Here is a 71,790-nt window from a genome sequence, read left to right on the forward strand (position 1 = left end):
AAACTTGGGACATGTAGGCATAGTAGTAGAGACTTGCAGGAGGGGAGGAGTCAAACACATCTCATTCTTATTTTGGTAGGACAATAAGCAGGATTTCAATTCTTCTAACCTGGCTGTAATTAGTTGTTGCTCAGTAGTAGACAGATTTTTGTAAGCAACCAGGAGGTCACCCTCCAAGTCAGGCTGGCCCACAGGGTTCTCACCCAGGAGGCGAGGAGACTCAACAGGTTCCGTCCAATTAATTAGGTCATTTGGCAAAGCCTTGTTTGATGGGATGCTATTTCCTTTGGTAGCAACAGCAACAGCAGGCTTAGAGGTGCTTTTGATGGTAGTTTCCTTTTGCCCAAACCGAGTGGCTGTGGACACTGATGGAAAAAGTGGAGCAACTGAGATGTTCTGGAAGACTCTTACAGGGAAAACACCATTGGAACAAAGGGAAGATTTCCTAATTAGAAGAAGCTGTGGAATTTTTGTGCTGCTGAAAGTTAGCAGGACCTTTAATGCCTGGTTGGTATTGTTCAACAGCTCTACTGATTCCAGATCAACCTACTTGATTGCTAAAAGTGACTTAAGATGCCTTGACACCAGAAATTTGGAGTTCCAAGATGGGGTCTGGCCCCTGAGGCTGCAAATTGTTAGGCATATTTTGCGTGGCTGTAGTATCAAGTGCCACGCAGAATCTAGCCTTGGATTGAAGGCGGAGCAGGCAGCAGTTTTCGGGGGAAAGTGGGGCTGGAGGGAGGACGCCAGCACACTGGATCTCTCCCCATTTGCATTTATCCCTTGGTTCTTGTGCAGGAAAGTTAGATGGTCCAACTTGGTATGCAGAGAGGCTAAATTGTTCCACAAAAGCTCCAAAGTTCTTGCTACAAGGGGGCAAAAGTCAGCTAACAAGCAATTAGGGTCTTTTGTATTGTCAGTCACTCCAGAATTAATCTCGGGAAGGCTTGTAAAACATACCTTGTCCTTGGGTTGATCGACGCTATTACCATTATTAAATGGACTGTTGGAGCTGACAGCCTTTTCTGTTGGTGACGGCAGTTCATTAAGGTCATCATTATAAACATTAACATTGTCAATATCAGCCAAGACCTCAAAACGGTTGCGATTTGGAACATGGGTGGAATAAAAGTCTCCAATTTTTAATTGCTTGGGAAGTGGGAGTGAATCATCAGTATCCCTTGGGTGTTTGGAGACCCCCATGGTAACTAGGCGTCTTTCTATGTCTTTCTGCCAAGTTCCTTGGTCCTGGGTATAGCCTCAACGGCAGCACTGCACACAAAAATGTGGAGACGAAAAAGGCAGCTCTAAATCTCTCCCACGTTTAAAAGACTTCAAATTCACTGTAAGCCTAAATGCCCTCAAAACAAGGTTGGGGAATTAGTTAGATGGGCACCTGGCTCACTAGGAATCTTTTACCAATGTATACAAGAATACACGTCCAGAAAAGTGATGCTTAAATAATGGAACTCTAATTTAGTAAAACCAATTACAATTTATTAAGAAAAATATAGTCTTCCATACAAGATAACAACACATACAATCATACACACACACAGTCCTAAGAAATATAGATAGATGGATAGGGAAACATATAAGGGTAGACACACAGGGTAATATTTACCATCGTAGTCTTTGAGGAAGGCTCCAATGGCGACATAAGAGGACAGGGGAAATGGACCCAAAACTGTGGCCAGAATTGGGGATGGATCTAGACAGCGGAACTGGGATACTGTTAGATGCACACCTGTGGGTAGCTAGTCCACAGGTTATAAGGACTCTCTTGAGCCCTCAGGGGATGGGAGGTATCAGGGAGGAGAAAGGGGAGGCTCTGTGATGACCATGAAGGCTGGACATTAGCAGAGCCAATGGCGAGTCCCTTGGTGACACCTAATTGGGTGTTTGCTTTTGACCAATGAACTTCGCCTTAGTCCTGTGAACCTGGAAATTTCCAGGTTGCAACATGGCCTGAGGCGGCTCCAAGGTGTTAGACTAGGGTAAGAATGGGAATGGCTGGATACTTAAGATTACATGGGATTATCTGGGAAGGTGACAATAGGGAATCAAATATTGACCTAGGTATCCCCGGTGTAGACAAAAGACTTGGCTGTGACAGGAGATGTACTTCCTCTTATCCCATCATCTTCTGGGCAGGAACCATTGTCTAGGGTCTCGCCAGACAATCAGGAATAACAGTTGAGCTGTTAATCCATTCATGGGGCAGATGGGTTGCTTGCGGGCCAAGGGTGACACAGGGTGTGTATGTGAGCTTTCCACTATGAAGGAATGAAGTCCAGCCTGGCAGGAAGATGACTATGAGTGGTGTTAGCGATACACAGTGGATTCCATGTTCAGCGCTTCATCACCGGTCGCCTGGATAGCTCCTTGGCGGCGCAGCTTCTTCCGTTCCATGGCGGACCCACGCAGTGACGGGAAACGTCTGTGCGCGTTAGCAAGCACTCTGTACCGATTCAGAATGCCTGCAACCTTGGGGCTGTTTGTACACATAAGTCCCTTTAGGTTCCTGGATGGCTTTGCCCACACTCTCTGGTCAGACGTGTGCGAGCTCACTTCTCCAGGTGCCCTGGCAACCATACTGGTGACTATGATGTTCGGGGAAAAGGGGGCTTTTCCTCACATCACTGTTATTAAAAGGGGAGCTTGGAGGGCAGCTGAGAGGGAATAATAATAATAAGTTCCTAAGTAAACAAAGCTCCCACTTAATAGCCTTCCAGAGTCAAAGACGATAAAGACGCCAACCAATTATCCAATTAAGCAAGGGAGGTTTGCATTCCTCTAAAACTCTGCTTCCATTTGAGAAAGTTAAGATGAGAAAGGTAAAATCCTCAGAGTTAAAAAATAAAGTTAAAAGTGGCTTGTCATAGACTTATCGTTGCAGAGCCGTAGAGCCGCACGTCTGCCTCCCACGCTTCGGCAGCCGGAAGTCCACATCAGATCGAAATCTCAAATCTACATGAGCAGAGTGCTAAAGAGAACCCGGTGATGTCTGTGGAATTGAAATGGGAGAGCGACTCGTTGGGAAACGAACAAAAGAAAATTAAAATGGAATCCTATGGCGTAGTTAAAAAAGAAGACTGGAAATGGAGATTGACTGAAGTTATGTCGAGAGGAACAGCTGTGGAATTTTTCCCACTTTCTTCGAGAGGGATGACTACATTAAGAAGTAAGAAGGTGCATTTTAACCAGAAAATCATGATGCGGAAATCTTTTAGAAAGAAGAACTTCCTGAACTAGATCTCTCTCTGTGGCTAGTTGGATATGGACTTTGCAAGAAAATCTGATATGTGATATTAGAAGGTTAAGTGAGATTTTTCTTACTTTTTTTGGGCTATAATAAGTTGTCTTGTCTAGAATAATATGGACATAAAAGCTAAAGGACTAAAAAGTTTTTGAAAAGAATTTTATGTAAAAGTAGTTAACTTAGATAAACTTTTAAGAAGGCAGACAGCATAATTATTTGGTAAATTGGTAAACTTGTCTTTAACAGATAATGACATTAGCTTTTTATGTTTGCTATCGATATGGGTAATCCTACAAGTTAGTCTATAATTGTTAAGAAGGTAGACATCATAACTATTTTGTAAATTAGTAGATCTCCTTCTAATATATTTATTTGAAGAAATTGTCTATAATAAGATAGATAAATTATTGTGTTCTATTTTTAGTCTGTTAAGGATAAAGATCAGTCTCAGACTGTATTAAAGAAAGAGAAGGTGCATTTTAATTATAAATCAGGAGACAGATTTCTTTTTAGCAAGAAGGACCTCTTGAAATGTCTCTATCTTTGTGGGTAGTTGGGTATGGAACTCGCAATAAGAACAGGTATGTGACTTTTATTTATGGGTTATATTGTTTTTTCTAGACCAATAGGGATATAACAGTTGGATTAATTGTTAAAAAGGCAGACAGCACAGTTATTTTGTAATCTGGCAGATTTGCTTTTAATACGCCTCCATGGAGAAACTGTTTATATTGAGATAGACATTATACTATGTTGTATTTTTTTAGCTTCTGAAGGATAAAGATATGAATTTTATGTGTTTATGTTGAGGATATTGTTAAACTAACAAACTAGTCTGTGTTTTCAACATGGTTAAGCTAAATCAGCTAGTTCCTTGTTGAGATTGCTCTGACTTTTTTATACTTATTTGTGTTGAAGAAGAGTCATTTAGACTTGTATTGCAAGTAATAGCTCAGTAAAATGTTTTATAATGAAAGATAGAGATGGTAAAATATATGAACTCTATACTTGCAGGTAGAACGAATTGGGTATTTTATTTGGAGGTAGAATTATAACTGATATATTTGTACTTTTTTCTTTTTCTGCTTTTCCCATCCTGTATATGCCCTTCCCCCCTTTTATGTATCTATGCTTATGCTTCTTCTTTTTGTAGTTAAAATCAATAAAAATTATAATATTCAAAAGGATGAGGTACCAGTCACAAGCACTCTATGGGTACAATCTGCAGCCAGTTACATATCCATCTAACAGTAACAGGATCCAACCATATTTTACCAACTTGTCAACAAGGATAGTATGTAGAATCTTATCAAAAGCCTTACTGAAATCAAGATAAACTACGTCTGCAGCATTCCCCTGATCCAACAAGGTATTAACTTTCTCAAAAAAGGAGATAAAAGCTGGCTACAGACGGGCAGCAGGTGAGTGCCCCTCAAAAGTGTGTCTACATGTACACATCTGTCTGCCATCCCTGACTCACCAGGAGCCACTTCTTTAAAAAGCTTTAAAAACATGTTTGTGTTTTAAATAAAAACAGAATAGCTTTAATTGTGTTTTTCTCTGTTTTTTTATAAAGTTTATCTTCTCTCTCTAGTATCTCACATTACATTTTATGACACACATGGCCTGGCCCCACAAAATCCCTTTGTGTCAGCTCTGGCCCTCCTAACAAATGAGTTTGACACCCAAGAGCTAAGAGTTTTGTTCCTGTTTGGTCCTTGCGTCTTCATTATGCTGCATGCTAATCTGCTGCCCACCCCTGACCTATATGTATGGACTGGTAACTTCCATTTCATTGCAGAGGAGAGCAAAAAGGGTGCAAGCAGAGCGAGGAGGATGATCAGGGGCCCTTTGAGGAAAGGCTGAGGGCCTTGAGAATGTTCAATCTGGAGAAGAAGAGGTTGAGGAGGAACATGATTCTTGTCTTGAAGTAGTTGAAGGGCTGTCACAGAGGCGGTAATAATGGGTGGAAAGCTACTGGCTGGATATTAGGAAAAACTTTGTTACAGTAAAAGTTGTTCCACAGTGAAATCAGCTACCTCAGGAGGTGGTGAGCTCCCCATCACTGGCAGTCTTTAAGCAGCAGCTGGACAAACACTTGTCAGGGATGCTCTAAGTTGATCCTGTACTGAGCAAGGGTTTGGACTTAATAGCCCCTAAAACACAGAGGGGGGGAAGGGGAGAGAGGGACAAAAATTGCCCCATTCTTTGGCTGGTATAGCTTCTCATCTGCAAATGACAGGCACTTTGAATAATAAGCAACTTGTGTATCATTTGGCAAATTAAACTGTGAAATCTGTGCATTGATCGGTAAGTGAAGCTTTGGGCTGAAGAAGGCACAGATTCAGAAACCAGTTCCCTTACTTTGGCTTTCAATCCACATTGTAGATATTATTTATGTCGACAGAAGAAACTGAACTCTTGTGAAATAATGTAATGATTGTTGATACTCTACATTTAGAGGACTTATGTAGTTATAGACATTAAAGAGACTGTATATCAATGTAAGATAGAAATCTTTTATTAGATATTATGTATAGTTATATTAAAAGTGTTCGGAAGATTGTACTGATATAGTAATATTAATTGGTGCCACACAGTTTACCATTGCTTATTTGTACTTTCAAACTGGGGTTCTTAATATCAAGACAATTTTTTGTAGGAAAAGCCCAGCAGGAACTCATTTGCATATTAGGCCACAGATCCTGACATCACCATAGTTTTACACAGAGCTTTTTTGTAACAAAAGCCCAGCAGGAACTCATTTGCATATTAGGCCATACCCCTGACACCAACCAGCCGGAACTGTGTTCCAGTGCGCATCTGTTAAAAAAAAAAAAAGCCCTTTTAATATCCTTTCTGTGAATTAGGCAGCTGACCTGAAGGAGGACAGGAAGGGTTGCATCAGTGCTTAGTTGTTGTGGCCCCTTCCTATGCACCCAAGGAAAAGCTGTTAAGACAGTTTGGGGTCAGTCAGAAAATTTTCTCCAGTCCAGATAGGCAAAGGGATCATGCCCATCTTCTGGGCATGGAGCAGGGGTCACTGGGGATGTATGTGTGTGGTGGTGGTGGGGAGGTATTTGTGAATTTCCTGCATTGTGCAGGGGGGTTCGACTAGATGACCCTGGAGTTCCCGTCAAAATCTATGATTCTAAGGCAGCAGAGTCACAGATGCCTTTTCCCGGTTGGAACAGAAAAACAAGGCTTTTACAGGCCCAAAGCAAAAAAGAAGAGCAGAAAGAGTCTGTTTTTCACACCAGAAAAGTCAGGGGAAAGCGCGAACGCAGTCCCCCACTACCACAAATTATGCAGTCGAGTTTCCCGCATTTGGGGAAATCGCAGGGGTCAGCACACCCGAAGTGCAATGGATGAGCCTCACCCTGGGAAAACCTCCTTCATGATCAAGGTGTCTCCCCTGCCAGGTAAGTATGCTTTCCTTCGCCCGCACACCGACAGCCAACGCCTCCCACTGCTTTACAGGGCACAGCGACCCACCGGCCGACGCTTCTTCCGCACCGGCCCTACCTCAGCTTCGCGGGACGCACAACGGCACCAAAGAGCCGGCGACCTGGGGGCGTCCCGACCCCAAGCTGGGCCACGTTCCCCGCAACCGGTCTCGATCCCCACAATGCCCTGCGGCAGCTCATCTGCATACAGCCGGAAGGCGGAGCTGCGGCTCCTCCTCCTCGCGTCTCTGCGCCGCCGCCTGGTGGGAGCCGAGCGGGAGCGGGCTGGCGAGGAGTTGCGGAAACGAAGCCCGCCTCGTTGGGCGGGGCAGCACGGTTGCCCGGGCAGCCGATAGCGGCTCTGCCGAGGAGGCCGCTGTTGCGGGGTTGAGGTTTCTTGCCTCTTCCTCCTCCGGCCCCAGCATGGGCGTGGGAGAGAGAGAGGACAGGGAGGAAGAAGGCCCGCCGGCCGGCTCTGCTTTTTGCTGCTGGCAGCCCCGCTGTATCGTTTGGGGAACCCCCTCCTCCTGCTACGCGGTGAAGTGGGCGGGGTGGCCCCTGGCTCAGAGGGGTAGAGCGGGCGAGGGAAACTGGGAGGCGCGAGCGAGTCATCGGCAGCCATCGCCGTCTGCGAGCAGCAGGGGCTAAATTCGCCGAGGCGGGCGGTGTAGGGCTCAGGTCCCCTTCCTTGGAGACGAGGTCAGGGGGAGGGGCTTCGTTTGGCCTGCGGTCTGGCTTTGTGCGCCTCATTGGACCAGGCGCTCCGGAGATAGGACAGCTGACCCAGCTGGGCGCTTTCGCGTTTACCGCTCTCGCCCAGTCCCGTTTTCCCTATAATTTCTTAGTTTAGATACAGTTGTTATATGTATGGTTTCTGCTACGCTGCAACCCGCTGTGATAAAGCCATAAAATTCTCTTACATGCTAAATGTTAGAAGTATATTGGTTAAAAGCAAAAACCAAAGTCTCTCGTTCCAATGTGAATGCGTTTTATAACTAGTCCCATGGCATTTTTGTCCCACAAGGAGGGGTTGTAGTAAAACAGATGACAGGATGGTCCATAGGATATAATGGGAGAGAAGAGTGTCCATTGACTTGCATGGGCTTCTTTGAATATACTGAAGCACAGAAACAGCTGCAACAAAAACCTGGAATGGATAATCTTCTCATTATATCTTATGCCGCATCCAGGCTCTGCTATTGTTTCCTATGGAAAATCATCTGCCAACCTCCAGGACTGGATTGACAGTGCTTTGCCAACCTCCAAGGCTGGATTGACAGAGAAAAACGTACCTTGTCAACCTCCTGGACTGGACTGACGGGGAAAGGTACTTTGCCAACCTCCAAGACTGGATTGATGGGAAAATGAACTTTGCCAACCTCCGGGACTGGATTGATAGGGGAAAATGCACTTTGCCAACCTCCGGAACTGGACTGACAGGGGAAAAGGTCCTCTGCCAACCTCCAGGACTGGATTGACAGGGGAATAGGTAGTCTGCCAACCTCCAGGACTGGATTGACAGGGGAAAAGGTACTCTGCCAGCCTCCAGGGCTGGATTGACAGGGAAAACAGCACCTTGCCAACCTCCAGGATTGGATTGACAGGGGAAAAGGTACTCTGCCAGCCTCCAGGACTGGATTGACAGGAAAAGGTACCTAGCCAACCTCCAGGACGGGATTGACAGGCGAAAAGGTCTTCTGTCAGCCTCCAGGGCTGGATTGACAGGGAAAACAGCACCTTGCCAACCTCCAGGATTGGATTGACAGGGGAAAAGGTACTCTGCCAGCCTCCAGGACTAGATTGACAGGAAAAGGTACATAGCCAACCTCCAGGACGGGATTGACAGGCGAAAAGGTCTTCTGTCAGCCTCCAGGACTGGATTGACAGGGGAAAAGGTACTCTGCCAGCCTCCAGGGCTGGATTGACGGGGGAAAAGGTACTCTGCCAGCCTCCAGGGCTGGATTGACAGGGGAAAAGGTACTCTGCCAACCTCCAGGACTGGATTGACAGGGGAATAGGTAGTCTGCCAACCTCCAGGACTGGATTGACAGGGGAAAAGGTACTCTGCCAGCCTCCAGGGCTGGATTGACAGGGAAAACAGCACCTTGCCAACCTCCAGGATTGGATTGACAGGCAAAAAGGCCCTCTGCCAGCCTCCAGGGCTGGATTGACGAGGAAAAGGTACTCTGCCAGCCTCCAGGACTGGATTGACAGGAAAAGGTACCTAGCCAACCTCCAGGACGGGATTGACAGGCGAAAAGGTCTTCTGTCAGCCTCCAGGACTGGATTGACAGGGAAAAAGGTACTCTGCGAGCCTCCAGGGCTGGATTGACAGGGGGAAAGGTACTCTGCCAGCCTCCAGAGCTGGATGGACAGGGGAAAAGGTACTCTGCCAACCTGCAGGACTAGATTGACAGGGGAAAAGGTACTCTGCCAGCCTCCAGAGCTGGATTGACAGGGGGAAAGGTACTCTGCCAACCTGCAGGACTAGATTGACAGGGGAAAAGGTACTCTGCCAGCCTCCAGAGCTGGATGGACAGGGGAAAAGATACTCTGCCAACCTGCAGGACTGGATTGACAGGCGAAAAGGTATTCTGCCAGCCTCCAGGGCTGGATTGACAGGGGAATAGGTACTCTGCCAACCTGCAGGAATGGATTCAGAGCCGAAAAGGTATTCTGCCAGCCTCCAGGGCTGGATTGACAGGGGAAAAGATACTCTTCCAGCCTCCAGGGCTGGATTGACAGGGGAATAGGTACTCTGCCAACCTGCAGGAATGGATTCGGAGCCGAAAAGGTATTCTGCCAGCCTCCAGGGCTGGATTGACAGGGGAAAAGATACTCTTCCAGCCTCCAGGGCTGGATTGACAGAGGAAAATGTACTTTGCCAACCTACGGGACTGGATTGACAGGGGAAAAGATCGTCTGCCAGCCTCCAGGACTGGATTGACAGGGGAAAATGCACTTTCCCAACCTCCAGGCCTGGATTGATGGGGAAAGGGTACTCTGCGAACTTCCAGGGCTGGATCGACAGGGGAAAAGGTAATCTGCCATCCTCCAGGAATGAATTGACAGGGGAAAAGGTAGACTGCCAGCCTCCAGGCCTGGATTGACGGGAGAAGGTACTCTGCCAAACTGCAGGAATGGATTGACAGGAGAAAAGGTACTCTGCCAGCCTTCAGGACTGGATTGGCAGGGGAAAAGGTACTCTGCCAACCTCCAGGACTGGATTGACAGGCGAAAAGGTACTCTGCCAACCTCCAGGACTGAATTGTCAGGGGAAAAGGTTCTCTGCCAGCCTCCAGGACTGGATTGACAGTGCAAAAAGTACTTTGCCAACCTCCAGGACTGGATTGACAGGCGAAAAGGTACTCTGCCAGTGTCCAGGAATGAATTGACAGGGGAGAAGTTTCCTTGCTAATCTCCAGGACTGAATTGACAGGGGAAAAGTTACTTTGCCAACCTCCAGGACTGGATTGACAGGGGAAAAGGTACTCTGCCAGTCTCCAGGGCTGTATTGACAGGGGATAAGGTTCCTTGCCAAGCACCAGGGGTGTATTGACAGGGGAAAAGGTACTCTGCCAACCTCCAGGACTGGATTGGCAGGGGAAATGGTAGACTGCCAGCCTCCAGAACTTGATTGACACGCAAAAATGTAATTTGGCAACTTCCAGGACTGGATTTAATGGCAAAACTGTACTTTGCCAACCTCCAGGACTGGATTGACAAGGGGGAATGTACCTTTCCAACCCCCAGGACTGGATTGACAGAGGAAAATGTAGTCTTGCCAGCCTCAAGGACTTGACTGATAGGCAGACATCTACTTTGCCAACTTTCAGGACTGGATTGACAGGCAAAAATGTAGTTTGCCAATCTCCAGGACTGGATTGGCAAGGGAAAAATGTACCTTCCCAAACTCCAGGACTGGATTGACAGGCGAAAAGGCCCTCTGCCAGCCTCCAGGACTGGATTGACAAGGGAAACGGTACCTTGCCAACCTCCAGGACTGGACTGACAGTGTAAAATGTCCTTTGCCAACCTCCAGGACTGGATTGACAGGTGAAAAGTCCCTCTGCCAACCTCCAGGACTGGATTGACAGGGGAAAAGGTAGTCTGCCAACCTCCAGGACTGGATTGACAGGGGAAAAGGTAATCTGCCATCCTCCAGGAATGAATTGACAGGGGCAAAGGTAGTCTACCAACCTCTAGGACTGGATTGATGGGAAAGGGGAGGCTGACATTCTCTAGGGCAACATTGTCAGGGGAAAGGGGATATTGACAGCCTTTAGGACTAGATTGGCGGGATAAGGGAGATTGACAGCCTCTTGCACTAGATTGTCAGGGGGAAAGGGAGACTGACAGCCTCTACGACTAGATTGATGGGGGGAAGGGGAGGTTGGCAGCCTCTAGGGCCAGGATTGACAGCCTCTAGGGCCAGATTGACAGGGGGAAAGGGAGATTGGCAGCCTCTGTCTAGGGCCAGATTGCCAGGGGAAAGAGAGACTGACAGCCTCTTGGACCAGATTTTCAAGGGAAAGGGGAGATGAACAGGCTGTAGGGCCAGATTGATGGGGAAAGGGAGATTGACAGCCTTTTGCACTTATTGACAGCCTGTAGCACTAATTATAGCATTGGAAAAAGTCCATAAAAGGCAACTAGAATGATTAAAGGTTTGGAACACTTTCTCTATGAAGAAAGGTTAAAATGCTTGGGGCTCTTTAGTTTGGAGAAACGTTGACTGCGGGGTGACATGATCGTTTACAAGATTATGCATGGGATGGAGAAAGTAGAGAAAGAAGTACTTTTCTCCCTTTCTCACAATACAAGAATTTATGGGCATTCAATGAAATTGCTGAGCAGTCGGGTTAGAACGGATAAAAGGAAGTACTTCTTCACCCAAAGGGTGATTAACATGTGGAATTCACTGCCACAGGAGATGGTGGCGGCTACAAGCATAGCCAGCTTCAAGAGGGGATTGGATAAAAATATGGAGCAGAGGTCCATCAGCGGCTATTAGCTACAGCATTTTATTGGAACTGTCTGGGGCAGTGATGCTCTGTGTTTTTAATGCTTGGGGGGTGCAAAGTGGAAGGGCTTCTAGCCCCACTTGTGGACCTCCTGATGGCATCTGGTTTTTTGACCACTGTGTGACACAGAGTGTTGGACTGGATGGGCCATTGGCCTGATCCAACATGGCTTCTCTTATGTTCTAGATTGACAGGCAAAAGAGTTTGACAGCCTCTAGGTCTAGATTGACAGTGGAAAGGGCAGATTAACAGCCTCTAGGGCCAGATTTTCAGGGGAAGGGGGAGATCAACAGCCTCCAGGGTCAGGTTGACAGGGGGAAAGGGAAATTGACAGCCTCTAGGACTAGATTGTCAGGGGGAAAGGGAGATTGACAGCCTCTAGGGCCAGATTGTCAGGGCGAAAGGGAGATTGACAGCCTTTAGCACTAGATTGTCAGGGGAAAAGGGCAGATTGACAGCCTCTAGGACTACACTGTCAGGAGAGATGTTAGATTTCCAGTTTCTGAGAGTGGATTGCCAGTGGAAAAGGGAGATTGCCTCGAGGTGATCTGGCACCCAGTACCTGGTTATCATGGAAACCAAAGTCCTTTTTGGGGAGACACCTGGATCCAGTCCTGGAGGTTGGCAGATGATTGTCCATAGGAAACAATAGCAGAGCCTGGATGGGAGCCTGGATATAATAGGAGAGATTATCCATTCCAGGTTTTTGTTGCAGCTGTTTCTGTGCTTCAGTGTATTTCAATGAAGCCCATGAAAGTCAATGGACAATCTTCTCTCCCATTATATCCTATGGACCATCCAGGCTCTGTTATTGTTTCCTATGGACCATCTTGTCATTCGTTTTAGTACATCCCCACAATGAGATACGTTCTTTTGGGCAGCACCTTTGTTTGGAAAGGTGGCTAACAAAGTTTAAAATCATTGAAGACTTTCAGATGGGCTGACTTTTATTTATGCAAAAGTACAACCACAGAAAAATAGTGTGCCCCCCCCCCCCCGCTTCAGGTAACATGGGACATACCTGTGTAGAATTTCACCAGCAGAAAGTTGTGCAGGAAAAGCCAGTTCAAGGAGCTTGCTGGAGAAAAGCAAACAAACAATAAAAACAAAAAGAATCAGGGTGCTACCATTTCCCCTGAGGCTAGATTTGGCCACTGGGTACACATCAGATTAACCTTCCCTTCCCACCCTCTGCATTGGAAGCTATGGTCTGCAGATGCCAGGGCTGTGGCTCTTCTTCCCCGTGTTTTTCTTCTCTCAGGAGCCCTTTCCAGTCCTGAAATATTTATTGGCAAAAGGGCTGCTGGTCACTCCCCTCTGCATTTCATCAGCAGCAATGCTTAACTGGAGAGCCAGTTTGGTGTAGTGGTTAAGTGTGCGGACTCTATCTGGGAAAACTGGGTTTGATTCCCCACTCCTCCACTTGCACCTGCTGGAATGGCCTTGGGTTAGCCATAGCTCTGGCAGAGGTTATGACGGACTCAGGCCCTTAGCCTGAGTAGCTGAGAAACAGGCTTGCAGCGATTGGCTGGAACGTTGCCCAAGCAATGGAAAAGTATCCTTTGGAGGTTTGCTCAGCAGAAAATCATCTCAGGATTTGTAGTCTGAGCCAGGGGGTCTTCGAGTGAAGTCTTCAGTATACCAGTCTGAAATGAAGACAGTGGGCTTAGGCCGGGCAGTTGTAAAACCAACTGGATGAGGGGCTGAGAGCGGCCAGAGTGGCGGAGCTCCTTGTGGCAGACAGAGCTGAGTGGACTCTGTCTGGAAAAGGGAGTTTTCAGACAGTTTGAAACTCTCTGAGGGAGATTTTGCCAGTGCACCAGGCAATCTCCACGTACAAACTAGATCACACAATTACATACTGAGGGGAGAGCTGGATTCTGGTGGTCAGCAGAGGTACTCAGACCAGAGGACTAGCTGTGGTGCTGAGACGCATCGGTATTGAGGGGTGCGAGTCCTGGAAGATAGCTAGTGGGAAAGGGTCTGTGAGGGAGAATACTGACACCAGTCAGGAGTTCTCTATGTGCATGTGGAAGAGTGATTGAAGTTTGTTATTTATATGATTTGGCACTGCCTAAGTTAGGGTAAAACATCTGAAGAAACAGCATTCTGAGTGCCCAGAAGGCACAGGCAGCTTGTGTGAAGTAGAGTCTAGTGGGACTCTGAAACCTGCCTGGTTTATTGTTTATTTTAAGGATCTTCTGCCAAAGTCTTGTTATGTTTTTATCTCAGCCTGAAAAAGTCTCTACTCTCTGTAATTATTTTATTCTGCCAACAAGCTGCCAACTGATTTGCCCTTTTAATATTGAACAGTTATAATCAATATTATTTCATCCCCCTCCTTGCCTTTTGTTACCTGATAAATATTTTGTGGTTGTTAACGTTAAAATTGTCTGGTGCCAATTATTACTAGTTCTGACAGGATTTCTGAGTCTGAAGGAAGGTGACTGGGGAGAAATTTAAAGTGGTCACCTCCCAAGTAAAGCCTCTGACTGGGTTCCTCACAGTTGTCCTTGAAAGGGCAGCTGCTGTGAGAGCCCTCTCAGCCCCACCCAGCTCACAGGGTGTCTGTTGTGGGGGAGGAAGATAAAGGAGATTGTGACAGCTCTGAGATTCGGAGTGGAGGCTGGGATATAAATCCAATGTCGTCATCTTGAATGACGTGGAAAGGGAGTATTGTGGTTGTTAGACAGTCCTGGGAATAACCTTCCTGAGGTGGGGAAGAAAAGTGGTAAAGATCTGCGACTGTCAGAATCTTTTAGCAACAGGATGCTGAATCCAACCCACTATGTGTGTGTGTAGAATTCTTTAAAAAATAACTAGAATTTAAGGTCAACTAAACAACAACCCCTTTTAAACGTACTCACAGCACTTCAGATGTTGCATCCAAAATGGAAAGAACTTGAACAATATGGACTCATGTGGCAACGAAGTGCCTTACAGCCTCGATGCACTAACTGTTCCAAAGGCAATGCCAATGAAAGAGGCACCTGATACTGGAGAACTGTGGCATGTAAAGTTCTGTGTCTCCAGAAGAAATGGACCAGGCATTTGGGTCTGCCAGGGAAGTTCCCTGGAGGTTTGTCCCAGAGGAGAAATACAGAGAGTCTCATTCCTTGCTTGGCCCAAGAAGTCTGTCAGAGATCTCTGTGTCTGTTGTTGGGAGACACAGCCATCCAGCTTCATAGGACGAGTCTCGCACTCTTCAAAAAAGTAATCTTCTCTGGAAGGTTGTTCAAAGCCTCAGTTTAGGGCATGTAATTGAGAGAAAAGGCAAGTGACTTGGGGACTGTCATCAGGCAGCCCTCGCTCTCCATTCCGGCTGGCGGCTTGGAAGCCACTCAACCCCCTTATTGCACCACCTCCCAGACCGGTTCCTCTTAAACCAAGAGGTAAATCCAGGGGTGGCCAAACTTGCTTTACTAAGAGCCACACAGAATAAATGGCAGATGTTTGAGAGCCTCAAGACATGAACCTGATGTTTGAGAGCCTCAAGACATGAACCTGATGTTTGAGAGCCACAAGGATTACAAGATAATGCATGGGATGGAGAAAGTAGAGAAAGAAGTACTTTTCTCCCTTTCTCACAATACAAGCACTCGTGGGCATTCAATGAAATTGCTGAGCAGACAGGTTAAAACGGATAAAAGGAAGTACTTCTTCACCCAAAGGGTGATTAACATGTGGAATTCACTGCCACAGGAGGTGGTGGCGGCCACAAGTATAGCCACCTTCAAGAAGGGTTTAGATAAAAATATGGAGCACAGGTCCATCAGTGGCTATTAGCCACAGTGTATGTGTGTATATAAAATTTTTTGCCACTGTGTGACACAGAGTGTTGGACTTGATGGGCCGTTGGCCTGATCCAACATGGCTTCTCTTATGTTCTTAAGGAAGGAAAACAGATGGGGAGAGAGAGGTTGAAAGAAAGCAACTTTAAATGCATTCTTCAAGGCTCCTGCTGCCTTGGCTTGGGGAAGTGATTTATAGAGATAAATGCCTTCTTCTGGCCAGTTGATGGGGCGGGGGAGTCACACAATCTGTGTAGAACAAAATAGGAGTCAATATCACCTTTAAGACCAACTTAGTTTTCTTCAGAACGTAAGCTTCTGAATAAGCACACTTCATCAGACGAGGAATCCAGCACAGTGAGTGACAAGAGCCACTTGTGATCATTTCTGGGTTAAACCCTGTCCCTCCCCCTCCCATGCTGTTAATCACCCCCCTCCCAGAAAATTATCCTGGCTACTGCGACTGTCAGGGAGACTTGACAGCTCCTTAACACAGAAACACAAAGATGTGACTTTTACCCGAGATGGAAGCTATTCAAATCGGCCAGTTCGAACGGGAAATGACAAAGCAACTGGCTTGAAAGCAAAGTAGAAGACAAGGAAAAAAGAACAGAACGAATGAATTCTGTTTTTCGCACCAGAAAAGTCAGGGGAAAGCGCGCACGCAGTCCCCCACTACCACAAATTATGCAGTCGAGTTTCCCGCATTTGGGGAAATCGCAGGGGTCAGCACACCCGGAGTGCAATGGATGAGCCTCACCCTGGGAAAACCTCCTTCGTGATCAAGGTGTCTCCCCTGCCAGGTAAGTATGCTTTCCTCAACCCGCGCCCCGACAGCCCCCGCCTCCCACTGCTATGCAAGGCACAGCGACCCACCGGCCGACGCTTCCTCCGCGCCCGCCGCGCCTCAGCTTCGCGGGACGCACAACAGCACCAAAGAGCCGGCGACCTGGGGCGATGCGAGCCCCTAAATCTCGGACGCTGGCGGTGCGCCCCCGCTCCCCCACAATGCCTTGCCGTAGCTGATCTGCATAGAACCGGCCCGTCTGGCTCCGCCTCCTCCCTCTAGGTTGGCGCGGGCGGGGCGCTGGGGATTTCTCTCTGGCCTCCAAGTGGAGCTGCAGAGAGCAGGGTCGCGAGGGTATAGGAGTCCTAGGCTGCGACAGTGGTTACATTTACGACTGTCGAGTTTTTCGTTTTCAGCCTAGGCAAGCTGACAGTACTGTAAACGTTTGTTTGTAGTATAGACAATTAACCCGTAGCGATTATCTTAATCTACATTTGTATTAATTTTTTAAAAAAGTTTAGTTGCACGTTTGTATTCACTAAACATAAAATAATTTCCTAACATGCTTGTGGAATACGTTTTTGTGTTGCTTGTTTTAGGGACTGATTGTTTCTTTGCTGCAGCTACTGGCATAATATGTTGGAGAGATACAAATAAGAAAACAGCTAGAGGACATTTTGCCAGGACATGCTAAAGCTAGGAACAACACCTGCCCATAGACTATACACGCCTGCCAATAGAGAAAGCACACCTTCCGCTAGGGGATAATGGAGACCACACTTGCCCATAGGGAATAATGCAGACCACACTTGCCCTTAGAAAATATGGGAAATCAGGCTTCTCCTAAGGACACCGCTTGCTCATAGACTACACACCCTTGCCAATAGAGAAAGCAAACCTGCCCATAGGGAATAATGGAGACCACGCTTGCCCATAGGGAACAAGGGAAATTAGGTTTGTCGAAAGGACAGTGCTTGCTCATAGACTACACCCACCTGTTGTGTGCATTCAAATATTTCTTTAATATTGTGAACCCTTTTGATTATGCTGAAACTCTTTTGAGCACTACAGTAGCTATTAGACAAATGTATGAATGATTTTATTGTTATTATTGTAAGATCTGAAGTTTATTGTACTGTAACTGAAAACTTAGAAATAAAAAGTTCATCAGTGGTAGCATGCCATGAGGGGAAAAGCTGCACAGGCTAATGGTAGTCAGCGAGGCAGGTTTCACCCTGATGTGTCACAAAAAAGGATGGTTATAACTGTTGCTTTTGAGAAATGTGATGAATATGTGTATGTTCATCTGACAAGTGTTAAAAAAAGGAGGCAGCACTGAAAAAAGCTAGAGAAAAATCTCAAGCCATTGATCAAAGAAGAACTGACTTGATTCAAATGTGTTTACCCAGTGAACTTGGGGGGGGGGGGGGATGGTAAGAAGCAGGGCCTTTTTTCTGTAAAAAGAGGTGCTGGATCTCTCAAGAGGGAAATGAAGGAGAAACACATGGGTGCCCCCATGAACTTTTAAACATTTGTTAAGATATAATTTTGTTTCCACAGAGGTTCCGGTACTCCATTCCACCACATTCCCCCAGAAAAGAAAGCCCTGGTAACTACTTTTTCAAATGGAACTGATGCAGATTGTCTCTGATCTGCATTCATGTCACTGTGTGTGACATATTAATAAAAGGCGGAACTTCCCATTAGATAAACAGCTTGGAAATGCTGTGAGATCGTGAGGAACTAAACATGCGTTACTGTTTCAGCTATTGCAGCTCCATGAGAAAAAAAATGCTGTCTGTTGAACCTCTCACAGCCAGGTAGCTGTTAAGGGCTTCTGAAACCTGAGAAGCATTATGTGGCTGTGTGTGTCAGTGTCTTTTCAGCATTGGCTCCCAAACTAGCAAACTTCCTTCTCAGGGAAATTTTCTTGAGCCCTTCCACGATGGCCTTGAGATGGTAAATAAAAACAAAAAAGTTGCCATCTCAAGGCCATCATGGAAGGGCTCAAGAAAACTTCCCTAAGAAGATTGATTTGTGATTTTGGGTAAGGGTGGGATCAAGACATGCTATGTCAACTTTAAGACACCTGTTAGCATTATCCCGCCCCCCCTGTAATTGAGTAATTATTTTTAGTTAGAGGACATAATTGGAGACTGTGTTGGAACTAGAGCTGTCAAGTCTGTGTTGTAAAATACCTGGAGACTTTGAGGGTGGATCTTGGAGAGGGCACGATTTGGGGAGGAGAGGGGCCCCACCCTTCAAAGCAGCCATTTTCTCCAGGGGAGCTGATCTCTGCCGGCTGGAGATCAGTTGTAAAAGCAAGAAATTTCCAGGCCCCACCTGGAGGCTCACAACCATAGTTGGGACTGACCTCCTCTGACCTACAGGCCTTGTTCCACCCTGCCCTCCAACAGGTGGAGAGGCTTTTCTCTCTTTCCACCACCTGACCTTTGTATGGAATTGCCTGCCGGGAGGGTCAGGACTCCCAGCTTCCCATCCAAGTTCTGAGGCCTTGCCTCTGTGTCTCCCACTGCCAATGGCTGGTCACCACGGCGACAGTTTACTGCCTTGTGCTCCTGTGGAGGAATATCCACTTGTCAACTGCCTGCCTTCTCTCGGCTCTCCTTTTAAAATAGCGTGTCCAACACAGTGGAGATCTACATGGTACAGAGAACCACTATCAGCTTTTAAAGTTATAAAGTATTTATTAAAAAGAAAATGTTCACAAGCATACTTTTAGCACAGCACCAGACTGTGCAAGAGATACAAAAGAAATGGGTAAAATCCAATCCCTCTGTCCCTCTCTCTATGCATGTCCTATTATATGTCAAAATATAGGACAGACACTTTCGTTTAAGAAGTCACAGATCTCTACAGAGCAACCTTGAAGCTCCCTTTAGCTGTCCAGGCCAACCACATGGTTAATGGCTGCCTCAGTTGCAGGGAGTTTTTATCATCTTCTTTCTTTCCCCCTCCCACTGACCTAGTCAGACCTGGTCAAGGATGCTTTTCCCGATGTCTCTAGAAATTTCCTTCCTGGAGATTATTCCTAGAGCCTTTCTAGTCTGAAGTCCTCCAAACCTCTGTTCCCTGCTTTGAGAAAGGGGAGAGTGTGATCCAGCCATTATCTTTCCTGCTAGATCTATTAGCATTTGTATGAAGGTTGGCTGAGGTATGTCTGAAAAGCAATTGAACTGACTTTGCCCCTTTTTATCTATTCTCTGCCGGGGGGGGGGGGACTTTTAAAACTCAGAGTGAAGGTTTTGCTGATTTCAGACCTAAGGAAAAATGTGTTTCTTCACAGAGGCCCTAAACTTTGTTTGGGCATAAATCCATCTTTGTCTCAGCTGCATTTGCCACTAGGTTTTTATTATCCTTGGGCATCAATTTTAGAACATGCAAAAGGAATCACCCCAAGGGTGACTGCCTGTGAAATTTTCTGATCAATGTGGTGATAGCCAGAAGTTTAACTGATTTCAAAAATGGATTAGGCAACTTGATGGAGGAGAGGTCTATCAATGGTTACTTAGCCATATGACTCAATGGAACCTCTGTGTTCAGAATAGCTTCTGAATACCACTACTAGAGGCCACCGAAGGATGAGGTCTCCATCTATGCCTGTTTCACATCTTTTGGTTGCAATCTGGTAATTGTGTGAAACAGAATGCTGGATTATATAGTTCACTGGTCTGAACCAGCACCGCAGCCCCCATGTTTGGTTTTCTTTTTAATATGTGAAGCATGTGTACTACTCCCATTCTGCAGCCACTCCATTGGCTTCTGATTAGTCACTGAGTTCAATTCAAGGTACTGACCATCACATATGAAACCATTCACTGCCTTGGGCCATCCTACCTGCTGGACCCCCTCTTCTTCTATGCCACAGCCATCACAACAGCTTTGCTCATCTGAATAGGGCCTTCTACTGAGGTGCCACCCTGAAAATGGGCAAGATCAGGGGTGGCCAAACTTGCTTAACTTAAGAGCTGTATAATATAAATGTCGGTGTTTGAGAGTTGCAACACATCAGGGGGTGAACGGCAGATGTTTGAGAGCTGCAAGGAAGGCAGGAAAGAAAGGAAGGAAGCAAAATAGGGGAGGGAGGGAGAGATGGGAAAAAAGCAACTTTAAATGCTTTCTCCATGCTGGCTGATGGGGCAGTGGGAGCTTTGAGAGCCACACAATATGTGTGAAAGAGCCACATGTGGCTCCAGAGCCAGTTTGACCACCCCTGGGCAAAATCAACACCTTTATGGCAGCCCAAACCTTATGGAATGGCATGCCCGAGGAAGTTAGGAAGGCTCCCACGCTTCTGTCATTTCACAAACTATGTGCAACCATGGGTGTGTTTAAAACAACATCCATTTATTAGGACACCTGGACAGGAACCATTGCTTTTGGGACCAGGGAGCCTACAAAGGATAAACAGAACTCAGCAGGAAATTCTACCTCAGGAGACCAAACCAACTCACACAAATTTCGGGGGAGTGTTCCATAGTTGTAGCAAACGTTATAAATACACCATACCTCTGGAGCAGGGTTTATTATATTCAGGGTCTTTTTTGTAGAAAAAGCCCAGCAGGAACTCATTTTCATATTAGGCCACGCCCCCTGATATCACCATTGTTTAGCATAGGGCTTTTTGTAGAAAAAGCCCAGAACCTCATTTGCACATTAGACCACACCCCCTGATAACAAGGCAGCCGGAACTGGGTTCCTGCACGTTCCTGCTCAAAAAAGCCCTAATTATATTCATGTGTGGATGTGATTGACTCTCTCTCGCGGCGGGGGCGGGGAGAGAGAGTATATTACTCTGGGAAAACAAAATTTATCAACTTTTAAAAGCGGTCTCAAACGTCGAGACGGCAGCAGACTCGGTACTTTGCGTCTCCGTGGCCTACAGGCCACCGCCCACCTTCAGCCGCAAAGCCCTGCTGCTCAAGGAAGGCTGCTCGCCCCTCTCCCGAAGGGAAAAGGAGCTCCGTTGCGCCCCCGCCCCCTTCGGGGCTCCTGCCTCGCCTCGCTCTCTGCCCTTTGACGTGGCAACCGGCTTTCCCCATCGGCCATGTTGATTGCGTCGCCGCCGCTCGGGCTGCTGGGTTCAGTGCGAAGCCGGGGACGCTGGCTGCGAGGTTGAGGCTGTTCTCGCGGAGGCAGGTAGGTTGCAACGAAAGGGGGAGGGAAAGAAGGGGCAGCAGTTCCGTTCAAGAAGCCCCTCGGCGAAGCGGCAGGGGCCGGTGACTACTGTGGCTCCGTGTTGTGGCTCAGCGGGTGCAGGAGCTGGGACGGAGAGACCCTCCCAGTAGTCCCTGTACTCGCCTCGCTGAGGGGCGTGAATGGGGCGCATAATTTGGCTTGTGTTGGTCAAGGGACTGAGACTTTAAATCCCCCACCCCGCCTTTCCCTTCGTGCTATGGGATGAGGGAACAGACCCCGTGCGTCAGAGGGTTGAATTTCGGGCTCCTCTCTTCGAACTAAGCACCCTTGCCTTTCCACTCGCTCTTCTTCTGTCTTCCCTCCCCGTCTAGTTTTAAGAAGATGAACCTAATGTCACCCACACAGTCTGTGTGACTAAGGAGGGCAATACTGGACCTCCAGTTTTTCCTTCTGCGTTTGAGGGTGTGTATGTGGCTGGAAGGCTGCGGAGATAGCTGGCCGCCCTTGTTGGATTGGTGTGGGATTCTAACGCACAGTGACCAGACCATTTGGGGATATGGGTTGGGCGGGGGAGCCAGGCCTTAATTTGGCAGGCTTGTGAAAATGCTGCAGTTCTGCTCCTGTGTAGTATTTGACCACAGGTAACTGGGATTGCATCTTGCATAGTTATATTGAGGATACAATGAGCAGTACATCTTGCCTAAAATGTGTTGCAAATATAGCCCCCTTTATAAAGTTTTTTAAAAGGCAGAGGTAAGAAATGGAAAATTGTGAAATTATAGTGAAAATGTGCTCTTGTAAACTATTTTCTAAGTACAGTTTATTCTTACAATTTGTGGCAAATTCTATCAGTTTGGGGGTATGAGGAGAATGTACATGCTTTGTTCAAGCAACAGAATGGTAGTGTTGCAAGATTAACAAGCATTATGGCATAAGCTTTTATGGGCCTGGGCTGGTTATCAGATGCACATGGAATAACTCAATTTATTTAGAAATTTTTAAAGTACTAAAAATAGTTAGTAGAATCAGAATCTTATTTGGTTTGATTATATATATATATATATATATATATATATATATATATATATATATATATATATATATATATATATATATATAGCGCATTAGGGGCTGAAATATGTTGCCATCATATGTAACCTCTATTCCACTAGGTTTGTTAGAAAAACAAGCTATCTCTGAGGGGTAGATTTGTAGGCATGTGTTTTGTTATCTAACAGGTGTGTTGAAATGGAATTAGTGACAGGAAGTTTGTAGTAAGAGGGAACAAACTGGTGTTCATGAATTGATTGGGGAGAGGAATAAAATATTTGTAATTCCCCCCCTCCCCCCCAGAAGCACCAAGATTCTTCTTAGGATTCTATGAACTCTCAGTGGCTTGAGCAGACCGATTTTATTCATCTCCCTTAACACCCCCACCTCCCAGACTCTAAACTGCTGTCAGCTTTCCATGCTTCTTGGAGCATGCTCAGTAGCCATTAAGCCTCCTAAGAAAAGCATTATTTTCCTTATGGTTAAATTATAAAGTCATATTTTTGTGTACCTAATACACCTCCAAAATATGTAAAAATCCTGTATCTGGTTTTGCTGCTTTTGTGTTTTGTCATCTACTTTACTATTAGATATGGTATGATAAAATAATTCTTTTTAGTGGAAGAGCAGAAGGTGTGTTGGTGAAACAGTTCACTTTTGAAAGTGATTTGGTATAGAGGAAACCATATTGTATGTCTCATTAAATGAACATGATTGGAATGTTCACAGAAAGTTTAGCCAGGTTTGACTTGTCTTATTATCATTATGGCATATTTGTGGAGTTATCATATGTTGTTAGGTTTACATTGATTTAAATAGTAAACACATACCTTGTATTTCATGTGTGTGTAGGATCTGCACTCTCTTAAGGATGGCAGGATCAGAAATTCTGTTGAGACTCAGTTACCCATTAATAAAATAGGTGTGACAGGTGCTGACATTACAGCATATCAAAATCCATCAGGTTTTGGTAACATTAAACTGTAATCCAGATTCAGAATGCACAAAATAGAAATAAATCGACACATTTGCCAAAGTTCTGTAAACCTAAACATGTATTTGGTAAGTCATTAAAACACAAACCACATCGTCTTCCTGATCTGTTTTCCGATCAACAGGACTCATAGATGGGTTGTGACTTGGTCAATAGTAGGCCATGCTAGTGCCACCTCTACTGTGCTCTTTTTCCTATTTCTCCTGAAATATGTGGAATAAAAAATAAAATGTGTGAGAGAGGCTTGTAAAACAAAATTAATCTGGGTTTTATGTTTTGGATTGGGGTTAAAGTTGAGTCCCAGATATAGAAAGGTTGAAGACAACTGTTCTAATAACGTATTGTATGTACTTTGATCCTTGTAGGGTTTATAAGCAGGAAATAATAAAGCTACTTTAAAAAGTGAAAGTGTTTCTCATTAATAGGTTTATGTCATGGAAGATTAATGCCTTGGGTATTACACTGTCTTACATGGACTGAAGTTCAGGAAGACATCCAGTTTTGTGTAGTACATGAATATTCACTTTTGTTTGCTTTTTGCCAGGGCAGTGTTCAACTATCAATTCATAGTCAGACCACTTGTATTTCTTTAGCATAATGCTACGTATTACATGCCAATATCTGTGTTAGAAGCTTTGACTTAATTTTTTTTAAAAAGCCATTTCAGAAGGATCGCTGAGAGAAAGGTTTTGAAGGTATTATTTATTTAAAACATTTCATTGCTGCCTTTCTATCCAAATTGGTTCTCCAAGGCAGAGAACTTCAAACACTAAGATATTTCAATGCTTATAACTTTTAAAATAATTCGATAAAAACATATAAAGTTACATAATACCAGGGAAGAGGCCAATAACAGTTATTGGGGATGTGCCAAGCAGAAGAAAAAAGTCTTTACCTGCTGGCAGAAGACAACAAATCTCCCTGGGGATGGAGTTCCAAAGTATTGGTACTGAGAAAGCACTTTCTCAGATTGGTACATATCTAGCATTAGATGGCAGAGGCACCTGAAGAAGGACCTCTGAAGATGACTGGAGGGTAGGTTCCTAAGGTTTGCTGGCCCAAATCATACAGAGCTTTAAAGCACCTTGAACCGGACCCAGAAACAAATTGGGACTGACCTTGGGCCAGTCACAGTTCTCTGAACTTTTTCCCAGCCTCACCTACCTCCCAATGTACTTGTTGTAGGAGAGGAAGGGAAGGCGATTGTAAGCCACCTTGAGACTCCTTGAGGTAGAGAAAAGCAGAGTATAAAAACAATTCTTATTATTCAACAGGAGGCTTGAGTCCAGAAGCACACACAGGCTATGAACCTGGTTCTTTAGGGGAATGAAGTTCCATCCAGAACAGGAGATAACTTGTTTCCAGGGCCAGATCCTCTCCCTACCCATATCACTTCTGTTTTTTCAGGATTAAGTTTATTAGTCTTTATCTATCTGTCCTTCCATCTATCAACCCAGATTTACAGATGACTTCTCCCTGCAACTTCACATAGACGTTGAAAAGCATGGGCACAATATGGAAACTTGTACCCTGGAGGCCAAGGGGCAGAGCAGTAGTCCTTCAGTGCTACACTTTGAAGCCTACCTTTAAGGTAGGAATAGAGCTATTGCAGAACAGCGCCTCTCATGCCTTACCCCGAAAGGTAATCCTGAAGGATACTGTGATCAATGATATTAAAAGCCACTAAGAGGTCTAGGAGATTTAACAGAGTCATACTCCCCCCCGCAGCCATCTCTTGGCACATCTGACCAAGGCCATTTCAGCCTCATAACCAGGCTCATAAGATTGGAATGGATCCAAACAATCCACTTTATTCAAGAATTCCTGAAGTTGGCTAGCCACAGCTCCTGGCCCGTAGCCAGAAAAGTTTTGGTGGGGGGGCCCAGGGGATAAAAATTTTGGTGGAGGGACTGCGGGGCTTGGCTGCTGTTTCCCTCCAGCGGCCAGCCTGGCCCCAGCAGCAGGAGCCACCAAACAGAGAAGGGGCTTCCCTTTCTCCCCCCCCCCAACCCCCCCCCCCCCGTTAAGCTGAAGGGACTTGGGGTTCTCTTTTTTTCAGAAAGTGGATGTTTGCACTGAACTAACCACCAGAAGAATTTCAGGAGTGGGAGAGAACAATGAAGCCAGATGCCCAAGACTGGGATTGGAGTGGAGGGGGTTGTTCAGTTCCCACCTAGGCTGGGTGGGCAGATCGGGCGCTCTTTTTCTCTTTTTTGCTGTTGCTCTCTTGTGCTCTCTTTAGTGCTCTCTTGCTTTGTTTTTTTTGCTCTCTCTCGCACGGTCGCTCTCATGCTTTCTTGCTGTTGCTCTCTCGTGCTCTCTCGCTGTTGAATAGTGGGTTCGATACATGAAGAGGCTTGGTTGCAGTGGTCAAGCTCTTTATTCGTGATTATAGCATGGTAATGATTAAGCTAAGGCTACTGTACTGGGCCAATGGGGCCAACTATATACACACACCAAAATTCCCACGCTAGAACGTCATTGGGTCATTTGAACCAGCAGGAGTCTGATGATTGGTCTCAGGAAGCAGAGATTTGGATCCTGCTCCCCGTTGTTCCCTTGTCCCCAAGCTCAGTCCTAAAGGCTCCAATGAGCCAGGCAGGAACTAGCAATCCTCATGAAACACACAGTCACACATTCACAACATCCCCCCCCCCCTCTCTCTCTCTCTCTCTCTCTCTCTCGTGCTCTCCTTCCCTCCCTTTTCCTTGGGTCCTGTTGCTGGCTGCATGAATTAGAACATATTGGAGGCCCTCCAATGGAGGGGCCCTACAGAGGGAAGGGGGGGTGTTAAATAGAGTGGCCTGACCTCCCCCCTCCAAAGCTATGGACCTGCACAGCTCATTCAGTCATCTTGCTCAAGAATGGTACATTTTGAGACTGGTTGGTTGTTATTCAACTCTCTTGGTTCCATATTAGAGAGCCAGTGTTAAAGCTGCAGTACTGCAGTCCTAAGCTCTGCTCACGACCTGAGTTTGATTCCTGCCGGAAGCTGGGTTTTCAGGTAGCTGGCTCAAGGTTGACTCAGCCTTCCATTCTTCCAAGGTCGGTAAAATGAGTACCTAGCTTGCTGGGGGAAAAGTGTAGATGACTGGGGAAGGCAATGGCAAACCACCCCGTAAAAGGTCTGCTGTGAAAACGTGAAAGCAATGTCACCCCAGAGTTGGAAACAACTGGTGCTTGCACGGGGGACCTTTCCTTTCCTTTCTTTGGTGTAGTGGTTAAGTGCGTGAACTCTTATCTGGGAGAACCAGGTTTGATTCCCCACTCCTCCACTTGCAGCTACTGGAATGGCCTTGGATCAGCCATAGCTTTCGTAGGAGTTGTCCTTGAAAGGGCAGCTGCTGTAAGAGTTCTCTCAGCCCCACCTACCTCACAGGGTGTCATGGAGGGGGAAGGTAAAGGAGATTGTGACTGCTTTGAGACTCTGAGATTCAGAGTATAGGGCGGGATATAATTCTAACGTTGTCATCATCATCATCTAGGGGGAGGTATTTGTGAGTTTCCTGCATTGTGCTGGGAGTTGGACTAGATGACCCTGGAGGTCCCTCCCAACTGTGATTCTATGATCTCATCTTTCTCCCCCCTGCTCTTAGGGAGGGATTGAGTTGTGCCTGGACTCAAAGCAGCCAGTGTATTTCTTTAATTATTGGTGGTACCTGCAACCTTACTGCTGTGACTTAAACTAACTGAAGCTTTCATACACTTCACAGTCTAACCTGGATGTGAACATATCTTAGTAAACTATGGTCAAATGATGTTTTTAAGAAAAGGCTTCAGCTACACCTCCATTGAAGCTGGCTGAAGGTGGTTTGCGTCATAGGATTCCTGAAGGAATCTAGTCACACCTCAGTGTTGTGAAAGTCCTGCATTTTTATCTTGCCTTGCTTGTATGGAATGTTTTGAAGTATTACCATCTCTTGTGCTTAGCATCTTGAAATGTAGTATCAGTATCTCCACTGCCCAAACTGAATAGAAGCTGTTGTTTTTCCCCTTGTTGTGTTCATATAATTGTAATTTTATGTGAGTTGCTTTTGAATAGGTAGTTATCTCAGTGGTGCAAATGTCCCCTAGGCTATTCGATAAAACAAGGTTCGAGGTTCACATTTATTCAATAAAGTGTCTGTTGTCTGTTTCTGTTTCAGGCGTAAGAGTGTAGTAATGACAACCTTCCTGGAATTCATCCAGCAGAATGAAGATAGGGATGGCGTTAGGTTCAGCTGGAATGTATGGCCTTCCAGTCGTCTTGAAGCCACAAGAATGGTGGTTCCAGTGGCCTCCCTGTTTACACCTCTGAAAGAGCGACTTGACTTGCCTCCTATTCAGTATGAGCCCGTCCTGTGCAGTAGAACTACCTGCCGTGCTGTTCTCAATCCATTATGGTAACCCAATAACTAAGTTTAAATTTTTGTTAAATAGCATGGTTGTAATTCTGGAAAAGATTGACTAACAATGCTTTGAAAGTATTGGTTTTATAAATACTAGTAGCTTTAAAATTTATTCTAAAATTATATTGGGTTGTCTGCTCTATGACTTTCAACATCAAAATTTCACAATATTTTGTCATATGTGATAGTTATTTTACACATAACAAGACATAATCTGATTTTCTCAGAACCTAAGGCAATACTGTTTATTTAAAAGTAACAATTATTTGTCTATCAATTTCAATAATAATAATAATTTAATCAATAGGCTGTACTTCTAAAGACTATTTTTTTAAAAGCTCAATTTTGGCCAGGATTTGAAAGAGGGGAGTTTGATGTTCCATAAATGGACTGGAGATTTTCAGCCACTATTTTTTTTAAATGCTCAATTTTGGCCAGGATTTGAAAGAGGTGAGTTTGATGTTCCATAAATGGACTGGAGATTTTCAGCCACTATTTTTTTTAAAAGCTCAATTTTGGCCAGGATTTGAAAGAGGTGAGTTTGGTGTTCCATAAATGGACTGGAGATTTTCAGCCACTACTTTTGCATTTCAGCCTCTTATGCCAATAAAAATCAATTACTGAAGGGGGGGAACCCTCTGCAGGGGGATTTAGGGCAGAATGAGTCCAACAGATTGAAAGAGAAAATAAGCAACACTTCCAGTGCTTTATATGTGTATAACAAAACAGTTGTGTCCAGCACATAGAAGTTTTTGAGTAGAAAGATACTTTAGAAGTTAGTGATAAGCTATCAGGGTGTATACATTATAGCTATAAAAATATAATTTCGTGAGTTTGCTTCAGTATGAAATGCACAGCATTCTTGCATCTGACTTGCATGTATAATGCACTAATCTTTATTTTTGTAGCCAAGTGGATTACCGAGCAAAACTATGGGCTTGCAATTTTTGTTATCAGAGAAATCAGGTAAGAAAAACTTTAATATAGATTTTCTTCCAAGCTTGCATATGCTTAGGATTTAGGTATGAAAAGAAGTAATGTTGCTGGAGGTTGCGGGGGGGGGGGGGGAAGATTAGTATAAATCAGGGTTTTCCAAACTTCCCCCCCCTGTGGCCCGGTTATTTTTACAGTTCTCCTTCATGGCCCACTAAAATTTGGGGGTGGAGACAGGAACTGATGCACAAACATGCTTAAAACTCTTGCAATTTTTTGTTTAGGAAAGATAGGAGAATAGTGGGATTTTGCAATGCAGTTTTAAAAATAAAACAAAGAAAAAGCATCACACAGCAGAAAACTAAAAATATAAACTGCTCTCAACCTGGGAAAACATGAAATGGCAGGAAGGAAGGAAGGAGTGAGGGGGAAAGAATGACAGAGAGAGAGAGCCAGAAAGAAAGAAAGAAAGAAAGAAAGAAAGAAAGAAAGAAAGAAAGAGAGGAGGGGAGTGGAAAATAAAGCAAATAAGGTTGCCTTCCGGAGTTTGCCTCCCCCTTCCCCCAGTGTTGCGCCCAGTTTGCCCCCCTGCCTCCTCCTCCCTCCCTTCCCCACCCCAGGTCAATTACAATGTCTGGAAAGGAGCTGCTCAGAGCTGTGTAAAGGCCCCCCATTACCTGATTGTTGGGGAAAACTGAGCTCACTCAGCCCTGGCAGGCAAGTGGTAGCAGGAACCAGCCCCGTCCCAAAAGGGTGCCGCCGCTCCAGTGTGTAGAGCCAAGCCCCATTGCCGGCCCCTCCCCCCAGTATCAGAGGGATGCCATGAGGAATCTCGGGCCGCTTCAGCAGGGCCGTGCTGATTCCAAGTGATTTGAATTGTGCACTGAAGGAAGTGAGGGAGGGGGGAAACTCCTTCTCCTCTAGCCTGCTCTTCAAAGAACCTTGAATGAGGTCAGGCCCTGTTGAAGCAGGTAGTGCCTCTGAGCCTCCTCTGATCATGTGGGTGTGGGGGGGGGCAGAGTGCGGCGCTAGGCAAAGGAAGGGAGGGGACAGGCCCTGGCGGCGAGCCAAGCCTAGTCGTGTGGGGGGGGGGGAGTTACAGAGCGGCGCATTGCGGTGCTGTGAAGGCAGGGGGCAGCGGCAGTGGGGGTGTGTGTCAGAGGGCAGAGAGTGGTGGCCCAGTTGCAAATGGGCCCCAGACCGGGACTGGTCCATGACCTGGGATTTGGGAACCCCTGGTATAAATAATTACTTTATAAAGGCTTTGGAAGCACATATATTAAAAAGAATGTTCTGTTTTGAAAATTGTGTTCGCTGGAGTTGGTGGGGTATAAATATTTTAACAGATAAAAATTTCTTTTCCAGTTTCCACCTACATATGCTGGTATATCTGAAATGAACCAGCCTGCAGAACTTTTACCTCAGTTTTCTAGTATTGAATATGTAGTACAGGTAAATATCACAGTTGAAATATATGATCTTGGGATTGTTGAAACAACAGAATAGTAGTTAGAATGGACCACAGTGATCAGAGTTCAAGAATGTTATCCCACCATGTTGCGTTGCATTGGCAAAACAGTATGTTAGGGTTACATCTACAGTTTCATCAGTTGTGATGACAGAAAGCTTAGCTTAGGGCTGCACAGAGCCCAGAAGAAAGACAGGGTATAAACATTTTAATAAATAAAGAGGGAGGAGGGCATTTAAATAAATAATATTAGTGGGATTACATGTCTGTGAGCCGCCCTGAACCTGCCTTTGGCGGGGGAGGGCGGGATATAAGAATAAAACTTACCTTACCTTACCTTACATCACCTTACATCAGGGCCGGTGCATGGGAATAGGCAAGGTAGGCGGCTGCCTAGGGCGCCACCTCACTGCAGGAGGTGCATCTCTGCTCTGAGCAATTGGAGTCGAGAAAGAATGATGTGCCCCCTGCCCAGCTCCTTCTGAAGCTGGAGAGGGCTGGGCAGGGGGCAGGCCGAGCATTCTTTCTTCCGGTGACATCATTGCACTGCGTGTGCGATGCATGTGCAAATAGAGTCCACAGGGGACAGTAGCACAGGGTTCTGCCTGGGGTGGCAGAAACCCTATCACCAGGGCTGGATGACATCCTAAAGGGCATTTTGGTTACTGCAGAACCATCTGTGTAGCTGTTTCTCTGCCCACCTTTTAAAAAACTACAATGCTAGGAAGTGTAGAAATATACAGCTGTACGTCTTAGGAATCCACTCTTAGGAATCCACTGGTACAAGCAAGTGCAAGCCATTTTGTTTGATGTCAGAAAGATCCATATGTATTAAGTTACAGATTGTAAAATAGGAACAGCAACAGTTCTGAAGCCAGTTTTGCAGGAGTATGTTTGCAGTGACATCAGTGAGCTCTATTACAGTTGTGAATTTTCCGTACTTTTGTCACTAACATTAATGCTGGAGTCTTGTTCACTTTTGCTTAAAGCGTGGACCTCAGATGCCTTTGATATTTCTTTATGTTGTTGACACCTGTATGGAAGATGAAGATTTGCAGGCCTTGAAGGAATCCATGCAAATGTCATTGAGCCTCTTACCTCCAACTGCACTTGTAGGACTTATTACTTTTGGAAGAATGGTACAAGTTCATGAGCTCGGTTGTGAAGGAATTTCCAAAAGTTATGTCTTTAGAGGGACAAAGGATCTGTCTGCAAAACAACTTCAGGTAAATATAAAATGTATATTTAAAATGATCTTGCTAAAGCTTGTAGTTTTGCTGCTTCTCCGAAGATGAGAGCATAAGATCTGATTCAACAAAGTCATACTTCAAGAAAATGAAAGTTTTATTACTATACCCTATGAGAAAATTGGTATAAATATTATGTGTTTTTTACAACATAATGCAGTTAAGAATCGACAACAAAAGTGTGTTAATTTCAAACAAATAAGAGACAATCTTGTAAATTTAGGGATGGATTGTATTGCATCACAAATGAAGTATATCTGAGGAAGGGATTCCCGCTGATACCCTCTTCCCACTGCAGCTTCTGGTGGCCTTTGGAAAGCTTTTCCTGAGAGCTGGAACAGTTTGGGAGGGAATGTGGATTCAGCAGATTGTGCTGTATCCAGAAAGGGGGAGCAAACAGGCAGAAATCAGCCCTTTTCCTCTTCCGTGTGGATTTCCAGAACGTGTGTGTGTGTGTGTCTATCCCTACGTGTATTGGTGGTGGTGGGGGCGATTTCTACTAATTTCTGTCTTCTACCTGCTGGCCCTCCATATTGCATTCCACATTCCAAGGATGCTCTGAACTTCATGAATAGCTTTTGTGTGGGCATTGAGAAATGATGGCAAGAAATCCCTCCTGATCCAACCTGCAATTATTGTTGACTTGCTGAATGTATGGTTACATTGATACATTTTATTCTGAAACTTATTTTTAACAGGAAATGCTAGGACTTAGCAAAATGAATGTTTCACAAGTGGGTCGTGGTCCTCAGGTACAACAGCCACCACCTTCAAACAGGTATTTATTAAAATTAAATATGCTACATTTAAGATTTTGGACATTTCCTGTGCTAGCTCTTGTTTTGCCATTATTGCAGGGGGACTGTTGGAGGAAGGGAGGTTATGAAACATTGCACTGTTCTTATGTGCCGGCTCCATAAGATCTAACAGATGAAGTTTATAGCATGTAATGGTATGAAATTAGAAAGTGACATTTTAAAATATCCTGATAGAATTGGATTGACTGCTTGCTTATGTAAATGGAGTGTATAGCTAAAATTCTTTTTTTTTGGGGGGGGGGGTCTTGAAAATTTCAGTAAATCTTAAGTATGCCAAGACCACTGATTTCAATTACATTACTTCCAAGTTAATGTACTTTAAAAAAGTTGTATTATGGTGAGCTAGTGACTTTGTCCATGGGGTCGCAAAGAGTTGGACGCGACTGTGCGACTGAACAACAAAGTACATAAGTTCTAAATGCAGCAAGCTGTTCAGTGTGATGCAACTAAATATATGAGCTAAAATAATTTTAGTATGTAACCAGAAGACTATCTAGTGTATTGCTTTTGTTGTTGTTGTTATCTTCAGATTTTTACAGCCAGTACAGAAAATTGACATGAATCTCACTGATCTTTTGGGTGAACTGCAACGGGATCCCTGGCCTGTTCCTCAAGGGAAAAGGCCATTGCGATCTTCTGGAGTGGCTCTTTCCATAGCTGTAGGACTGCTTGAGGTAAGCATTTCTCCTTCATGATCTGTTGAGGCTAGGTGAGTGGGCGTCAGCGTGGCGTCAACGTGGCAGATGTGGTTCAATGTGGCCAAGTGCAAAGTAATGCACATTGGGGCCAAGAATCCCAGCTACAAATACAAGTTGATGGGGTATGAACTGGCAGAGACTGACCAAGAGTGAGATCTTGGGGTCGTGGTAGATAACTCACTGAAAATGTCAAGACAGTGTGCGTTTGCAATAAAAAAGGCCAATGCCATCCTGGGAATTATTAGGAAGGGAATTGAAAACAAATCAGCCAGTATCATAATGCCCCTGTATAAATTGACGGTGCGGTCTCATTTGGAGTACTGTGTGCAGTTCTGGTCGCCGCACCTCAAAAAGGATATTATAGCATTGGAGAAAGTCCAGAAAAGGGCAACTAGAATGATTAAAGGGCTGTAACACTTTCCCTATGAAGAAAGGTTGAAATGCTTGGGACTCTTTAGCTTGGAGAAATGTCGACTACGGGGTGACATGATAGAGGTTTACAAGATAATGCATGGTATGGAGAAAGTAGAGAAAGGAGTACTTTTCTCCCTTTCTCACAGTACAAGAACTCGTGGGCATTCGATGAAATTGCTGAGCAGACAGGTTAAAACGGATAAAAGGAAGTACTTCTTCACCCAAAGGGTGATTAACATGTGGAATTCACTGCCACAGGAGGTAGTGGCGGCCACAAGCATAGCCACCTTCAAGAGGGGTTTAGATAAAAATATGGAGCAGAGGTCCATCAGTGGCTATTAGCCACAGTGTGTGTATATAAAATTTTTTGCCACTGTGTGACACAGAGTGTTGGACTGGATGGGCCATTGGCCTGATCCAACATGGCTTCTCTTATGTTCTTATGTTTAACTGAAAGCTCATAGGCAGCCTCTAGCTTGTATAAAAAGGATAGCTGATGTTAATTTTACTTAGAACTGAGTTGTTTTGAAGATAATGCTGTCTGATTGTGTATTAGGTAAATAGGCTTTCTTAGGTTTTTTTTAATCTAGTGCTTTGAATTCCATTATTTCTCCTTTAAATTATGAAAAGTCATTTATGATGATCTGTCACACATGCTAAAATATTTGATTAGATTATAAAATTAATACTGAATAAGGTAATTTTAGAATGTGTAAAGGCAATTCTAAATATTAGAGAAACATAGCACAAAAAATAGTTTTTTGCAAAGGGTGTCATTTTTGCTTTGTGATTTTCTTTAAAAATATATATTATCCCACAGTGTACTTTTCCTAATACTGGTGCTCGTATAATGATGTTTATTGGAGGACCTGCTACCCAGGGACCTGGGATGGTTGTGGGTGATGAACTTAAGCTGCCTATAAGATCTTGGCATGACATTGAAAAAGACAATGCCAAATATGTTAAAAAGGCTACTAAGGTAAGAGAATGTGATACTGTTGGAATCTATAATTGTGTTCTAGCGCATGTGTAAAGTGATGTGGAATTGTCACTTAATTTTTCCAAAAATTACTTAAATTTTCTCAAAGCTCTTAAAAGATTTTAGAGTCGGAGATGTTCCCAGAAAACAGGTACATTTTTTATAATTGTTAATGAGTATTACTTTTGGTTTCCATAATCTAATAATAAGGTAGACAGGGAGGAATTAGATGTGACAGAAGGCACTGTTGAGGGTAGTGGCATCTTTGCATTTACTTCTATGCTGTGGAGTGGGGCTGGGAAATTTGCTGCATGATAGCAGCTATTTAGCAATAGTCTGAAATTCAGTACAAATACGAATACGTTATTGATGAAGTGTGGACCAATGAAACTGTGAGGAAGTGTTACACTTGGTTTAATAATTCATGCTTCCCTTAAAATAGATTTGCAGCAGGGGTGGGGGAGGAGCTTTCTGCATTCCATTTTGCTTCAAGTTGCATCCATGGCATGGAATACCCTTTGAAGAGTCATCTGCAATGCTAGCTGTGTCATGGTCTTTCTACCTTGACACATGCCCTAGTAATGTTTAGATTTCAATGTGATCTGTGTAGGGCTGTCTTCGAAAAATCTTCACAGTTGATTCTGAGTGTGCAAACTGGATTGCTGACAGTTACTGAGCTGAAGTTCCACACAACACCAATCCTCACGGCTGCACTAGTCCCTAATCAATTTCAAGCATCAGTTTAAAATGCTAGTTTTTATGTCTTTAAAGCCATACACTCTCTGGATACCTAAATGAAGCAGGAGTCCAGTGGCCCCTTAGAGACTAACAAATTTTACTCTAACATAAGATTTTTGTGAGAGCTCAGTTCATCAGAAGAGAACATCCATTAAGCCAATGCATATATAATACAGGCTGCAAACACAGAAGGATAGATGAACAGTCATTTGAAGAACTAACCTCTAACTTACAAAAGTTTATGTTGGAATAAAATTTGTTTTGTTTCTGGGCTTCTGCTTTATTTTGGGCTCCTGCTTTATTTTGCTGTTACAGACTAACATGGCTACCCATCTAGATAAGTGAAAGAACCCTTCCACTCCTGTCTTCTGTCCTGTGCCTTGAGGTCCTATTTGTCTTGCTGACATGGCCATTTTATTTTTTTGAAATGTCAGTGTTTGTTTTATTTTACATTCCATTACATTCAAGTTGTCTTCTATTGAGGAAAATTTGTTTGGAAGTTGAGCTAACTCTATCGGACACATCATAATCACCCTTCTAAGGGCTTTGAGGGTGCTAGTAATGCCTGTATAGAATTTGATATTTACAGGTGCAAATCAGAATTTAAATGCATTTATTTCAATGCTTAGAATTGCACTATTAATATTTTAGTCTGGTTTTTCCATTTTTTAAAATAGCTGGTAAGAGGATGGTTTGATTAGATTATTTAAGTGCCTTTTAGCACAGATTTTTTGAAATGACTTCTCTGTTTCTTAGGCTTTTTAAAAAAAAATCTGCTAGAATTAGAGCCCTGTTGAGCCTGGCCTATTGACTTTCTTAGTCTGATTTAGAGGTCAAGTATAAATATTTGGCATATCTCCTTACAATGAAGAAATATGTTATAAATACTGTTTGGCATAGCAATAGTCTGGTATAAGAACAATTGGGAACAAAAACAGTTTCAAAAATTATCTCTCTCTATATTACGGGCGGGGGGGGAGGGGTGGCCCTGTTCATTCGAGAGGCTTACTCCTTCCGGGCCCTCCCGACTCCGGAGATCAGGGGCATTGAATGTGCCGGCCTGGCGTGGGATGTTGGGGAGGGGTTGGCGATCTGGCTGGTGTACCGACCGCCTAACGCACCGGCCAGCGCCTTACTATCCCTGATGGAGGCCGCAGCAGGATGGGCATTGGAGCACCCGAGGCTTTTGATCCTGGGTGACTTCAATGTTCATGCCGATGACGTGGCCTCCAATCAGGCGATGGACCTAGTGTCTTCCATGGCGACACTAGGACTCTCCCAAGTAGTTACGACACCCACCCACCAGGCAGGTCACATGTTAGACTTGATCTTCGCGTCGGGAGTCTTAGTGAACGATCTTGCTTCTATAGCAGTGCCTTGGTCGGATCACTATGCCCTCAAGGCTCGTGTGGACGTCCCACCCCAAACCCGTTTGGGCGGCGAGCTTATTTTAGCTCGCCCGCGGAGCCTGATGGACCCGGAACGGTTCCTGACGGCTCTGCGGGATCCCTGCCCCCCTGGCGATTCCCTCGATGTCCTGGTGGAGTCCTGGAATAACAGGCTCGCTGGGGCCATCGACGAGATCGCACCTAGGCGTCCTCTGCGCCCTCGTTCAAGGCCGACACCCTGGTATAACCAGGAGTTGCGGCGGTTGAAACGGGGACTCAGACGACTAGAGAGGCAATGGCGGCGTACTCGAGACGAAGCGACTCGAACATCTTATAGAGAGTTTATGAAGTCCTATGAGATGGCAGTCAAGGCCGCAAAGAAAACATACTTTGCGGCGGAGATTGCGTCCGCAATTTCGCGCCCGGCACAACTGTTCAACACAATTCGGACCCTTACAACACTGCCACAGGGCAGACCAAACGCTAATGAATTGGAAATTGGCTGTGAGGCTTTTGCGAATTTTTTTGCGGATAAAATCGCATCGCTCCGTTCCGACTCCCCTGTCATATTAGATACAGTTAGCGAACCTGAGGCTCCGTGCCTGTCTTCGGACTGTGTACTGGACGGCTTCAGTGCGCTCAGCCTGGAAGAAGTTGACAGGATCCTCCTATCTGCATGCCCGACAACTTGTAAATTGGACCCATGCCCCTCTTGGCTTATTAAGACCTGCCAGAGGGAGCTAAGATATCCTATACGGGATATCATAAACAGATCCCTACTGGAGGGGCATTTTCCATCAGCGCTTAAGGAGGCGGTGGTCCGTCCCCTCTTGAAGAAAACAACATTAGATCCGGCCGAATTGGCACACTATCGGCCGGTCTCGAATTTGCCCTTTTTGGGCAAACTTATTGAGAGGGCAGTGGCGTTGCAGCTACAGAGTTTCCTGGAGGATGCTTCTGTCCTTGACCCCTACCAATCTGGCTTCCGCCCGGGCCATGGGACGGAGACGGTGCTGGTCGCCCTGGCGGATGACCTTCAGCGGCATCTGGATCAAGGTGGCTCGGCGGTGCTGATGTTGTTGGACCTATCGGCAGCGTTCGATACGGTCGACCATCGGCTTCTGGCGCGCCGCCTTGCCGACGCTGGGATTCAGGGGCTGGCCTTGCAATGGCTTTCCTCTTTCCTTGATGGTCGGGGACAAAGGGTGGCGATTGGGGAGGAACTGTCCCAGAGGCACACGCTTGACTGCGGCGTGCCTCAAGGGGCGGTACTTTCCCCAATGTTATTCAACATCTATATGCGCCCCCTTGCCCAGATTGCCCGAAGGTATGGGCTGGGTTGTCATCAATATGCAGACGACACCCAGCTCTATCTGCTTATGGACGGCCGGCCCGCCTGCGTCCCAGAAAATCTGGACCGGGCGTTACAGGCAGTGGCTAGGTGGCTTAGGCTGAGCGGGCTGAAGCTGAACCCAGCGAAGACAGAGGTCCTTTGCTTGGGTCGCTGCGGCCCGGGAAGGGAAATCCCCCTGCCAGTTTTTGACGGCGCACCACTGACAGCGTCGGGCAGGGTCAAGAGCCTGGGGGTGCTGTTGGAGCCTTCTCTGACGATGGAGGCTCAGATAGCAGCCACTGCCAAGTCCGCTTTTTTTCACCTTAGGCGGGCGAGACAGTTGGCCCCCTTCCTGGAACGCGACGACCTAGCAACAGTGATTCATGCTACGGTCACCTCGAGGCTGGACTACTGTAATGCCCTCTACATGGGGCTACCCTTGTGCCGGACCCGGAAACTGCAGTTGGTGCAGAACGCTGCTGCCCGGCTGCTATTAGGGCTCCCAAGATGGGAGCACATTCGGCCGGGGCTCCGGGATCTGCACTGGCTGCCAGTAACATTCCGAGTCCAGTACAAGGTGTTGGTCATTACCTTTAAAGCCCTGTATGGCCTAGGACCTGCCTACCTTAGGGACCGTCTCTCCACACACGTTCCCCAGAGAGTACTACGTTCCGGCTCACAAAATCTGCTGGTAGTCCCTGGACCAAAGGAGGCCCGCCTAAAATCCACCAGGGATCGGGCCTTCTCAACAGCGGCACCTTACTGGTGGAACCAGCTGCCGGAGGAGGTGCGGGCCCTGCGGGACCTAGGGCAGTTCCGCAGGGCCTGCAAGACAGCCCTCTTCCGGCAGGCCTATAACACCTAACTGATATTTTGGATGGAACATCTTTGGATGGAACAAAATGCTCTTATAGACCGCTGCCTTTATTTTATTTTATCTTGTTTTATTAACTATGCTTTTATTGTATCTGTAAATGTTTTAAATGGAATTGTATGAATCATTGTGTTGTGAGCCGCCCTGAGACACTTCGGTGAGAAGGGCGGGATATAAGTCCATCAAATAAATAAATAAATAAATAAATAAAAAGACTATATTTGGCAAATATATCAGCTTTGAAAGAGTATTTGGAAGAGTGCAGAATATATAGAATTTTATTTATGTATATGGAAAAATATATACTTCAATTTTTGTCTCTAGCATTTTGAAGCCCTGGCAAATCGTGCAGCTACAACAGGTCATGTTATTGACATCTATGCATGTGCACTAGATCAGACTGGTCTTCTGGAGATGAAATGTTGTCCCAACTACACAGGGTTTGTCTTGCCTATTTTGTGTTTTTATATTTCTAAAAACAAAATATGAAGGGTTTTTTTGGGGGGGGGGGGGTGTTCTTGGCAAATTGGGAAACTGTATTTCACTTAACATGGTTTTACAGAGGCAGAAGTCCAAATGATCGTGCAGATGTTTGTATCATTCCTTGTATGTGAACCAAATTGTCATTGCAGTTATTTTTTCTCAGCCATGAAACTATTCATTAAATAATTTCTGTTCAGATACTGGTTGACTATAACAAAAGCACATTTTTCCAATATGGGAAGGATTTTCCCCCTAAAAACTGTTCTTTTTATCACACACCATTTCCCTAAACTGTTGTAAACTGTGCTCCTTCAGTAAGTTTCTCTCTCAACTTTGAGTAGTATTACAATGTGGCAAAGAAGCATGTTCATAAACCCATCATACTAGAAAATATTCCAGCATTAAATGAAACCTCTTGTTGCTACTTTGTCTCCTCAGGGTGTTCCTCTCATCCACATAATCCAGACCACAGCATGCCACAAGCCCCCCCTCCCCCAAAAGTGTGAAAAATGGTACAGCACTCTTGGACTCCAGATCAGATATCTCTAGCTGACTCAGACAAGTTGTTCCAAGTTAAAACATAAATGATAACATTCTCTAAATGGCAGGATCATGAAATAATCTAAGGAACGAGTGTTCTCTAACCTCAAATACAGTGATCACTTGCCAAGAGTCTATACCAAAAGGAAATCCAGCTACTACGCAAATACATGTAACATTGGGTCTTGTTGCAGTAGTCCCTGGTACTTGAGAAAGGAAGACAGTGAGGTCTGTTATGGGGTGTGCCTACCCCCCACCCACTAAAAGATGTGACATGCAGAGCACCATTTCTAAGAGTGCCGCATTCTTGTATTTAAATCATTTGATAAAATCTAATTCATACTCTAAATATTTCTGAAGTTTCAGATTGCTCTAACAGTTGTAGCATTCATGTCTCTTTCTGTATTACCTGTATGAGACTAAAACGTAAAGTTAATTTAGATAACTTTAGGAAATAACTTCATTATTTTCCCATTTTGTCTCGAGTATAAGGAACAAGACAGTTTCAGACTATGTTTCATCGTATCAGCCTTTGCGTTTTGAATATTTTAAGTCACTGGGTATTGTGGAATTCTAGGTTGCTATAGCAATTGATCAATGTGGCAAATATGTAGATGACAAATATAATATTGGTCCCAGTCTAGAGAAGCATTGTTATATCCATTGAAATCTGTTCAGTAAATCCATCCACTAACTTGTCCTGTTGATTGCAATGCAGTAGAATTTTTAAAGGTTCGGAACCCAGTGTTCATAAATTAAAAGAGTTTACAGAAGTAACCCTTCCTCTTCCATACTCCCAAAAGATGCTGCTAATAATCTGGGACCCTCCTGAACAACATGCTTTATGGTTCAGGTGATTGTAGGAAGAGATACTAAGTGGAAATCATATCCCTTTGCTCTTCTGAGAACAGACCAGACATAGGAAGGTGTTCCACTTCCATAAAAGGTGGGGCTCACTTCACCCTATTATTCTGTCTTCTTGCAACAGCCTGCCTCCAAGCTACATGGCATATTTTTCAGGAGGGTCCCCTTCTGCTCAGCAGTGACATTTTGTGAGGTTGCTAGGGAATACAAGAAAGATCTATGCATTTGAATTCTTCCACTTATGAGAGCTTTCAGTGTATCGTTTAATTTTGTTTACAGCATATTACATCATAGACATGTGGTGACCTTAGTCCTAGCTGCTGTGTTATTTTACTACCATGATGCATTTTTGTGAATGAACAGAGTGAAAAAGTAACCACACACTAACCAATATGGCAGTGACTCCATAGGTGCTGCAGTGTGTGCTTATGTTTGGAGGACACTTCTAAACAGTTTGCACACAAGCACAGTATTATATGAAAGAATGGTAGAATGTGAAGTTGCAGGACCAAGTGGTATGCAGGATAGCTGCAAGTTCTGTGGTAGCAAATCAGTGGTGTGATGGTCAGCAACACAGAGATACAGCATAGCTATTTTTGGGTGCTGTTCATATATTGTTTTGTCTTACATATTTATTTTGCGTCATTGGGTAGGGGTTACATGGTAATGGGAGACTCCTTCAACACGTCCTTGTTCAAACAAACTTTTCAGCGAGTGTTCACCAAAGATGTCCAGGGACAGTTCAAGATGGGATTTGGAGGCACCTTAGAAATTAAGGTAGAGTTTGGAATTTACTACACATCTTGTAAAAGGTCTGGTGCTGTTATTCCATTATATGTTCCATTGCAGTCACAACACTAGCAAAGTGATAATAGTGAGTTGTTATTGCTGCAGTAACTGTTCAGTCAGCATTTCAATGTAAACCTTTAGTTGTAGGATCTGTAGTATTTTGACTGTGAAAGTAAGCTGTTGAATTTACAGTGACTGTGATCATGCATTCATTGTTTGGGAAAGACTGTTAAGTCCTCCTCCTGCTGACTGACTAATGCGGTAGGAGGCTCAGTGTTTGATGTATATCCACCTTAGATCCATTCCAGTCCGGCTTCCGCCCGGGACACGGGACAGAGACAGTCTTGGTCGCTCTCATGGATGATCTCCGGAGACATCTGGATCGAGGCAGCTGATGACACCCAGCTCTATCTATTGTTGGGTGACTGGACTGGCAATGCCCCGGAAAATCTGAACCGGGCATTGCAAGCCGTGGCAGACTGGATTAAGCTGAGTGGGTTGAAACTGAATCCAGCGAAGAAAGAGAGGTCCTTTGCCTGGGTCGCGGCGGTTTAGAGAATGGGGTCTCTCTCCCAGTTTTTGACGGGGCGCAACTGGTAGCAGTGCGCAGAGTTAAGAGCTTGGGAGTTCTACTGGAGCCTTCCTTGACAATGGAGGCCCAGATAGCAGCTACTGCCAAGTCCGCCTTTTTTCACCTTAGACAGGCGAGGCAGTTGGCCCCCTTCCTGGAGCACGGCGACCTGGCAACAGTGATCCACGCAACAGTCACCTCGAGGTTAGTCTACTGTAATGCCCTCTACATGGGGCTGGACCCGGAAACTGCAGCTAGTGCAAAATGCAGCAGCCAGGCTGCTATTGAGACTGCCTCGGTGGGAACATGTGCAGTCCGAGCTGCGGGAGTTGCACTGGTTGCCAGTTGTTTATTGGGTTCGTTACAAGGTACTGGTCATTACCTTTAAAGCCCTATATGGTCGAGGACCTGCCTACCTTAGGGACCACCTCTCTCCATATGTTCCCCAGAGAACACTGCGATAAAGCTCAAAAAATCTTCTTGAAATCCCTGGGCCAAAAGAAACCAAATTAAAAACTACCAGAGAACAGGCGTTCTCTATAAAGGCCCCCCAATGGTGGAATCAACTGCCAGAAGAGGTGTGAGCCCTACGGGATCTTAACCAGTTCCATAGGGCCTGCAAAACTGCCCTCTTCCAGCTAGCTTTTTAAGACGGAACTCCTGATAATATCAATAACACCGAGCCATCTTATATATAATTTGATTGTACCATAATGTCATACTGTTTTATTGGTTTTATTGTTAAATTATTAATTATATACTGTTTTATTGTATCATGGTTTTACCATGTCTTGTTAGCCGCCCTGAGCCTGCCTAGGCGGGGAGGGCGGGGTATAAATAAAAGTTTAAATTAAATTAAATTAAATTTATACCATTGTATGTTGGATATACAGAAACAAATGAATCAAAGCAGTGTCCACAGAATCATAGTGGTGGTAGTGGAGGCACTCTGGAGCTAACCTAGTTCAGATGCTAGGTCTGAGAGAGGATCCACTCTCTTTCCCCTTCTGACCGCAGTATTTGTAGCCAGATTAGCATTTGAAAAGGTAAAAAAAATCAAACATATGAACTGCTACAAACAGTAGAAGTTAAGGCATATAAATACCAGAAGTAATTTTAATATAGAGGAGAATTCGAAGAATTATTCATTTAGAAAGGAAGACACAGGTGACTTACAGCAGATGCAGTGAGTTCTGTAGGATCCTAAGATGGGCACAAAGACTTAGTGGATGGGTCTTACAAGGGGACCTGGCCACAGCTCTGCCTTGAACCAGAAAGGAAGGTGGGATATTTGTATTTTAACAAATAAAAGAACAAAGGACTGCTGTAGTGCTAAGGGAACTTGTGCTGTCCTGAAGGGGGGTGGGGGGGTGGAGGAGTTAAAAAGGGTTATAAGTGCGAATTGCCCAGCAGTGCAGTGTCCATTTGACTGGAATGAAGAAAAACCTGCTTGGTTTTGTCTTATTCCCAGGCATAGAAATCTTATTCAGCTTTTTTTTTTGGTATGTTGCTGCACTGATAAGGGTGAATTACCAAGCTGGAAAATGATTTTTTATGGATATATTAGAATATCACTGGTTTTCCTCCTTTCAATCTGTCTAGACTTCAAGAGAAATAAAGATATCTGGAGCTATTGGACCCTGCATATCTCTCAGTTCTAAAGGGCCTTGTGTATCAGAAAATGTAAGTTGGCAAATCTGTGCTTAGATTCTTTTGTAGTTGGTGTTACAGGAGTTTGTTTTTTTGATGCAATGCATTAATGCTGCAATCCTGTGCATACTATTTGAGAAATAAATGAGTCTGGCTTCTGAGTAAACCAGTAACTGTAATATGGTTAGCCCTCTAGAATATGTATAGTCTTGCCTTATAGGACTTAAAAAAATACTTTATTTACTTCATTTGTATCTTGTCTGTTTCCTCAGTGGACATTCAAAGCCATTTATATTGTTCTCCTCTTCTCTGTTTTATGCTCACAGCAACCCTGCGAGGTAGGTTAGGCTCAAGGTCATCCAGCAAACTTTGATAGCAGAGCAGGATTTGAACCTGGATCTCCCAGATTCTAGTCCAATACTATAACCACTATGCTACATCCTGTAACACCTTTTCCTTTTTGCCTCTTTCTGAATTTACTGATCCTCAGTTGCTTCTGATTGTGTAGTAAAGAGAGCAGTAAAGTATTTATAGCAAAGATACCTTTGTGGTATCTAAATCACTGGGGCAGGAATTGTCAAAATGTAATAAGTTTTAAAAGTCCTATTGTAACATTTGCATAAAGTGTCTTTTTTACTCAAAGAACATTATTTGCAATCTTTCCACAGGAGATAGGAACAGGCGGTACCTGTCAGTGGAAGATTTGTGGACTTAATCCTAGTACAACTCTAGCGTTGTACTTTGAAGTTGTGAATCAGGTAAGAGGAATTAGTTTTTACAGCCTATTTACTTCATATCCAAGGTGCAACAATATATTATGTTCTTATAGCTACTTCAAGGACTTCTGTGTGGAGTTTTACAGTTTATGAATATAGACTACTGATCAGTCATAAAGCTTTGACTTTTTAAAAAAAGTTACAAAAATAGATGTTCTCAAAATTGTTAGTGGCACATGAAAAGGTGAAGAAAGGTGTGGTGTTCCTCTCTAATTGGTAATTCTTTATGAAGGTATAGTTTTGTATTTTTAATACCTAGATTAAGTGGTTCATGAGAGAAGAACTGACACACCTTCAGCAGGAAGAATAAAGGTGTAATTATGGTGTCTAATCATTAATATGATTATACTGTTATCTGAACCTGAAGCTTGCAGAGTCCCCAAGGAAATAGCTATTAAATCCATTGTTTGTAAATATTATATTTAGACTTTGCATACATTGCAAACACTCATTGAAGGATGAAGGCATTTTATTTTTGTATTCTAGCCTTCAGCATTTTAAGAACAGCACATGCAGATAAAACTGAAGCAGAAATGTTAATCTCTCCTCATTTCCACCTCTTCTATGCCTACCAAGAACTCATCCAGTTATGGTAATACTTAGGAGAGTTTAACATATTCAGACAGAATCACAAACCCTGGGAAGGTTCTTTAGAAGTACTCTAGCTCACCTGCTCCCCCTCCCTCACAGTCAGTTTTGCAGTTGAAAACTTTTTTCTTCTCACAAATGTCACTTTTATTATTGCGTTCCTGAATCAGGCAAAATGACAAATTATAGGTTGGTCTTTTGTTTACAAATCAGAATTCGAAACCAAGAGAACAATTCAGTTGTCATTTGTGGGGGAACACATGAGGTTTAAGGATTCCAGAGGTTGTTCCTGTAATGAGAAATGACAGCGACCATGTGCTGTTGTTGCATTTGAATGCAGCCAAAACATTCAACTTGGGACAGCATTGCTACATGTCTTATTTGTTAACTTGTCCCACTTACTGTAGGGATCGTATGTATTCTTGAAGTTGATTAAAACCTGTCCCTGCATTGATTGCATGTTTTTAAAATCCCCCATGTTTCTTTTCTTTTTTCTTTTTCTTTCTTTTTTTTGCCATCTTTCTTTTGTTGCCAATTTGGAAGCTGCTGCAATTTTGGATTACATATTATGCAAGGTGGACAATGGGCTTTACCAATTTCAGATTTTCATATGGTGTTTGCAAAGTATATTACATTTATCAAAGTGGTTTCTATCATATAATTTCTAAATATAGAGTAGATTTTGGTTGTGATAGAAATTCTTATCTGGAGGTCATGCTACACAATATTCTTGGAATTTTTGTTCTGTGTAACAGGTACATTTTTCTCTTTGAAACAGCACAATGCTCCAATTCCTCAGGGAGGGCGAGGTGCAATCCAGTTTGTAACTCAGTATCAGCATTCAAGTGGACAGAGGCGCATTAGAGTAACAACAGTTGCCAGAAAGTAAGCCTTAACTTCTGATGTCTAAATTAACACATCTTTGCTATATACATACTGGTCAAGTAGCAATTTTATGCTTAGAATTTAAACCTTAGGGTCCGAGAGGACTTCTGTTGTAGATAATCACTTTGGGTATTGGTTGATTAGAACGGGGGAAAAGAGAGGTGTAGTAAATGGCCATAGATAGGACTGCCAGAGACCTTGGATTATTCAATTTGTTAGTGGAAAGAAGTATGGAGGCTGCTGCTATGAGACTGGTGAACTGCTGTAACTTTCAGCTGCCTGCCAGTGGCAACTGACTATGAACTATGAACTGCTCACAGTAATGCAGTCAGTTAGCATTCAGGGACAAATGGGAGCCAGGATGCTGCAGAACTGTCCTCCTACTCATCACTACAGTTTTGGGAGCTCAGTAGGAGATAGAAGAGAAGAGAGGTCTATAGCAGGTACAGAAAAGTTCTCTGTGGCTCATGAAAGCTTCTGGTATAATGTCCTGATAGTCTCTAAAATAGAGCTAGAGCATTCACGTGTATCTTGGACTTTTATTGACTATATAATGAAATAATTTTATTGTATATTTGTTTTTAATATTTGATGTTTTTATTTGTTAGCTGCCCTGAGCCCAGCAGAGGAGGGTGGGATATAAATTTGATTAAATACATAAATAAAATAAATATGTGATAAAACAGTTGTTGTTCTTTTGCAGTTGGGCAGATGCTCAGACACAGATTCAAAACATCGCTGCCTCTTTTGATCAGGAGGCAGCTGCCATCCTTATGGCCAGACTGGCAGTGTACAGAGCTGAGACAGAAGAAGGACCAGATGTTCTTAGGTGGTTGGACAGGCAGCTCATCAGATTGGTAAAACATTAGAAATGCTTTAGAAGCTGTTTCCTTTCCAGATTCTGTGAGATTTTTTTTTCCATATGTTTCTCCCTTACCTATGGCCCTTTCAATAGCATATAAGATCCAAAAGTGCCCTTCTGGAAGTAAAAGAACCCTTTCTGTGAACAAAAGAGAACTTCTGAATCCAGCTCCTAAAGTGCAACATGATGGCATTGTGCTGTGTTTTGCCCTGCCTCGCATTACTTACAAAAGAGGAAAAAACATTGTGCAAACGGCTTGCTGAAGATTTGATATCAAACCTATTATTATGTATTTATAGTAATTGATTATTTTACTATAAGAATTTTTTTTACAACTTTGTGTTATTAAATCACCATATAATGTTTCAAAAATTCATATAGTTACAATATAAAAATACAACATTCTATACAAAAGCCAAACATGATAAGTTAAAGTCCAAATTCAAGAAGAATTTCCACTTTTACAGAAGAATGTGCCCTCCACTTCTGACTTCAATTTTCAGCTAATGGGTGCCTGGTTGCTCTAGCAAAGCTTTTATTAAAGCTATAAACTCTTCACATGAAAAATTCTTCATAAAGCACAATGTATTTCCTGAAAACAAAATACCTTTACTGAACTACATGCATTGTCAATGAAAATAATTTCTAATAACAAAATGGTTTATTCACCAAATGCTACCTGAATACTTTCATCAAATGTATATAGCCATTGAAACACTTCCCTAGAATGCAGACCTTCAGTATTTTCACCTCTGGCAACAATATGTTTAGAACAAGTACCAACCTTCACTGTTAAATAAGACTCAAACTAAACAATAACAGCTGCATGGAGTTTACTTGGCATATTAACAGGAGACATTTAAAGCAACACATAAAGCAACATTTAAAGCAACACAGGCATAGGTAACAAATCTCAGATAAAACAGGGGAATTCAAAATTCAAATTTAATCCATAGGGTTTATAAATCCTTAATCTGTATATCCAGGATGCCTCCAATTGTAACACTTTTGTTGTAACATCCATCACATTGTAATGGTATGAGACAAACCTTTGCATAATAAAAAAACCTGCAGGTCTTCAGGCATATGGGCTCTTTCTTTCAAATAAACTGCCATGGGAGCCTCAATAACATATGCTCTAATCTTAGAAATATGTTCTAATATCCATAGTTTAATGGAGCAGGTATTTATTTCGATGTACCACAGTTTACATGGACATAAGATTACCTACTGTGACGGAACCGGCCCGATTCTGCCTTCAGACCCGGTCCCGTCAACTCCCTGCTGAGTCTCCAACTCCTGGAGAGAGCTATTTCTCCTCCGGCCACTTGGGCTCGCTGCCACCACCTGCTCGGTCTAGGGGTTCAGATTGAGAGGAACAGGACTCCCAATCCCCCTCTCCAGCTCTGAGGCCAGGCCTCAAGGTCCTCTGCCACCCTGTACTTGGGTATCACAGAGACCCCAGCACTTCTTTGGGGAACCCCTGGAGGATTGGCACCTTATCCAACTGCATGCCTTCCCCCTTCCTCGGGGCCCCCTTCATAAAGCAGCGTGGTCTAAGCGGTCGGGATCTATGTGGTACAGAGTTTGACTGCCAGCATTCAAAACAGAAAAAAATAGTTTAATAAGAAGAGAAAGAAAATAAAAAAAACAAAAACAAAAACAGTTACATATAAAAGTTTAGCACAGCACCTGCTCAGCAACAAGAAGGGCAAATAAAATGTGGGTTTAAACGCATCCTCTCGTCCCTGGTGTAAACTTGGTCTACCTTGTGACTTACTCGGTCTGACTGCCTGGGGTCCTCCTTCTCTTGAGTAGGCCTCTCCCACAGTCAGGAGCCCACAGACTCACAACCTCTCTCTCCGAGGGCCAGTTGCGGACTGCCCTTTTCAAATAAAAACAAAACCAAAAGAACTTCCTGCCTCTCTAGGAGGCTTTCCCCCTAGAGTTGCTGGTTTGACTCTGGAAGGGAGGGGGGAGTAAGGGGAGGGCTAGGCCCCAAAGCCTGCGTAGCAGTTTCATGTTCCCTCCCAACTAAAATGGTGTTTCTCCACACCTACATAGCATGTTTTGTATTGCAACTGGAAAAGTGTCATGTATTAAGCATTTTGGAAGTGACTGGATGTTGAAATTCCTTTGTGTAATTTGGATTTTGGATAGTAACACTTACGAGGAAGTTTATCTTTGCCAGTTTGTTTAACAGGTGAGATCTTCTGTTTATGGCATTCATTCTGCACAGATTATTATACACTTGAAAGGCCCTGAACTCCCTTTCTTCCCACATTCTTTGTAAAACAGTCCTTTGCAGCAGGATCTCTCGAAATACTATCATGTTATGAATTTGTTTTGTCATATAAAATTGAATTTATCAGAGAGACTGATGCACAATTCATGTTATTATTTGTCTTACATGAAATAGATAACTGAACAGAGCAGCAGAAATATTTTATATCTTTATGTTTTAATTTTTTTCTGTACAATTTAAAAAGTTTTTCTGAATCTTTAGGAATCTTAATTTCTCTTCTTGTAAAAGCAGAAAAGAATATAATAAAGAACCTGTTACATAAAACTAATACCCAATTGTTAAGATTATAGTTGCTGCCTACATCTGTAGAGCAAATATTTTTATCTTGTCCAACACCCTGGTTAAATTGCATTCAGGGCCTGTTTCATACCAGGCACTCTTAAATAAAGTTTTAGAATACTCAATGTTGCTCTTCTAGAGCCAGAGAGTCCCTGGAATAACAGTGATAAAAGTATTTGAGCAAGTCATGCTAATGCCAGAAGTGTTACACTAACTTAGATTTATATTTAAATTTCTCCAGTGTCAGAAATTTGGAGAATATCACAAGGATGATCCAAGTTCATTCAGATTTTCAGAAACGTTTTCTCTTTACCCACAGGTGAGTAGGAAAAATCTGAAATTAGAGCTTTTTCTGTAACAAGCATGATGTGTATTTTAATTTTTATTCCCAGCAGGGTGGAGCAACAAACACAGAAGTCAGGCTTTGAAAACACAAATTGTTCAAGTTAAATCTGGCATTTGTGAGACAGTGTGGTATAATGGATGCATACAGGGTTAACACAAAAAGAGCCCTGCTGGATCAGACCAGTGGTCCATCTCGTCCAGCATCCTGTCTCACATGGTGGCCAACCAGTTCCTCGGGAGACTGACAACAGGGCATAGAGATTTTTCCCTGATTTTGCCTCCAGGTCCTGGGATTCAGAGGTTTACTGCCTCTGAACATGTGGAGGTTCTCCAAATGTGGGTGGTTGAATGGGTGGCTTGTTAGTCTGCAGTCTGAGAAGTGAAATGGCTATTAAACACATGCTCTGTGGTTACATCTAGTTTGACTTAACTTCTTATTGTATAATTTCTCATTTTATCTTCTGTCTGTCTAAACTGGAACCCTGAGCATACCTGATACTGCTAAGCTATGCTATGCACCTTTGTCCTTTCTTCAGGGGCTAGCCTAAGATCCTTATACTCGCAGCAGTGGTGGATTTTATTCAGTATATCCTATCACTGTACCAGCCGTATGGAATATTCTTCTTTGTTACATGTAACTATTGTTGTTTTCATTGGATTCTCATTTTTACCGGTTGGAAAGGATTTGATTATTTCCCAAATCCATTATGCCTTCAAGAGCCCTTTGTGACTTTAGATATTAGCACAGTACTTACTAGTCCTGAAAAATAACAATTTATGGTTCAGTATAATGCATCTCAGGATGCGCTGGGAGTGAGAAGTAAATATGCTGGATCTTTGGCACAGGAATTTGTTGCCTTGACCAGAAGCTTGGAGAAAGTGGGCTGCTTCACTCATAATGGAAAACCATTGTTTGGTGCTAAACCATTGTTTGGTGTCACCTGTCAGGCAATGTTCAATTGAAGTCAGTTATGTTTTTAATTGTAATTAATTCATGCTTACTAACCCCCATGCCTAATAAAATGCTAACCCACTAATACTTGCACCCTGCAAAAGGAGGAGGAGTGGGAAAGGAGGTTGCCAGAACTCCAAAGGGCAGCACAGCCTTTGAAGTGCAGAATACCAGGCTAGCCGCCCTGGCGCCTCCCGGGCGAGAGCAAGGACACCACCAAGAGGGAGGATGTAACTATCCCTGGCAAAAGATAAGCGGCGTGTGAAAGTAGCAATTGTGGGGATGACTGTAGATTTATTATGAGAAGCAATTTAAAGCCCTAGTCTTTGAAGTATACTCATAAATACCAATGGCTCAGACTATATGTTATCAGTTTCAATAGTTCTATGTAGAGAGTAACATTGTTGTAATCAATAAATGAAACTTAGTTTCTTAACCAAGTCGCCTTTGATCATTTTTGGGACTTCAATGAACCCTTTGCTGACAGTCACCCCCCCCCCCCCCAAAAAAAAAGAAAAGAAAAAAAAGCATTCTAGGATTCTATTATTTATCTTTTGGTTTTAGTGCAAACAATAGCTTGCTGTTTTGTCTAAACTGTCATACTGATTTGGAGTACAAGTTCAAACCATATGTTGCTGGTTCAGATGTAATGCAAAGAATGGTTTGTATTAAAGTAGATATAACTGAGTTGCAAAGTATGAGGGAAGGAGAAGAGGGGGCATGCAAGATCACTTCTGTTGTGCCAGATTATGCTTCATCATTACATGTGAACCAATCCAATGTTTTTGTTGCTCAGAGGTTCATTAGGAAGATCTTTTTTGCTGACTGGCAAAAGCTGTTTGCATATATTAGGAAATTGTTATATGAGTAAATTCAGAAAACAGGATTTCAGGGGTCTGTTTTCTGCTCTGGTCCAGTGTCCTGGATTCAGAAATTCACACAGATGGCTCACTTGGATTGATTTGACCTAAAATATATTGGTCCTAAAACCTTTGGCAGACAAAATGGAATTTAACAGAAGAACAAGAGAGTGTATATCGCAGACTGTAAAAGCATTTGGTAGATCTCTGACTTGTTCTTATGAAGAGCTTTCAATTAACTAAAGCTGTAGCAGTTTCCTTCTGGAGTGCTGGACGGCTGTTGTCTAATAGGCCATAAACCTTCTAATATGCAGCAGTGCGAATATAGCAATGGAAGACACAATCAGTTTGTTCTGATGTTCTTCTACAAAACAGCTATGTTTAGGGATTTTTTCCCATTCTATTTTGAACAAGTATATAAATTGGTCAAACCAATAGAATGGTGATTGGTAAAAATATTAAAGATATTACTTGTACTCTGACAGCATATACACTGTTGACTGTGACATGCTGACAAAAATATTGAATGGAGTGTTATGGAATATAAATGTAACAAATTATTTCTGTACTTTTTTATTCTGTTTCCATCTATATGATAGATAATTTATTCTTACATGTCTATCAATGTTACTTTCCCTCAGAGAAACGTGACAAAAGCTTCAGTTTATATTTTATATTAAAATAGGGTTGCCAAGTCCAATTCAAGAAATATCTGGGGACTTTGGGGGTGGAGCCAGGAGACATTAGGGGTGCAGCCAAGATCAAGGCTGTGACAAGCATAATTGAACTCCAAAGGGAGTTCTGGCCATCACATTTAAAGAGACGGCACACCTTTTCAATTCCTTCCTTCCGTAGGAAATAATGAAGGATAGGGGCACCTTTTTTTGGGGGGGGCTCATAGAATTGGACCCTGTGGTCCAATCTTTTTGAAGCTTGGTGAGTATTTTGGGGAGAGGCACTAGATGCTATACTGAAAATTTGGTGCCTCTACCCCAAAAAACAGCCTCCCCAGAGCCCCAGATATCCGCGGATCAATTCTCCATGATTTTCTATGGAAATAAATCTCCATAGGGAACAACAGAGTTCCCAGCAGACATTTCCCTCCCCGCCCCCCACTTTCTGACGACCCTGAAGCAGGGGGAGGGCCTCCAAACCGGGGGATCCCCTGCCCCCACCTGGGGATTGGCAACCCTATATTAAAATGTCTTGAGAAATGGTTTCTAGGGGAATATCTTATTGCACTGTGGGGCATAAATTTCAAAGGTGCATTACTTCATGCATACATATATACACTTGCATGCTCTTGTAGAAATATGCACACCTGTACTTACTCTACATAGCACCAATCTAATCTGAATTGGCTGCCATCAAGAAGAAGTGCAAACTTTTCAAGCGGAAAAAGGTTTGGAAAGAAGTTTCTTATTTAGGGAAAATTCCAATGAGTGCTCATGTTTATGTAAATTGAGTTTAACGCCTTATAGTGATTTAGGTGTTTTACTCATTGAGGAAACACGGATTTTTTCTAGAGCTATTGGCCTTGCTTTGTTTTGCAGTTTATGTTTCATTTAAGAAGATCTCCATTCTTGCAAGTGTTCAACAACAGTCCCGATGAAAGTTCTTATTATCGACATCATTTCATGCGTCAGGATTTGACTCAGTCACTTATAATGATTCAGCCAATCCTCTATGCTTATTCGTTCAGTGGACCGCCAGAGGTATGATGTCATTTAACCTGCATGCAGGAAAACTGACACGTATTGCAGCTTTTAATTTGTCTTGTCTAGCCCCAAGTGTTCAGTTCAGTGCTGGAAACATCTTTAAACAGTTCAAATTAAAATAAAAACTAAGTAAAACAGTCCCACATGACTTCATCTTTTTTCATCAAAGGCCAGGCTAAACATTTGTACTGATTTCAGAAGAAGCTTAAATTAGGGAGGAGCTCTCAGGAATGTCTCTCCTTTTGCCATTTAATAAAATATAGTGCCAATCCTTCTGCTGTTTGAAGTTGAGGCATAGTAGTGGATGTAAGGTAATTTTAAAAGTTTTGTAGGGATCACATCACTAACTTCTGAAACCTGTTCAGATTACAGGGTTTACTAAAATGTATTAGGGATGTGTGTTCATTCAAATTTTATAAAATGACCCGAAGAACCTGTTTGAAGAACAAATAACCAAATTTATTTCTCCTTTTGTTTTCAACTCCACCATTTACTAATCAAATCACAACTCCAAATCTGACCCTTTGTGGGCATTTTATTTATAATGAATAATAACTACAATCTGTAGACCTCCTCAAGGTCATGCTGTGGATTGTTGCTATGGCAGCTGGCTGAGCAGGCAATGAGCCAGTCAGTAGGTGGGAAGACAGTTCCCTTCCCCATTTTCTGGCACCTTTGATGGTGAAGAACCCAAGTAGAAAGGAAGAGATGGTTGTACAGTGAGAGAGATTTTTCTTCCCGCTGTCAGCTGGTTGGTCTAACTAACTGTAGCAGAAACTCCCAGAATGTAAGTGCAGGGGTCGTTATGAGGTGGGAAAGGAAGGAAACGAAGTGGAGGGCGGAGGAAAAAGGGCTGCCCATTTAAACAAGCTGAATACAAGCAAACGTAAGAATTTTTTTAAAAAATAAGAACTTCATGTTAACTTTTGAATTTAGTCTTGATTCAGCATAGGTTGACTTGCCCTCATCAGCCCCTTATTCTTGCCAAGCAGCTGAATAAGTAATAGTAGTGAAGGACCTGGTATGAATGAAAAAGAAAAATTCAGATAAGTTTTGGTAGTGAGCTATGTCAGTCCCCTTCTGGTATTGCCATACAAGACATAGCTTTTTGTCTTTTCCAGAGTAGTTTTATTTCTACTTATAATACTATTAAAGATATGAAATAAACAAAGTATTAAATAAACAACATTATATTACATTGAACTGTGGAACTTTTAAATTGATAACAAAGAACAGATAGTGCCTAACAGTGCAATCCTAAGAAGAGTTGCACTCTTCAAAGTCCACTGAAGTCAGTGGGCCTAGAAGGGTGCAACTCTGTTCAGGATAGCATTGTTAAAGTATAAGTATTAACTGTATAGATCTTACAACAGTACAGTAAAAATAATAATGTAATGTTGCAAAGGAACACTTAAAATGGCAGAAATCAAAACAGCAGCAGAAAAGAAGTATTGCTGTTCTTCACTTTGTTTTCCCCTCTCCTAATTGAATATATTTTAATAATAATTTGTTTTCTGAGCCAGCAGGCTTAAATCAAAATGAGAATAACACTTTATAGAGATTACATTTGAAGTATGTGGAAGGAAAACTTAAGCAGCAGTTTCTTTTATTTATTTACTTTAAATTTGTATCCCGCCCTCTCCACAAGTGGACTCAGGGAAGCTAACAACAACTAAAAACTAGTGTGACTTCCTAAATGCAACCGATAAAACTGAACTTTTAAAATTTGAATTTTCTTTACTGTATATGAAATTAAGACGTTTTCCCCTCCTTATATTAGCCTGTTCTGTTAGATAGCAGCAGTATTCTGCCGGACCGCATTCTTCTCATGGATACATTTTTCCAGATCCTTATTTATCATGGAGAGGTAAGATCAAATTACATTTAGCTCCAAATTTGATCAGCTGGGGGTATTTTATTTATCATGAATAATAACTACAATCTATAGAGTTCTTCAAGGTCATGGACAGACCTGGAAGGGCAGCAGTTCTTTACACTGTATCAGAGACTATTTCTAAACAGTTCAGTTTGGGGAATGACTTAGTTAAGCAGCGTTACTCCTGGAGTGAGAAGAAGGTGCAGTGTCTTTTTCATGAATGTCGGTATCTTGATCATTAAATTGCTCAGGGCCATAATTGCAGATGAGTATTCTGAAGTGTATAAATCCTTACAGGATGAGGATCTAGTAACTAACACATGTTGCTATTGTAAGTAATCTGCAGTTCTTGAAATGTTTTAGCTTGGTATCAGGCAATTCTGTGATTATGGACCACAGAAAAATTCTCATGTTTAATGTAACTTCTTTTTATTAGGATGAATCAAAATATCACATCAAGGTATGTAACCTTCTTTGTGATATTTTGGTTGGTCCAGATAAAAAGATAGTACATAACTTTTGTTTTTTGAATTTTACTGTGGATGTGCCATCAAAGAATGAGCTAGGTATAAAGGAGAGTTACATTATTATTATTATTTGATGAATCGCCCTATCCTGGCCAGTGCCAGGTTCAGGGCAATGTACAACAGTAAAATCAGTTACATTAATATATATAAAATCAATTATGTTAAAAATTACAAACGCTGATAGTGTCTTTAAAGTGCTCTTATTCAGTTATTGGATCACATCAGGGGTGGGCGGATCCTCCCAAGAGGGGGGAACTCTGAGACTTAACTCTGAGACTTAAAGAGCTACTGCCTAAAATGGATCCTCATATGATACATTTGTTATGCTGGTTTTCATAGACTACCTTAAGATAATTGTTTTCAGTATATATCAGCTTAAAATACTGTAATGATTAGTATTCACATTTTCATTGATTGCTTTTTAAATAAGATTTCTTAGGGTGTTTTTAAAAATTTCATCAATTTCATTTTAAAAAATACTTGTAAAATTATTACTTTGTAGACCATAGCTCAATGGCGCAAGTCAGGCTACCAGGACATGCCAGAATATGAAAACTTCCGCCATTTGCTCCAAGCTCCAGTGGATGATGCACAGGAAATTCTTCATTCCAGATTTCCAATGCCACGATACATTGATACGGAACATGGGGGTAGTCAGGTAACTGAATACTGCTTCACTTTAGAAAATTATGCTAATACATCTTATCTTGGTAGTGATCTTGCCTTGATTAATTAATTATCTGTCATACCTACAAAAGGCATATGAGCTGTGACTCTGCACTTGAAGTACTGAACTTAAGATGTGCTCTTATATTGGGTTCAAGTAGTCTTAAAGTTGCTACTGCACATTCCTAGCCTTGGGTTGCTTTTACTTCCCTCTGTGATTTAGACAGACCATAGGACTTGAATAGTAATAATAATAATAATAAATGGAGATGACATACCTTCAAGTTTGGATCTCATGTCCCACTGCCACTGTTTTGGAATGTATCAGTCTGCTTTATATGACAGTATAAACCCATTTACGTTAGTGTTTCTCTTGGATGTTTAAAAGAAGCACAAGTGTAGATGTCATGTATCATAACACAAAAAAGTGTTGCATAATGAGGTATCCTTTGTTGTAATTAAGATTTTATTACTTCTGTTACCTGTATTTTTGCAGTCTTTCAGTTTGCATCTCATAATTTCCATGGATAATTAAAAATAAATTTGAATTCATGAATTTAGTGGACGATACCTATCACCCACTTCAAAGCTCCATTGAACATTCTGTGCTAGGGTTTGGCATTGTGATTAGTATGGAGGGCTGCTTTAGAAATGCCTTGTGAGTTGGAAGACTGCACTATACCTGGTGGACATGGAATTGAAAGTAGATGTATCTTTTACTGAAAGTGAAAATCTTTTAGAATATTCTTAAAGATAACCAGACTTGTCTGCCTGCAGGCTACATAGCTACTACCTCAGGGCAGTGTGCAACCTGCCTTATTCTATGGCACTAGATAGATTTAAATTAAGAAAACAATAACTTCAGTCACTTTAATGATTACTTAAGAGAATACCTTTCTTTCTCTCTTTTTTAAAATCACAGGCTCGTTTTCTACTTTCAAAAGTAAATCCCTCTCAGACTCATAATAACATGTATGCCTGGGGACAGGTAAGCTTCCAAATGATTAAACAAAACTCAAATCATTGAAAGGATTTTTTTTGTCCCAGTTGTTTTTTTAAAATAAGTAGTGATTCCTGATTTTAAAAATAGTTAAATAATACCATGCAGTTTACTGTCCAGGTTATGGAAGTTCTTTAATTTGTAATCCTTGGTAATAAATATTTCTCATTCATGACTTGGGAATGCTAAGTTTGTTTTGTTTGAAGACCTTCCATGTGAGTCAAAACTTTCAGTATAACTTTCAGATAAGCACTAATTCTTCAGTAAACAAGTTTAGTCATTGTATTAAAAGCAGAAAGCATCAATGAAGCTTTAGAAATAATGAAGACAAGGGCTTCTGTAATGCATGACTGCCACAGGATGCAATGGGAGTCTGGAGCAGGGCAAATTACTCAACTATATGGGAAAATACAGCTTGTAGCTATGACAAGTGAAGCTTGTGCTGTCCGTTACTGAGCTGTATATCTCTGATGGGAGCAAACAGGAGGATGGCTATGTCATCAAACATGCTTGTGTGCTTCTTTGGAGCATCTGACTAGTCTGTGTTGATAGCACTCTCTTACTTACCTTAATGGGTCACTGGTCTGACCCACTGCATCAGTCTTAATGTAAAATGTTCTTTGGGAGAATAACGTTTATAGCTGATGAACTGCTTTACAATGGTCAGGCTTTCACACAAGAAGCTCTGACATACTTAAGAAGTGGATTTCCACAATGAATGTGGCCTAATATTTACCTTTCTTTAACAGGAATCTGGAGCACCCATTCTTACAGATGATGTCAGTCTGCAAGTTTTCATGGATCATTTGAAGAAACTGGCTGTATCAAGTGCTGCCTGAAGGGGTGTGGAGTGTGACAGCTGTTGACAAGCTGAAGCGGCATTTCAGCTTTATTTTTCATTTTATGTAATTGTGAAACAAATGCTCTGATATATGCAAGCTGCCTAACTACATTTTAAAGCAATGTAGCTCTCAAGTGAACATTTATTGTCAGAGGCCCAAATACAAAGTGCAGTTTTGAAAAGCAAATTAAATTGGAATAGAGAGGAAGAAGTCTTATTGGTTGCCATGATATTATTGTAATTTGTCTTCGTCCATTGATTATAACTTTGTATTATCTTTTTTAATGGTAGAAATAATATTCTGGCATGCACTGCAAGACATAGTAAATGTAATAAGAAGACCATTGTCAGTACTGGGCTTTCATTATTTGCCTTGTGGCATATTCATGTTGATTTCTTTTGGCTAGAGAAGAACAAAGAAATTGATTATAAAATGCTATAAACTCAGCTTTCGAATGTAATTATTTATTTTCTGCAGGAAACAGCAACATGTTGATGGTTTTGAAAAACTGTTCTGCTTTTTTCTTTTTTAAAATAGAAACCCTTCTACATAGTTGAAGAAGCAGAAACTGAATTTTTTGTTTTCCAGAGCTTACAATTGAGCAGTCTTCTGGGTTATATTTGGTAAAGCCTGTGATTACTACAGTTAACCAAACCTGAGTGCCCTCAAAACAGAATAATTCATAAATATAAATATCCTATACCTGGTAGCTGTGTCTCAACTAAGGAAAACTCTACAGTATAGTGTAAGAAACAAAAACATGATAACTGACACAAATTTCCACCAGTAAAGTACAATTTTATATTCTTAGCCCTATAATATTATGATACAGTGTGGTGCTAGTTTTTTTTCTGCTTCTGTTTTGTTATAAATTATGCAGGTTGAAATTCTTGTTGAGACAGTGTTATACAGTACACGGTATAATTGTAATAAATTTAGTAATGCTGCTGTTGTTTGCTTTTTCTTGCAACAAAAGTGTTCACCTTTTATTAAAGTTTTTATGTATAGAACAGATGCTTGTATTGTGAAAACGTTTCTTTACATGCAGTAAACAAATTCAGTAACTTCTCATTTAGTAAATTGGTAAAATAAAAAACTTAGTCATCTGGTGGGGATTCCTAAATGCCTCCACTAATGTTTGTGATGATACCTGGCAGACTTTTCTTAATTGCTATAAATTCTAACCTTGAGCCTTAACTGCATCAAATCAGCACTTAATAGTTTGTTCAAGCTTTCAGATGGGTTTCTGCACTGATAGACCCAAGCAGCAGACTTCTTTCTTAGCAACCTTAACTTTGAGAGCACTGTTTTTTGTTCTGTGCTCATTTACCTGTTCCTCAGAGGAAATGTCACACTTGGTCCACAGATACCCTGCATGAAATATAATGCTGCCCTCTAACGTTCACAGCCTTAACTATGCAAGTGACTCTTCCCATTTAAAAAGTGACACAGATTTTCTTTGTGGTTGTGAAGTCAGACCTCCTTAGTTAATCTTTACCATCGCATGCATCCAAATTGGTATTATGGCCTGGCCCATCAATATGTCTAATTCTGAAGACAGCCCCATCTGTGGGTAATTAAATCCAGAGATTGGGACCGTGGATAGACAAGACAGATCTTTCCACAAAACTGAGAAAAGCCTATGGTTGGCAGAAAAACTTGAAATTTCAAAATGAAAAAAAGTTACCCCCCCCCCCAATAATAAAATGAGCATTTGGAGCTTTAAAAAACAGATGCTCTCTGTGGTCATTGCTAGGCAACCGCAACAATATTCAAGCATCTACTTGGTTACTGTTAGGAGAAGGCAGGGGGATGGGAGGGGCCCTTTCTGGAGCTGTTTTAACATTTGAAGGAGCACTTACTGGGACTAGGCACAGCAGCAATCACTGAATGACTTGCTACTGTATGACTTGCACAACTCACCCAGGCCTAGCCCTAGCTGCTTGCTACTGTTGAAAAGCTGCCACCCTGTGTGTGCCACTGTAGTGGCTAGAGTTTTAGACTAGGATCTTGGAGTCCCAGGTTCAAGTCACTACTCTGCTGTGGCAGCTCACGGATGGTTTTGGGCCAGTCACACACTCAGCCTAATCTACCTCACAGGGTTGTTGTGAAGATAAAATGGAGGAGAGGAGAATGATGTAAGAAGAGACTGGATTTATACCCTGCCCTTCACTCAAAGTCTCAGAGACCTTCACTCAAAGTCTCAGAGCAGTGTTGGTATGTTTGTGGAAGAGCACCTCATTTCGTTGCTCTCTTTTTGTGGAGAACAATGACAATAAATTTATCTATCTCCTTTCCCTTCCCTTCCCCACAACAGACACCCTATGAGGTAGATGGAACTGAGAGAGTTATCTTGAGAACAGCTCTAAGAGAACTTGTGACTGACTCAAGGTCACATGAGCAGCTGAAGCTAAGGGCAGATAAAGGTTGGTTGGTGGATTGGAAGAAGAGATGGATGTAGGGAAAAGTGAGGATTGAAAGGCTGCCAGAATAAGAGAAATGGTGTAGGGAGAGGATGCAAGGGAAAGTGAGGTGCTCCTTTGCAAATCCTTAGGGAGTTTTCCACTGCAACTGGGCAAGGCTCAGCTGGCACTGGGCAACTCAAGAGTTCCTGGGGAAGACGGCCAGGGAAAAAGAAGGAAGGAAAACACAAAAGGCAAAACAAGTAAGTTAGTTGGTAAGTGGGAAAAAGAGAAAGAAGCAGGAAAGGGGGGAAATATTGGGACTTTTAAAGAAGGGAAAGAGGAAATGGTGGGGGAAGGGAAAATGAATTATCCCCTGCAAGGCCCTTCACTTGTAATCTACCTAATTTTTAACATGACCAAATCTGTGGATACTTAAATCCAATGACTGAAGCTATAAACAAACAGGATAGATCTTTTTACAAACCTGAAAGGTTTGCAGAAAAATCTGAAATCTAAAAATATACATGGATCAATCTCAATAATAGGAGCACCTGTAACTTAAAGGAAAATGCCCTCAAGTGGCTGCTACTAGACAACCATAACAGTTTTGCCAATCCTCAAGTCATCATTTGTCATTTAAAATGGGGCAGGGCAGGGCTAATTTGGCCTTTGAGGGAGGGCTCATGGGGGCCAGGCCTGCCTGCAACCATAGTTCACACATAGTTCTGGTTAGAGTGTAGGTTGTGTAGAGTGGAGGATCTGGGAGACCCAGGTTCAAATTGCTGCTTTGCAATGAAGTTCATTGAGTGATCTTGGGCCAATGACATACTTGCAGCCTAATTTAACTCACAAGATCTGTAGAAAAAGCCCAGCAGGAACTCATTTGCATTTTAGGCCACACCCCCTGAGACCAAGCCAGCTGGAACTGTGTTCCTGTGAGTTCCTGCTCATTAAAAGCCCTTTGTATATTCTATAATGTGCTTGCATAGTGCTGGAAGTGTAACAGAAGAGTGGTAAGGCCCAATACAGTTCTTTGTCAAAGTTGTAATGCAGATTGTAATGCAGAGCACAGATGTGGGCAGGGGTGCCCTTGGCTCGGGGCCCACATGGAGAAGCCAGCCTAGCAGTGCCACCTGCCTGATGCAGTGGCTATTGGTCCTCTGGCCAGAGTCCTCACATGGCTGCCCTGTCGAGTCCCTGCCCTGGGAGCCTGGCACAGCTGCCTGTCTGCCTGCTGTGGGGCTGCTTGCTCTGCATGACCCATGCCGCACTGCTCCTGGTAGCAGTGGTGTTGTGTGCTGTGGCATCTGGCAGGGGGAGACCCAACAGCACCCTGCTGCCCTTGTGTATCATGCATGGGGTTGGGCTGCTGGAGGGCCGTGCGTGGCAGCAGCCTGCCTGCCATACCAGGCCCAGCCTCAGGACAGCTTTGTGGACATGATTGACAGACAGAAGGCAGACAGAAGGTGGCCCCAGCTAGGGTTGCCAAATCCCCTGTGGCTTCTGGTGGGGGACTTTTTTTGCGTGCGCAACATGCCCAGGGCATGATGATGTCACCCAGAAGTGACATCATCATGCTAGCTATGCCGTGTGCCAGCCGCTCTAGGCATTTCCAGGAAAACTCTATGGTTTTCCCAGACGCTCTAGCAATTTGGAAGGGAAAACCTCTCGCTAGAGCATCCGGGAAAACCATAGAGTTTTCCTGGAAATGCCTAGAGCGGCTAGTGCACGGTACGATGCCGGTGCAATGACATCACTTCCGGGTAACGTCATTGCACCGTAATGTTGGGGGAGGTTCCCCCCACTGGCCCATTGTGGGACAGCAGGTTGGGAACCTCCAGGGCGAGAGAATCCCCACCCAGCCTGGAGGCTTGGCAGTCCTAGACCAAGCCCTCTCCGTTGCTGCTGCCTCTCTCCACTTGGCCACTAATGTGGCTCACCTTCCCAGAGCCCTGCCAGAGTGGGCTGGCCTTGCCCTCCTCCCCAGCAGCCCTCCCCTGGCTTTAGCCAAGCACCTTAGCCTGGCCTGAGCACCACCTGTTCCTTGCAGGCACCAGCATGGAAAGCCTGCAGGCTCTTTAGACCTGGGGTGGGGGGCCCAAGCGTGGACTGGGGGCAAGCTGCAGAGTAGCCTCCAGGACTGGGATGCCTCCCCTAGGGCATCAAAAAGCCTAGCACTGGCCCTGTGCATACTGGAAAACCATAAGCCAATGAAGCTGGGATTCTTAGACTGCTATAAGCTACATTCCATTAATGCAGGGGTGTCAAACTCATTTGTTATGAGGGGCGGATCTGGCATAAATGAGACTTTGTTGGGCTGGGCCATGTTGGATTGGGCCGAGCCATGTTGGGCCAGGCATTGTGTGTACCTATTTAAGATTAAGTAGCAGATATATAAATTTTATAAAGAATGCAGACAAACACAAATATATATATATATATTTTAAAAAGGAAACTATGCTTAATATGTTAGCACTCATTGGTCTTAAAGTTGCTTTCTTTGTATTTCTCCCATGGGATCCAGGGAACTGAGCAAAGGAAGCTCTGGCTCTTTCCTTCCTTCCCCAGGGAACTTGGAGGGCAGAGCCTCAGTCAATAGAGGGAAGAGAGGCTTGGCTCAGTAGCTCCATTGTGCAGTTGAGAGAGCCTGGCAAAGCAAGCTATTCCTCCCCCCTTCCTCCTCAATGGAGGAGGAGAAAAGAGAGGTTTTGCTATGTAGCTATTATGTAGAAGGAAGCAAGGTCTAAAGAGCCTGCAGGCTTTCCATGCTGGTGCCTGCAAGGAACAGGTGGTGCTCAGGCCAGGCTAAGGTGCTTAGCTAAAGCCAGGGGAGGGCTGCTGGGGAGGAGGGCAAGGCCAGCCCACTTTGGCAGGGCTCTGGGAAGGTAAGCCACATTAGTGGCCAAGTGGAGAGAGGCAGCAGCAACAGATGACAGCCAGTTGCTCAAGGGCCTGATAGGAGCCCTCCAAGAGCCCTATTTGGCCCCTGAACTGCATGTTTGACACCCCTGTATTAATGTTAGAGGAATTAACCACACTTCAGTTCAAATACTTGAATTTAATGTGAACAAAGTTCAAGTCCAGTGGTACCTTTTAGATTAACAAAATTTAATTCTAGGCATAAGTTTTCATATGCATGCACACTTCTTCAGATACATTGAAACAGATTTCCTCAGACCAGATTTCCTCAAGATTTCCTCTTCACATATAGGTAGAGAGAGGGTGGAAGGATTAGTTGCCAGGAAGGGCTAGTCCAGATGCATAAGTAACTGGATGATGAGTATAGCCAAGACTGGATTAAAGCAGTTGGTAAGGCCTATGAATGGCAGCAAATTAGGATACAAATACAAGAGAACAAATGTGAGAAGTTTGAAACCAGTAGCATCTCCAAGACCAGCAAAGTTCATTTCTGGGTATAAGCGAGAACTGAGAGTCTTTGCATGAGTAGATGCACACTTCTTCAGATATATTAAAACAGATTTCCTCAAGTGTTACATATAGGTGGTGGTGGGAGTTAGTTGCCAGGAAGGGCTAAGAAGAGTCAAGACACATAAATACAGCTAAGATTGGAATAACACAGTTGGTAAGAGCTGTGAATAGCAACAAATTAGCTTACAGATAATAAAAATATTAACAACAGAAGTGAGAACTAAGTTTGAGTCTGATGCCACCTTTAAGAGCAACAATTTTTAAATCTGAGTATAAATGATAATTGAGTGACTAAGCATGTGCAGTGTGATAAGAACCCTATACCTCTGTTAAGTCCTGGGGGTTCCATAGTGTTGTAATAACTTGTAATTCAGCAATCTCTCATTAAAGTCTGTTTCTGAAATTCCTTTGCAATAAAACAGCTGCTTTGAGATTGCCCATTTGAATGCTCTGGGAAATTGAAATGCTCCCCTACAGGTTTCTAATTCTTGATGTAAGATTTGTATTCATTTATCTTTTGGCATAGGCTTTGACCTGTTTGCCCTATGTAGAGAACTGAAGGACATTGTTGGTATTTAATGGCATTCCAGGGGTGGCCAACGGTAGCTCTCCAGATGTTTTTTGCCTACAACTCCCATCAGCCCCAGCCAGCATGGCCAATGGCTGGGGCTGATGAGAGTTGTAGGCAAAAAACATCTGGAGAGCTACCGTTGGCCACCCCTGGCAGATACAATGTTAGAAGATGAGCAAATGAAGAAGCCTAAAATGGTGTAGTTGATGTCATTAGGTCCAGTGATTATGTTGTCTGAGTGTATTGCAATCTCTAGTACCAGTGTCCATGTTTAAATTAGATGTTGTATTATTGTGGATGAAAAGTTGTTTGAGATTGGGGGGCTGTCTGTGTGCAAGAAAAGTACTTGTGAAAGAGCTGTCATTATCCAGTAGAGGTTGTAAGTTGCTGATAATGTGTTGAACTATTTTGAGTAGAGTTGTATGTGACCACTATTGATGTTCTGTTATTGTCTCTTTTGGGCCTGTCTTGCAACAGGTTTTCACTGGATACCAATCTGGCTATGTTAATCTGTTTCTTTACTTCATCAGGTAGTTTCTTTCATTCCAAAATGGCTTTTGTAGATCCCTCAGGTGAGAATCTCTGTCTGTAGGACTGGAACAGATGCAGCTGTAGCAGAGCCCAGTTATATATAATGGATCATTTGGTATGTTTAGAATGGTAGTTGGAAGCAAGTAGATAGGTTTGTCGGTCAGTAGGTTTCCAATATAAGGTGATGCCTATGCATCTATTGTGTATTTTATAGTAGTGTCCAGAAAATGTAAGTCTTGCATAGATTGGTTCATTGTCAGGTTGATGGCTGTGTGAAAGTAATTGAATGCCTGGTGGAATATGTCCAGGGCTTCTTTACCATGTGTCCAGAAAATAAAAATGTCATCAATGTATTACAGGTATAAGAGAGGTGTGAGTGGGTAGGAGGTTAGGAAGTATTGCTCCAAGTCAGCGATAAGGACACTAGCATACTATGGGGCCATGTGGGTGCCCATAACTGTACCATTGATCTGAAGGAACAAATTATCACAGGTTTGAAGTGGTTATGGGTGAGAACAAAATGGCACAGTTTGGTGGCAAAGTCAGCTGTGGCACTGTCAGAAATTATGCTCCCTATTGATGTGCAATATTGGTATACAGAGGGAGCATTCACATATACTAAATAATGTATTTTTCAACTGGATTTTTGATGCGTAAGAATAGCAAAATCCACTTGCAAACAGTCACTGTATGAAAGCTCCCAGAAATTCCACATCCATATTGGTTAAAATAGTATTCTCTGGAAGAAGGTTCAAAGACTGTATTTTCCTCAGAAAGTCTGTGATGTCACACACATAACTAGGTGTGTTGATGGCATAGGGTTTTAGAACAGAGTCTGTATATCCAGATATCCCCAGGGTGATAATCCCTATGCCTGATACAATGGGGCACCCTGGGTTGCCAGGTTTGTGTATTTTGGGTAGGTACCTAGGCGAGGTTCCTGTGGTGCATCCGAAAGGATTTGTTCCTAACAGTGCAGGGGTAATTCCTTTATAACCTTGTTTAGTTCTTTTATTGTACTCCTGTGTGGGAACTGAGTCCAGCTGTTTGTAAAAAGCAGTATTTGAGAGTTGTCTTTGGACTTATTCATGTTGACAGTGGCTCCACTTTTGTCTGCCTCTTTGATTATAATATCTGGATTATTCCTGAGACTGTCATGGCCTTTCTTTCAACATGGTTGAGATTCTGTTATATGCAATAGTATTTGTTGATCACATCAGTTTGGACTCTATGGTGAAAAAATTCAAGATTGTGTGGCATTGAGGCCATCTCTACCTATATGTAATGCTTGAGGAAATCAGTTTCAAAGATTATACCCAGAATTAAGCTTATTCTTAAAGCCTATACCCAGAATTAAACTTTGTCAGTCTTAAAGGTGCTGCTAGACTCAAACTTTGTTCTATTGCAGGGGTGGCAATACTTGCTCAGATGTCTCACAGCTCTCAAACTTCAGATGTTTGAGAGCCGCAAGACATGAACGTTAAATGTTTTGAGAATGGAAGGAAAGAAAGAAAATAGACAGGAGGATGGAGGAGAAATGGAGAGGTGGAAAGAAAGCAACTTTAAGTGCATTCTCCAAGCTATCAGCTGGCTTGGCTTGGAAAGTGATTTAAAGAGAGAAATGCCTTCTCCAAGCTGGCCAACAGGGTGGTGGGGCTTTGAGAGCCTGACAAAAGTGCCACATGTGGCTCCAAGAGTCACAGTTTGGACACCCCTGTTCTATTGCTTCAGAACATCATGGCTACCCATTGAATTTAATGTTTTTGTGGAGCAATCCATATGCCTTACTCATTTGGTTCCTTTATCACTTGTTACAAAATTCCTAAGAACAGAGCTGCAATAGTTGCACCCAGTCCTATGAATTTTTACATTGAATTATTTCTGGGATTTGCACCCAGGCAAGGGTGCAGGGAATTTCAGCTTTAATAGGATTCTTTCTGGTCAGGTCACTGTAAAGCCTCAAGAGGGCAGTAGCAGCTTACTACACTGCAAATGTATTATTACGATTCAAGATATTCGTGATGTACTTCTAGTCAGTGATGTTGTTCTGACAAAACTGGGATGTATTATTATGCTCTACATTTTAAATTTTAAATGCCAGAAGTTTAATTTGCCTTTTCTGCTTTTGTTGGTTTTTATTTTAATGGAGAAAAACATAAATGCGAATGCTATTACCAACATTTGTAGTGTTATTGCTGAATTGTTCCACCTACATTCTCAACTTTGTATGATGTCAGTTTAATTTGCCATTTGCAGCTGAAATTCCATACATTAAATGGTATGAATGCTTTGCACTAAAATAGCTCTAGTGACATAATCAGGTTCAGGCCAAATGATATTAGGATATCAGCAGGGCTTTTTTTTTGTAGCTGGAACTCCTTTGCATATTAGGCCACACGCCCCTGAGTTTACAGAGCTCTTACTACAGGGCTTACTGTAAGCTCTTGGAGGATTGGCTACATCAGGGGTGTGTGGCCTAATATGCAAAGGAGTTCCTGCTATAAAAAAGTCCTTGATATCGGCATACAGGTTATTGAGATGAGCAACATCTCCTTAGACTTTCCCTATATCCTACAGCATTATAACAACTGACACCAGTACAAAAAGGAGAGGAATGGCTTGGGAAACTTTAATATTCATTGAACTGAAAATTTACATTGATGAGAAATACATACTGGATCTATGTCTTCTGGCCTGAGTTTGGTACTAAAACTACTTGTGTGTTTATGACAGGATATTTGTTTTGGGAACATGCAGGGGAAATTGTTCACTGTTAGTAATTTTAGGCCTAGGGTTGCCAATCCCCAGGTGGGGGCAAGGGATCCCCCGGTTTGGAGGCCCTCCCCCCGTTTCAGGGTTGTCAGAAAGCGGGGAGGGGGAGGGAAATGTCTGCTGGGCACTCTATTATTCCCTAGGGAGATTTATTCCCATAGAAAATCATGGAGAATTAATCCGTGGGTATCTGGGGCTCAGGGCAGGGCTGTTTTTTTGAGGTAAAGGCACCAAATTTTCAGTACAGCATCTAGTGCCTCTCCCCAAAATACTCGCCAAGTTTCAAAAAGATTGGACCAGGGGGTCCAATTCTATGAGCCCCAAAAGAAGGTGCCCCTATCCTTCATTATTTCCTATGGAAGGAAGGCATTGAAAAGTTGTGCCGTCCCTTTAAATGTGATGGGCAGAACTCCCTTTGGAGTTCAATTATGCTTGTCACAGCCTTGATCTTGGCTCCACCCCCAAAGTCTCCTGGCTCCACCCCCAAAGTCCCCAGCTATTTCTTAAATTGGACTTGGCAACCCTATTTAGGCCTCTTTGTTGTTTTTAAAATAGGTCATAATGGGTTGGTGATGTTTCTCTGGGGCCTGAGTACACCTAAGTTATACCTTTTGTTACTTCTATCTGGTGTCTGTACATCACTCTGATGAGCTTCATGACTGCTCAGAGCAAAAAAGCTGGAAACTTCTAGAGCTAGCTTTTAGTCATAAATGCTGTTTCCCTCAGAAATGCAGAGTTGGACTTTGCATGCTCTGTAGGGAAGCAATGCCAACTGTGTTTTCTCCTTACCATGTTAATTTTAAAAACTGTTTCTTGAGCCATGCATGTTCAGCAAATAGAACTAAACATTACAAATAGTTATGTGATTTTGGGTTTTGTTACTTTTAAAAATGCAACTTTGTTTTTCCATTGGAAATTGTTTTTCCCTTCCAGCTCTTTTCAACCCTGTTGGGAGAAAATGCTGTGGTGGTATGTGTAGCTTTACTTAGGATTGCCAATCCTCGTTTGGGGGCAAGGGAACCTCTGATTTGGATACCCTTCTGCATTTCAAGGTTATCAGATAGGAAGGAGGGGGGAAATGTCTGCTGGGCACTCCATTATATCCTATGGAGACCAATTGCCATAGGGTATAATGGGGAATTGATCCATGGGTATCTGGGACTCGGGGGGGGGGGTGTTTTTTGAGGTAGAGGTACCAAATTTTCAGCATAGGGTCTGAAACCTCTCTGCATTTTGAATGATGCGAATTTGTAGCAGGCAAGGATTCAGCCGCCCTGAGCCTGCTTCGGCGGGGAGGGCGGGATACAAATAAAATATGATGATGATGAGTGTTCACTAGATCTGGAGCAAAGCTGAATGGAGAAAGAGCCACTTTTAACTTTAAAAGGGGTAAATTCTCTGCGATGAGGAGGCATGTGAAGAGGAAGCTGAAAGAAAAGGTAAATAGGGTCAAAATCCTTGGGGAAGCTTTTAAAAACTACAATCCTAGAAGGTCAGATAAAATATATACCACAAGTCAGGAAAGGCACACATAGGTATAAAAAAAGCCTGCATGGTTAACAAACAAAGTAATGGAAGCTGTAAAAGGTAAGAAGAATTCCTTTAAGTGGTGGAAAGCTAGTCCAAGTGAGGTTAATAAAAGGGAACACAGGCTGTGGCAAATCAAATGCAAGACTGTAATCAGGCAGGCAAAAAGGGACTATGAGGAGCATATTGCAAAAAATGGATAAAAGGAAGTACTTCTTCACCCAAAGGGTGATTAACACATGGAATTCACTGCCACAGGAGGTGGCGGCAGCTACAAGCATAGCCAGCTTCAAAAGGGGATTGGATAAGCATATGGAACAGAGGTCCATCTGTGGCTATTAGCCACAGCTTATCATTGGAACTCTCTTTCTGGAGCAGTGATGCTCTGTATTCTTGGTGCTTGGGGGGCATAGTGGGAGGGCTTCTAGTGTCCTGGCCCCACTGGTGGATGTCCTGATGGCACTTGGTTTTTTTGGCCACTGTGTGACACAGAGTGTTGGACTGGATGGGCCATTGACCTGATCCAACATGGCTTCTCTTATGTTCTTATGTTATTAATTATTTGTTTCCAATAAGTTTGTATGTGTTTGCACAACCACCAAGGATGAAGATAGTCACCCTTTTCTCCGCATTGTTTTATACATGTTGTACTTATCTCCCTGTTGATATGGTGAAGCACATTAGAGGGTAAGTACCATCTCATAATCAATTTATAAGACTGTAGTCTAACTGGAAGACATTTAGAAATGTATGACAGGGAAGATCAGATATCTTTCTAGTCTCTGGCAGTAAAGTTTCTGTTGCAGTCCAATTGCCATTGAAGTTGATATTTCAATGGGGGTTTCTGCCCTGAGTTAGTTGACATTATATAGTCTATAAGTTTGGAGTCTTTGGTAGGTAAATCATGAAGACTTCTTTCAAATTCTGTTAAAGGTCTGAGTAAGGCTTTCTGTATTTGGGTTGTTGAAAAAAACCTTCTTATTTGAAAGTAGTGAAGCCAAGACATTTTATAACTAATCTTTTGTTCCAATTTGCCCTTTTCCAATAGTTTTCCTTTATGAAAGAAATCTACTATTCAGTGAGCCCTGTATTGTAACTCAAAGTTAATATCTCTGCAGTATCTTTGGGGGACCAGTCCTGATTTATATATGAGGATAGGAGTGAAAGATTCGAGGCGAAGTTCTCCCTGTATTTATTCCAGATCTTAAAGGCCGTATGCAAATAAATGTGTTTGGCTATTTTTTTTGATATTACAGGCTTTCCTATTCCATAGAAAGTCAAATAAGTTTAAAGGTGCAGTAGCTTGTTGTTCCATCTGAACCCATGGTAGGTCTGGTAAAATTTGGGCTCTTAATAGAGAGGCTAGGTTAGCTGCCTCATAGTAAAGAGGGAGATTAGGTACACCTAGGCCTCCATCGGATGTTGTTCTGATAAGAGTTCTATAGTTGATGTGTGGTCTCTTTTTGGCCCATAAGAATTGGGTAAGTTCTTTTTGCCATGCTTCTGTATATTTCCTAGGAATTTCAAGCGGTATGGTTCAAAATAGGTAGAGATATTTTGGGAGAATGAAATGTTTTATGAGCTCTAGCCTATCAGTCCATGTAAGTGCCATGGCATTCCAATTTTTTATAGAGTTCCTGATTTCCTTTTGTAGGGTTAAAAAGTTTACATTAAACAGCTGTGTGAAGTCTGCTGGGATAGTCACTCCTAGGTACTTCCATTTTTTTGATATCCAGTTGTATGGGGAAGATTGTTTGATAGCGCACACTTTTGATTTAGGCAAGTTAATTGGGTAGACATCTGATTTAGTTTGGCTAAAGGATAGTCCCGAGATCATGCTGAACTGTTGTAATACAGATTGTGTCTCAGTTAAGGAATCTGTTGGGTCGGTTAAGCAAATGACAATGTCGTTGGCATATAACATAATTTTATGTGTAATTTGTTCTATAGTTATTCCATGAATCGACAGGTTTATATAAATAGCCTCAGCCAAAGGCTCAATGGCTAGAGCAAAGAGGAGCGGGGACAAAGGACAGCCCTGTCGCATCCCTCTCTGTAGTGGTATTGATTCTGATGAATAGCCATTAATCAGTAGTTTGGCTGATGGGTTTTCGTATAAAGCGTTGATTGCATTTTTAAATTTAGTGCCAAACCCCATATTATTTATTACCATTTTCAAATATGGGACCTCTACACTATCAAATGCCTTGATGGCATCTAAAGAAATAAGTAGGGCCTCCTTATGGTTAATATTGCAATGGGCTATAATGTTTAAAAGCTGCCGTATATTGTCAGCAATATTTCTCTTATATATAAAGCCAGTTTGGTCTGAATTTATATAGTCCGGGAGAACTGTGTTTAGCCTGTTAGCCAATATCTTAGTGA

The 71,790-nt window shown here is 43.0% G+C and overlaps 1 protein-coding gene and 2 non-coding genes across 3 annotated transcripts; 1 reads left to right on the top strand and 2 right to left on the bottom strand.

Moving 5' to 3' along the window:
- Window positions 1-6,528: 6,528 nt before the first annotated feature.
- LOC132590315 (U1 spliceosomal RNA) lies at window positions 6,529-6,692 on the bottom strand. Its single transcript, XR_009556664.1, has one exon. It is a non-coding gene; the product is annotated as a U1 spliceosomal RNA (small nuclear RNA).
- Window positions 6,693-16,170: 9,478 nt separating this feature from the next.
- On the bottom strand, window positions 16,171-16,334 carry LOC132590321 (U1 spliceosomal RNA). Its single transcript, XR_009556670.1, has one exon. It is a non-coding gene; the product is annotated as a U1 spliceosomal RNA (small nuclear RNA).
- An 11,312-nt stretch (window positions 16,335-27,646) lies between these two features.
- Window positions 27,647-59,184, top strand: SEC23A (SEC23 homolog A, COPII coat complex component). Its single transcript, XM_060261473.1, has 19 exons — window positions 27,647-27,896; window positions 28,811-28,868; window positions 30,201-30,287; window positions 31,293-31,529; window positions 32,249-32,328; window positions 32,898-33,042; window positions 34,301-34,459; window positions 39,117-39,232; window positions 41,333-41,456; window positions 43,642-43,722; window positions 44,358-44,447; window positions 45,832-45,938; window positions 46,642-46,795; window positions 49,626-49,703; window positions 53,095-53,256; window positions 55,040-55,126; window positions 56,165-56,320; window positions 57,251-57,316; window positions 58,078-59,184. Exons 1-19 carry the CDS (start codon window positions 27,676-27,678, stop codon window positions 58,165-58,167), a joined length of 2,298 nt encoding a protein of 765 aa, XP_060117456.1. The 5' UTR covers window positions 27,647-27,675; the 3' UTR covers window positions 58,168-59,184.
- The last annotated feature ends 12,606 nt before the right edge of the window (window positions 59,185-71,790 follow it).

This window comes from Heteronotia binoei, chromosome 21 (genome assembly GCF_032191835.1).
Source record: "Heteronotia binoei isolate CCM8104 ecotype False Entrance Well chromosome 21, APGP_CSIRO_Hbin_v1, whole genome shotgun sequence".
In the NCBI taxonomy this organism is placed as follows: Eukaryota; Metazoa; Chordata; class Lepidosauria; order Squamata; family Gekkonidae; genus Heteronotia; species Heteronotia binoei.

What these genes read in the sequence shown, in the direction of transcription:
- SEC23A (XM_060261473.1), top strand. Translation starts at nt 27,676, where the DNA reads ATGACAACCTTCCTGGAATTCATCCAGCAGAATGAAGATAGGGATGGC. An exon ending in TGTTGTCCCAACTACACAGG is followed by an intron (nt 39,233 to 41,332) that starts GTTTGTCTTGCC and finishes GTCATTGGGTAG; the next exon opens with GGGTTACATGGTAATGGGAG. An exon ending in CGTTCAGTGGACCGCCAGAG is followed by an intron (nt 53,257 to 55,039) that starts GTATGATGTCAT and finishes TCCTTATATTAG; the next exon opens with CCTGTTCTGTTAGATAGCAG.